Source organism: Rousettus aegyptiacus, unplaced genomic scaffold (genome assembly GCF_014176215.1).
Source record: "Rousettus aegyptiacus isolate mRouAeg1 unplaced genomic scaffold, mRouAeg1.p scaffold_m13_p_8, whole genome shotgun sequence".
NCBI lineage: Eukaryota > Metazoa > Chordata > Mammalia > Chiroptera > Pteropodidae > Rousettus > Rousettus aegyptiacus.
The window spans coordinates 84,823,156-84,895,244 of record NW_023416311.1 but is presented as its reverse complement, the minus strand read 5'-3'; the positions used below and the strand labels follow the sequence as shown (position 1 = coordinate 84,895,244).

The window sequence follows — 72,089 nt, the reverse complement described above, 5'->3', positions numbered from 1 at the left end:
GCCTTTTTGTTAAATCCAGACCTTCAACTAATTGGATCAGGGCCACCCACATTAGGGAGAGCAAGCTGCTTTACTCAGTCTAATGATTCAGATGTTAATCTTATTCAGAAACACCTTCACAGATATGCCCAGAATAATGTTTCACCAAATATCTGGCTACCCTGTGGCCCAATCAAGTAAAGACATAAAATTAACCATCACAGTGACTAATCGAGTGGTGTAACCTAGACCTTCTTTCCTGAAGGTAATTATATTGCTCTTGGCCCAAGGTTGCTATACATGTCCATTCACAGTTATAACTAGAAAGGATAGTACCTCAAGACACCATGTGGATGACCTGTTTTCCACACATATTGCTCTACATTAGGATCACCTGAAATAGTAATCATTTTGTCCATGATATTAAGTTTACTTTTAAAATCTGGCGCTGATTTTTACATGCGAATCTTTTTTATTTAATATTGAGCATTAAGTAAAATGAATTCCTTAGTGATAAGTTCTTTGCTGTTTGAAGCTAACAATTCTTCAACATTTTCATTACTTATTTCGGTAAATCTAATCTTTTTTTCTAAGTTCTAAGATTTGTTGCTTTGCATCAATCATTTCTTTAAACTTTGGAAAAGAGCAACAAATTGTGAGACAAGTGTCTTCCATACTTTGTTCTTTACATGTTATGATACATTTTGTCAAAGCCTGATTGATAAGTTTTAAGGACTTTCTTTTGATGTTAAAACTATTCCACAAATCTTTTAATAAAGTAGTGTCACGCCAGATACTACATATACTATTTGGGAGGTAAAAAAGACTATTTAGATGAGATCTTTCTAAGCAATAACACTACAGGCAAAAAAATAAACAAGAATAGCAACAAAAAAACTGATTACCGAGATAGGATGTCCCTGACCAATAATAATAGGTGAATGTCTGAGAACGTTATCTGTCATCAAAAGAAGCTTGTTTGCAAGATTTTCCCTCTTCAGGTATTCCTTTAAGGTAATCACAAAGATAACTGTTTCTGTTAAACACTTGCTTCACAAAACACTCTTCAATGGTCCTCTAAGCAAAAGTCCCCAACCCCTGGGCCACAGACGGGTACCTGTCTATGGCCGGCAGCACAGCAGGATGTGAGCAGCCGGCCAGCTAGGGAAACCACCTGTTTTTGCAGCCGTTTCCCAGCGCCAGCATCACCGCCTCTGCTCCACCTCAGATCTTCAAGCAATAGGTTCTCATCAGAGCACCGGCCCCTGTTCGCCAAAAAGTTTGGGGACAGCTGCAAGGGCCATGTAGTCTGGGGAGTGATAAACCAGCAAAATTCCACCAAAAAGGCAATGTTAGCCTGTCTTTGGATGCTTCTGGTGTAGGGCTCTGTTTTCTCCTAGTTTTCTGAAAAAAATCTGCATGGTGAAATTTATATCCAAAGATATCCAATTTCTCCAGTATTGAAAATGTGCTTTGCAGAATAATTTTGTCCATCAATAGTTTTCTGCAGTTTATTGGGGAGGATCAGCAGCAGCAGCAGCTGCTTCACCTATGACCTTCAAATTACATGGCCATGCATAGTTTTTAAATCTTCTGAAGCATCCTGGACCTATTCAAGCTAAGGCCTTTGGTGAATATTTCTCTCCTTCATTTTCTTTTTCTTCAGATCTTTGGAGATGTTCAGTGCTTTCTGCTGTAACAACATGATTCTTGATGGCATTCCACAATGCCTGAGGCTATTAATACAGAGTGTGTGGTTATCTCTCTAGTTTTTTTTTTTTGTATGTTTTTTTTTTTTTCGTACAAATGACACTTTTCTTTTCCTTTTGTTTCTTTTTACTTTCTCACATGTAGCAAATAATTGCATGTCTGGTAAGTGAAGACAAGTACATTGGTGCATTGCCAGGCTATGTCTTTCATGAGTTTTCCTCTCTCAATTCAACACTTAAATTTTTATTCCAATGGATGAGGTTTTCTGAACTTTAGGCTCACTTTATTTCTTAAAAGACATTTTCATTTAATAATATAAAGAAAACAACAGATAATGCACAATACGTTTAAACAAAAATACTCTTAGGAGAAGAATTAGATATAACTGCAACACAAACTATAACCTTTCATTCAAACTCTGAAAGCAATTTAGTTGTTTTTACTGGTACATGAGACTATGTTTTTAATAATTAATGTAGGGAAATTTTATGAATATTTATAGTGAATATGTGGTTAAGGGTTCAGATAACTAGAGATATATATATATTTGCAATACGTGATTCATTGATGACTCAATAACATGAGAAGAAAACATGTTTTTATTTGGACCTATAAGCAAGTGTGAGTGGGATATCGCTGTCAAGAGGATTTGAGTTTCTTGAGAATGTGGGTGGAGCAATACTTTCCAACCCAGAAAGAAAATACTATTTACATTTAAAAATATGAGACTAGTGGGGAAAAAAAGATTGATCTGAAAATCAGAAAAACTAAATGAGTGTTTTGTCATAAAAGCAGATAGAAGAGAGATTATATAATGAACTATGCCAAAAGTTTGAGAAAATATTTTATTTTTGCATGGAAAGTTTGGACAGCCTAAAATGAGCCTAGATTTTTATGACTGGATTAATTATTACTCCAAGTGACCTTTACGCTTTTGGTATATCTTAGAAAATAGTAAGATAAATTATATAGTTATATTTCACACTAAAGGACATTTTCATGTAACACATCAAATAGCGGCTTCAGAAAACTGACAGAAAGGGAGCAAAAAATAGTTGTCTTTGGATTCTTGTTAATATTTATTTTGAAATCTCAAGTGTATGCTACCTAATAAGAATGCATCACCACCTTGTGGAAATTCCTTCAAACTACAGACACATAATCCCAAGATCCAGATGAATTCAATGAACAGAGTAGCCAAGCAACCTATTTTATTTTCATTTAATTTAGATGGACTATTATTTCTATGTAGCTTACAACTTAATAACGCAGTCTCTTTCTTCAATGCTAGTCCTATCTTCCCAACTGCTTGGTTCACTTTCCCAGGTGGTGCTTTGCTTCACTTAAAATACTATAACTTCCAAACCAAATTTTTCATAATAGTTCTAGATAAATTAGTGGACACTCATATAGTGTTCCAGGCTAAAAATCCTAGCCTTCTTTGACTTATTCTCCCATGAAAATCCACTCCACCTTAAAATTAGTCACAAAATTCTAGTAGTTCTAATTCCTAAGTGTCTCTTCCACTTCTATTCTGATCTCTACTGACAAAATCCTGGATCATACCTTCAAAGTTGCAGACCTAGGTCATTATAACAGCCTTATAAGCATTATCCGTGCTTCCAGTATCTCGTCTTCCCCCCACCCCTTGCCACTGCTAATATAGCATCTCTTCCCTTGTTAATCAGCTTACTTGGTTTAAAATTGTCTTAGGCATTATGGACCCCAATATTCTTGTTAGTGTCTACGTGCTTCCTGTCTTGTCTCCCACCAGTGTGCTGAATATTTGATGTCCCAACCATGCTCTCTACTCACTATGTCCCAAATATGCTCCAAGTCTTTCCTACCTCTGTCCTAAGTTCCTACTCCCTCTCTTTGGCATGTTCATGCACCATATCTGGAAATCAAAATCCTTGTGCGTGTTTGAACATATTCACAGTGAAGTATACTGAACTCGAAGACCTTTGACAGAAAAATGGTTCACCCCAATCTGGAAAGAATTTCTAGTCTGGATGTTAAAGGGATACACTAAGAGTAATAACAAGCTAGGTAGCTAAATCCATATGGGTAATGAGTAACAAAAAAAAAAAAATTGACATATGAAGGCAGAGAGTGTCTCCTAATACAACTTAATTTTGATTCATTTATTTTGCTGTATAACTTTTATTCCTTCTATGTAAAATTCTGAACAATTATTTAACTTAGAGTTTAGTGGGCATTTTGACCTTCTAGTTTTATTCGATAGCCCAAATCTCTTTCTGACTAACCTTGCATTTTAATCAAGTGAATCTGAAAGTTTTCAAAAGAATAATGCATATAAGCTTTAGTTTTCAATAGATGACTTCTTTGTACTGGGTGAAATAATATACGGTGATTTGAGGATAGAGGAACAGGCCATGGGGTGGTAGGTCTGGGTGATGACTAGAGCTAGGCATATGTTTAAAATCATGTCAGGTCATAATTGCACCAAATTTTTCAAGAGATTTGGTGGGATTGTGAGGAAGCAAAGTAAATCACCTTTTAAACAAGATATACTAGAGACAGATCAGATGAACAGTACTCAAAGGAAGATTAAACAGAGAAGGCAGTCTTCAGTCAAGGTTTTAAGCAGCACCAGGGAGAGCTCCCTGCATACCTTAAGTCTCCAGTTTCCGGAAACTTTTTTTTTTTTTTTTTTTTTTTAAATCACTGCCAGCTAGGCACTTTTCAGATAGCCTGTTTCCCAAAGTTAGTCTATCTGACAGCACAGGTCTCAGGCCTGTGTAGTCAGATCCCAGTCCTCAGCAGAGGAGGCTCCATTCTCATATACTTAAAAGTTATTGAGATATATAACCCAGGTTTATTGAGGGCTTGGGTCAGAAGATTAATTTTGGTGGAAAGAGATTCACCTAAAATGATTTACTATTTAGATGACTATGAAAATAATCTACTAGTTTTTTTAATGACCCAAAAGTCATTTTAGAATCTTGTTACATCATAGGTTTATCATATAAACATTGTAATTTAGACTTGCAAGAATTGCTAAGGGACACCTCTGATGAATCTGCTGTTGGATCCCAGAATTAGTATTATACTGTCATAATATATTTAGAATTATGTGTTTCTCGGTACAAAGGCCACCAGAGATCATCATGCTACCCCTTAATTGTATCACACATTTACAGGAATGTGTGGAAAGGAATAGATAAAGTATTTGTTTAGCTTTTAAGTTATAAACTAGTTGGTCAGTATGTGTGATTTAATAACGGGGTGGGGGTGGGGAGTAAACAGTCTAGTAAGTAAATGCAAAAATGCGACAGGCCAGTATTGAATATCTTGTGCACCTATCCACTCGGTTTCATGAAAATCATTGGCAATGTGAAGCTCCTTCATTAGCATCTTCACTCACAAAAGAAGACAAGGTTGCTCTGCTATATTTCCTCCGAACAGCTACAACTCTCTTTCTAAATACATCTGACATGTACTTTATATCATTTCAGTGCTCACCTTACCTTGTTGTCAGGGAAACAGACATCAGCATTGCTTATGAAATAGTGAAAAGAAACCTGTAAAAGAACAGAAGTATATTACATATTGTGGGGGCAAGAGTTCCCTTCTCTGAGGAAGAGCTTGATGCGTTTCCAATGACAATGAATCAAACCAAAACTTACTACAAAGCATGAAATCTGAGTATGACAGATAAGTTGCTACAAACGATGCTCGCTGATAGCAGAATAATAAGGGTAAATTAGCCTTATATTTACAGATAGATTTATTATATAATATATTCATTATATCCAATATAAGGTATGCTATGTCCACATCTGAAAATTAATAAACTGATTTAATACGGTGAGTTAGACTATTTTTTAAGATTAGTAAAACAAGTATACAAACAGTTGACTAAATGCAACTAATTTATTTCCAGCTGTAAACTCATTTACTTGGGGGATGTGTTTTTGTTAAAGTTAATATATTGAAATGATTAAGAACTCGGCTTCTAAGTCAAATGTCATTATAATAAAATTGCAGCTAACTTCCAAAGAAAGGGAAAAAAAAGATGGCATATTCTGAGGGGTTTAAGTGAAAATCATTTAATGAAGGAATTATTTGCAGAGGTGGGAAAACTGAAAGAAACAATAAGGTGTGGTAAAGAACCCAGGGGCTAGCAAAGTGGAAACCCATTATTATCCCCCCAAGAACTCAAGAAATGGTATTACCAGAATCTGGTGAGAGTGGAAAGAACACCAACGAGAGTTAGAGCGGTAGAGAGAAGCAGACCCTCTCTGCAGTCAGGCAGGAAGGGAGCAGGGAGTGACAGCAGGGTAGGGAAAAATAACACCATTTCTCTCTGCTTTCACCCTGAAAATGGCTGCTGAGATCTTCCTTTAGTTGAAATCAACCAGAAGCCAAGGAAAAAGAGAGTCTAGATGATGCAGTTTAAATAGTTCAGTCTCCCAGAGCAGGGCAGAGTAGAAAATTGATCTAGGAAGGCAAATGGAAAATGATATCCATCATATCCACTTATTAGTTACATTACCTGTGACATATTACTTAACCTATGTTTCTGTTCCATCATCCCTTAAATACGGTTAATAATAGTATCTTCCTTATAAGGATATTCTGAAAATAATGTATGAAAATGGTTAGAAAATTGTAACAATTCAATAAATCTTATGATTATTATTTTTTCCAAGTCAGTTTTTTTTATGAAAAATGTTAAAGTATTCATACTATGAGATACAGAAAGGGTAATTTGAGAAGTTGAAAATTTAGAAGATATTCAAAACATGAAGGCATAAATATACACAACAATGTTAACATTAAAAAGAACATTATTTTGACACCTTTTGCATTCTTCAAAAAAGAAAAACTTCTTAGTTGTACAATGAGTAAACGTAGTCCCTAGTCTAATCTCCCTATAGCAGAGACATCAACTTTTTTCATATTCATAGCTAGTTAGGGTTTGTGGTTTGCAGACACGCAAATGCTTCCCAAAGATGTCCACGTCTTTGATCCTCAGAACCCGTGAATATGTTACCTTACATTGTAAAAGAAACTTTGCTGCTGGAGTTAGGTAAAGGATTTTGAAATGAAGAGAGATTATCTTGGATTATCCAGGTGGGCCCCAGTGTAACTACCAGTTTCCTTAGGAGAGACGGCTTGAGGGTCATAGGAGAGAAGGAGATGCAATGACAGAAGTAGAAGCTGAGGTGATTAGGGGAAGAGGTCATGAGTCAAGGAATGTGTGTAGTCTCTAGAAGCTGGAAAAGGGATGAAACTGATTCTCCTTAGAGCCTCCAGGAGGAACGCCTCGTAGACACCTTGAATTTAAGACTTTTGACCTTCAGAACGGTGAGATAATAAATTTGTGTTATTTAAAGCCACTAAATATAAGGTAATTTGTTATAGCAAAAATAAGAAACTAATACAGAGTCTGTGCTAATCGTTTCTCTCTGACTTCCAAGATCCATTTTCTACCCGTCTTAGTCTTGATGGGTGCCACAGGAGGCTAACCTTTGGCTTCTAGCTGAGATCAATGAATGGGAGGCACTGGCTGAGAGAGAGGCTAAAGCATTTATCCCTGTGAGACCCACAGATCACTGCGGTTTTGACTGTTAATGGTGTTTTCTTATAGTTCCCACTCGTATTAGGCACCCTTCTTTCCACAGCTTGCAGGATCCTAGGCCCAGGTGTGAGAACAACTCCCCACTGTTGCTAGTCCCAAATGCTTCACTATCCCTGTGCATTCCCTATCACTGCCTATACTTCCTTAAATAGTCCCTTCCTTAATAATTCTCCAGTTAAGCCCTTTGAGTGTGTCATTCCTTTGCTGCCAGTGAACCGTTTGATTCAGCACAGAGTAGCTTTTTCATTGCTGTATTTTCCTTGAGGTGCTCTGAAAGAGTACCAAGCATAAGAAGGTTTAAGATAATATGTCTATCAGTAATTAAAAATTTAATTTTTCATCTTTCAAATTGAGTTGTAACAACTGTCCCCATTTTAGAAGAACTGAATCCTCCCATATTTAAACAACAAAACACACATTTAAGGATAGATATTCATATTTACATACAAAAAGAGAACAGTTTCAAAAAATGTTACAAAACATACCTTCGAAGAGCAAAAACATGTTTTAGGCTCTTTTAAAAATAATTACCAAAGACAGAAAGAAGAATAGAGAGAGACACTTTTCATGAAGTAATACAATTCACTGCAATATTGAAGGTCAATTAGAGATAATAGGTCATTACAAGAATAAATAAATGGTAGGTAGAATTTAATTTTAAAAATGTATATGCCCATAAGGAGCACACTTGTTTTGTTTGTAGTCTATCAAACCTGATAACTATGGCTGCTTTTAGAAACTATATCAATGCGATACTAATATCTGGATTGATTAAAAATATTTAGTTAACGTTCTGGAGATTTGCTATAATGTAGAAAATAAATATCCAAAATGACTTGATATCCAAAATGCATTTATTACTTAACATCTGGTTCTTTTATATTATATGTATAGATAGATCAACTTAATTATGCAAAAGTAAGAGTTGAGTCAAAGTTGCCAAAAGAAATTTTCCTTTGTACATACCTAAATCACGAACATCCACACATCATTTAATTAGATAATTAGGTAAAGTAATACAATAGCAAAATTTAAAAACCTCTTACCAGTGCCCTCAAGTCGGTGAAATAACTGTATTTCATACAAATCATCTAATTCTCTCTCCGTTTTTCAAATATCAGACCCTACAGATTAATTTATGTTGTATAGGCAGATGATGAAAAGAGTCTGAGAAATAAAGTCAAAGTTCTTCACCAAGTGGGCTTGAGATTTCTCACATCAATTAAAATTGTTTTCAGTTACCATTATGCTACAGATTCTACCTCAACTCTTAACACTACACCCTCTTCCCTCCTTATCCATGGATGAATGTCACAAAGGAGAACAGGGGTCTACAGATGACTCAATACACATTGCTTCTGGAAATGCCACAAAGAGTCTTACATATAGAGACACAATAATGTGAGTTCTACATTCTCATTGAAACAAAGATAGAAGAGCAGGCTACGCTCTCTAGATAATGTATTTTTTTTTAAAGCCTCAAATCAAAGGATTGTGAAAACATAAAACTAATTAAATATGCACATTAAGATTATAATTCTAGCACTTGCATTTATCTATAAAATAGGTTCCTCTCTCTATAGGCATACTGAGAGTGGAAAACATTTATGCTGATATTGTCTGCACTAATCACTTGTTTGAACTACCCCGAGCTACCTTCATAATACTGGTACTTGTTAGGAAAACACATTGTGCTTGAAGTCAGAAGTATGTGTGAATGCTTGCATTTTCAAGGTCAATTTAACATTTTTCTCAATATTGTAATAAATAATTTGTACTTTACAAGAGAATTAAAGATGAGACCCTAATTAATGTATATGGTAATTGGTCTGTCTTTGGTATGGTGTGGAGTTAACATTACGATGTTTTGATATTATATTATACATTATATCATAGATAGTGCTTATAAAATCTATGTATAATATTAATGAATATGTTATTACTATTTATTTGCATTATGTATATAAAATATTTCTCTGTCATCTCTAAAAGGTAGTAAAGTTATCTATCTCTAAACAGGTAGGAAAAAAATATAATCACCAATTAACTAGCAATTAAATTCTTAGTAGAATTCCCATTCTTAAGCCTTTTGCCATTTGAACAGGAACGTATCTACCATACCCTTCCTAATACTACTACTGTCATAACCAGTAATAACAACTAGAGTGATAATAATGACAATGTGGTTATACTGCTGTAACTACAATGCCCATAAAACCAATCTGCTTTATATTTACAAATTCATATCACATTATTATTTTCACATCAAACTTTGATATTAAAATATAATCTTTAATAGTAGAGGTATGCATTGCAGGTAGTAGGAAAGGAAAATTAAATTTTTTTATGTCTCATGTATCTCTTGCAACCAAGACTTACATTTTACCTTCTTTATGAGTAGACTTTCCATGCACACGTTTACAAAATCTGAAGCAGATACCTTTAAAATGCTTTTTCTGTGTTGGTACTTGAAAACGAATTAAACTTCAGCTGATACAGGCTCTTCAACCCAGCAGAGGCATCACCTGAGAGCAATGCGTGTACCTCGATGGCCAAGCAGGAGTAGGAACAAACCTAGAATGGACCAACCAGAATTGGGAGAACGTGCCCTACTGCATGATAGTCCAGATCACAATGTTAGATATGCAGCTCAGTCAGGACCAGCGCTGGAATCTAAATGCATCCCACAGAGTTCAGAGTTTGGCAGGATGCCTCAGCGGGCTCCTGAGGCATCACAGAAACAGTACCATAAGAAAAGGAAGGTGCTAAAAATCAAATTTAACTTTGGGTGGTGAACACTCAATGTAATATACATATGATATATTATTGAATTGTACACTTGAAACCTATATGATTTTATTAACCAATGTCACCTCAAAAATTTTAATAAAAAAATAAAGTATGAAAGTAAAAAAAGAAAAAATCAACTTGCTTCATCATTCTGCCTTTTCAAGGGGCAGCAATGCCCATTCCTTTTCCTTTGATTCACCAAATGACCTGGATATGAAGCAGCATTTCAATTTACAGATTGCGTGAGGGAAGTGGATAGAATGCCTGGCAAGAAACAAGGACCAGGAAACTGAATAATGAATTTGGTCCCCTTTTGGCTGCTAAGCTGATGGATGATAATTGCTTACTCACCTCAGGCAAGAACTTGATGTAAACGTATGTGTTATGGCAGCCTTCCAGGAGTTGCGGAGAGGAAAGAAGGTGCAGTATTGTGCTTACATTACACCTTTTTCGACATTAAATGGGACTATTTGTGGAAGATTTTGTCCTTTGAATACTGAAATTCGATCCAAACACTCAGAGATAATTTTCAATTTCTGGCTTTTTCTTTCCCACCAAGAAATTACAAGTTACCCTAATTAATTTGGACAAGCAACCCACATTCCCTTTCAGATAACTCTAATTACTTTGTACTCAAGACTTGTAACACTTACTTGAAAGACTAGAAATGTGAGACGTGCACATTACTCCAGCTCGAACTTCAGAATGAATTTGGAAAGGGCCTCTTTCTCTAATAGAAAAATGAGAAGCCAGGCTGGTTGCTAGGGTAGAATCTCACTTCCACCAACTTTAGAGAGAAAATCATTATAAACTAGATCTCTTTTGGACCAAGGACATTTCGATTACTAAGAAGGGACTCTGTGAATGCTGAAGGGGAGTTAAATTGTTCTTCATTATGTTTCAGCTGGAAGTATTTATTTGCCCACCCAAAACGTTTCCCAAAATATAGCTTATTGAGATTATTTTAAAAAGATAAATATTTAGAAGGACACAACATACTCAACATATTTTTAGAAAATGTTGATATTAGCAGCAGCAGCTAGTTGTTTATTTTATACAGTTTTGAAATAAAGGCCAAGATAAATCCTATGAGTTCTAATTATTATACTGATTCTAGGATGTGAAAGTTAATGTTTTCTCTTTAAAAAAATATGCATATTATAAACACATTTATAGACATCTTTAGCTTCTTTAGAGTAATTCTTTCTCTTACAAAGTGTGTGTGTGTGTGTGTGTGTGTGTGTGTGTGTGTCTTATTTTGTGTGTCCTGCCAATTTAGGAACTTTTCAAATAACACCGAAATGTATCTAATGAAGTTTGGAATTATCAACTACATTATGTTTCTATGTATATAATTATATATGTAAAGTTTATGAGTGTTCTATCCCCAATTCAATGCAATGCGTCACCTCATTTATATCTTTCTATCTCACTAGAGTGATTCTCTGAAAGGAAGAGAAAAACAGTTCCTGACATGTGGGAAATTGTTTGACACTTACAGCTGGGCCTCAGTATTGCTAGTTGTTAGGAGCTGGCCTGACCCTCACAGCTGGGGGTTGGTGTCTCTTGTTGGACACACCAAAATGATCTCAGAATATCACCAAGAGGCAAGGTTTCTCTTTGTTTAAAGTGCAAGATCACTTCACAATTTGGTCTAAGCACAAGGCAGAAGCCGGGTCACTGGACAAACCACAGAAATATCAAACACCTACTGGCTAATTTAAGTGACTGCTAGTTCTTTACCAGTTATGGCTTTATTTTCCTTCTAGTCTTCCCTCCTTCGAGAAAAGATTAAGATGCCCAATCATAGAATTGCCACCACTTCCTGATAGCATCCAATTTGGAGTGAGCAGACCCCCATTTCCTTGAACCTTCCCCCAAATCACCCAACCAGGGTACAAATCCTCTTTCTAATACTATATTACTAAGACCCTCCATGGTCTCCATGGAGTGGTCTCCTTTGCTGCAATGAACAATAAATCCAACTCGTTCATTTACAGTGTGTTCCTGGTGATCTTTGGATGGAAGACATTAAAATACATAAAAATTTTACAATATTATATATTGCGTGATTCAATTTTTAACATAGATGTGTACATATGTATAAATACATAATTTGATTTTTATATTAATACATATATATGAGTGTGTGTGTATAAATGCACAGGAAAAAGACTGTGGCTAAGAGCATCTACCTTCAGGGAAAGAAGAGATTTGGGGATCTTTGAAGGAGGACTTTTTCTTTTGACTCTACTTTTTAAAAAATTTACAACCACGTGTTTTTTTTGTATTAATTTTGAAATTACTTTGTTTTTATTCATTTATCCCTTTATATGTTTCCCCTTATTTTCCAAAGATTGGAACAGTTAGGAATGGTGTTCAGTTGCAAATATTAGAGATGTGCCTCTCTATCTGGCAAAAGAAATGAGGGGTTTACTCTCTAAAGGTAGAGGAAGTCCATGAGTAGACAGTTGTGGCAGGCAGAATTCTAAGATGGACTCCAAGAGTCTCACCTCCTGCTATCTGTGCCTTTCGACTATGGACAGTGCCTGTCAATACGATAGGATGTTACTCCCCATGATTAGGTCACAGTATGTGGCAAAGGTGAAAGGAGTTTGCAAATTAAAGTCCCATATTAGTTGATTTTAGTTAGTCAAAAGGGAGATTATCCTGGGTCACCTGACTTCACCAAGTTAAAGCCCTTAAAAGAGGGGCTGGGTCCTTCTTGACAGAGATTCTTCCTTCGGCCTTGAAGAAGCTAACGGCTGCAATCAGGGGGATCATTTTATAAACTATATAAATGTCTAACCAATGTATTACATACTCGAAACTAATTTAAAAAATCAAATTATATAATAACATGTAAAAAAAAAAAAAAGCTAAAAGCCATGTTGTGAACTATGAAGATGGCCACATGGCAAAGTCCTGATATAGATGTTGAGAGTAGTCCCAACAGCTTTACTGACAGCTTGTTTGCAACCTTGTAAGACCTTGTGCACAGGACCCTGGTAAGCCATGCCCAGACTCATGACCCAAGGAAACTGGGATAATAAATGGGTGTTGTGTTAAACTGATAAATTTGTGGTAATACGATGAAGATTTTAGAAAATAATCAGAGATCCAGGAAACTCTTCCATCTGCTCATTGTGCCTAGCTTGCATCCTGAAGGTCATTCCCAAAACACAAGATAACTGCTGGAGCTCCTGCCACAATGCCCAGGTTCCAGTCAAGAAGAGGATAAATCTATGAGCAGGAAAGGCACATGTTAGTTGTTTGCTACCCTTTTAAGTAGTTTTTTACACATATACCTCTATTTATACCTTATTGGACACTCTTATGTACAAAAAAGGCTAGGAAATAGAGTATTTTATCTGAGAAAATATCTAATAGACAAACAAAAAAAAATAAACAGGATTTTATTTGCAAGAAAGAAGAGAAGTGTGAGAAGCACGGACATTTGATAAGCAAATAGTAGCAGTCTCTTCAACATTGAGGAGAAAAAGGAAAAAAAAAATCCTGGCATCAGTCTTCCAATGTTCTTTTTCTGTGCTTTAAAAGTTTTCTGGTAGGAGAGAATTTTCAAAGCGGAACAGTTATAGAAACAAAGAAGTACATTAAAAGATAAGCTTCTGACGAAAATAGAAGAAAGGTTTATAAGTCATCACTGTTGCTTGTAATCTTGCTCCATCTTTTCTGCCCACAAATGTCTCATATGCTATCTTTAAGGAAACTATTTGTCCACCCACTGGGTACATGTCCTGCCCTATAGAAAGATCCACAAATATAAGCCACAGGCAAAAACTGCCTGATCCTTTTCCTGATCAGTGATGTTTAAACTTTAAATCCAAAACGTAAAGAGAAATAAATCTTATATTTATGCAAGATCACATTTAAGTAATTTCTCTTTCCCCCTTTTTCTGCCTCACACAAGAGTCTCTGTGTTGCTGAGTGATTAAGGATAGAACCAGTATGACTACTTAAAAATCAAATATCGAGGTCAGCTCATGACAACTTAAGTTTACAAGGAAAAAAGAGTGAGGTAGGGACATGCCAGAAACCCACACATTGGATAGAAAAAGAAAGATGGCTAACCTGTCTAGAAAGCCTTGGGTGTTGGAGGCCATGACCAAAGGATATGAAGAGCTCAGACATGACTCCAAGACCCACTGGTGACAGTACAGACTTCCCAGGGAGGGGTGCATTTGTTCAGGTCAACTGGCCGTCAACATCTGAGGAAATTCAGCCAAAGACAGCGGGACTCCAACAATCTGGCTGGAAGACCATTCGATAATTTACCAAAGGTTTGTAGAAAGCCAGCAGTTTACAATAATGGACTATCTGTGGACTTTCTCCTTAGAAATGTAAGAGTTTTTGACAATGGTGGACAGGCCTATACCTAAGCAAAGCAGAAAGTGATGGGTGATAAAAAAAAAAATTACAAAGTGCTAGAAGTGATAGAATTAATTTGACTTTGGGGAAAGTAGGATATCTGAGTAGCCTTCATAAAAATGTATTTTGTAATCCCTAATGGTGGTACTATAAGAGAAAGGAAAAGTGCTTAAAATTTAGATTATGCAACAGAAAATTCACATTGGTGTTCCTGAGCAACTTCTGACAAAACACCTGTCAGGCCACTGGTTGAGGTAAGTTCCTTCTTCTCTCACTTTAATAGCCTTACTTTATCACATACAACGCTGTGCATTTGCCCTTTCCCCCAACACCCCATTGCGAAAAGTATATAGTAATGATAATAACAATGATAATGACAAAGAATAGAGAAACAATACTGTTTCTTTCTCGAGATCAATTCTCGGCAGCTTTATTGAAGTATAATTGACATACAATAAGCTGTACATATTTAAAGTATATGATTTGGTAAGCTTTGACATATGTATATATCCATGAAACTATCAGCACAATCAAGATATTGAACCTCCAAAGGATATATCACATCCAAAAGTTTGCCGAAACCCCTTTGCAATCCCTCCTTGTTGCCTCTCTCTGTTATCCGCCCCTGCCCATCCCCAAGCCCCACTTACCTAATTCCTGTTTCTGTACATTAATTTGTACTATTCAGCATTGAATCATATAGTGAGTCCATTTGTTGATCTTACTTCTTGCACTTAGCATATTTATTTTGAGCTTTACCCATGTTACTGCATGTATCAATAGTTTATTCCTTTTCATTGTTGAGTTGTATTCCATTGTATAGCACTTATTTTTAGGTCTATCATCTTTGTTTCCTTTTTGACACCTTCCTTTCCTCTTTTTTTTCTTATTGCCAACATGCTTATTATAGAAACTTTCATAATAAGTACAAAAGGGTAAAGAAATGGAAAAATATCATCTACAGAAAGCTTTGGTATTTGAATTAAAAAGCAACTCAAAAAAACTAAACGAACATATCTGAAGATTAATGAGCCCTGAGTGTCAAAGTAGTAAATCTTTGCTAGAGTTATTTGGTGTCCCTTGATAAGATACCGGTGTGTATGGGGGGTGGGGATGCTATTTTAGTCTTGGTGGCCCTGGCTAGAGACTTCTAAACTGCCCAGTTAGGGCTGTCTCCTCAGTCTTCCAAAGGCTGTCACATAACACGTTTTGCTTATACAAAGGGTGTCTCAATGAGGAGATATTATTAAATAAGTCAAGACAAATATAGAAACACAGGGATATATATTAAAGAAAAGCCAAAGGCCAATAGCAGCTAATCACCTTTATAGATCAGTATTACCCCAAAGTGAGTGGCATGAGCCCTGAGAGGAAATTGAGTTTTGATCACCATGTGTTATCAGGAGTATTTCTACTGTTGAACCACAAATAATTCCCCCCTATTTTTTTTTTTTTTTAACATTAAAAGGCTTTAGGTGTTCCCACTGGCATGGGATGAACTCAGCAACTGCTTCTTTTAGCCTAGCAGAGATCAATCTAACCTTGGCCAATCAGCTTGCACTTTGAAGACTGTACTTTGTGAAACATGTAAGTAGAGAAGTATTCAGGCTTGGCAGAACTTACTGTCTTTTTTGCTCTGTATTTTGCTATGATTAATCCCCATCCATCTCTCTCCGCTGTCACTGCTGCCACTGCCAACGCTGTCAGTTTCATATTTCTTCTCTATAGCAAACGCCTTTCAAATGTTGTCAGATTCTGGCTGGGTGTGACCTTTTATGGGGCACTGTGCCTCTATCAGGCTTTTATGGGCTTGTTGGTTTGTGCACATGTGCAGACATTCTGACCCTGTGGTGTCCAGAATAGATTCTACGAGAACAACTGTATCTGACCTTTCTGACATTTTGGACACCCAAACCCTTCCCAAGTGCATGAGTGCGAAGAATGTTCCCTCGTGGGTTTGGCTTACATTCTTCTCACATCAGAAGAACTAGTCTAGGAGAATGTGAAGTCAGGTCAGAAATGCTAACATAACACCAATGTTGTTGGCAGCCCTTCAAGTTGCCTGGCATGAATTTTAGCATAAAGCAGTGTTTTCACATCTTTTGGGTTTTACTGTGGTTTAAGTGAGCAGTTCCAAATATGTGAATTATACTTTCTGGTATAACCTAATCTGTAGGAAGGGAAATGGCTAAGAAAAGCTCTGGAAAACTTTGTAGCCATTTTTAAAATGTTCTTCTCAGATCTAGTCTTTTCTGAATCCTGAATCCTGTTGTTAAATGAACCTAGTGACATAAAAAATTATAGGAATCCATTTTATAGTATGTTTAGTACTTTTAGTTCATATTTTCTATTCTGATACAGTTTACCAATAGTGAGTCTACTTTTGGTAAGCATTCTAGTATAATATGTTCAAGGAGGCAATACAATTTTTTTTAAATAATTGCCAAATAGGCAGTTTTGAAGGTTTAAATATCAGATTAAAATAAGTACAACATCTACTTTTTCTAAGTTCTCACCAACTTTCCCAGTGTCCACTACTAAAGATCTAGATTTTGCCCTTAAATGCATGGTATATCAGGATGAACTGAGTACCAAGGCACAGTCCTTGTCATCTTCACGTTTTCTCCACTTTTTCTTTTCCTCAATAAGCTGTCTCTTTCTCTTCTCAAAGTTGAATACATTTCTCATCTTAGTCTAATACCTAGCATTCATTCTCTCATTTGCTGGCTGATAAAGGCATGTACACTCAAGTCTTTTCTCCACCACCATATACCAAAGGGTGATTTTCCATCCATTTACCTTTTCCTCTACTTTGGGAGATGTGCTTATGTTTCTTCCTCACTACTGGCATAATTCAAAAGAACATATTTGCCTTGGTACTGCATATCCAGTCATGTCAGCAGATCTGCAATGACTTGGGTACAGGATTATGGAAAGGCACCTCAGGTGACATTTGGGACAGCTAAATCAACATCTCAGGATTGGAAGGAACACACCATCAAGACCTAAAAGATATGATTTCTATTTTTTTCATGCACTTTATGGGAATCCGAAGCCAGTGAAACTATAACCAGTGCTTCTCATCAAACCAATGGTTTGTGCGGCTCATAAAAAGAAGAGTATAAATTCCAATACTGGGCCAAGAAAATGAAATAGCACATTGTATCACACGCTCAAGCGAAAAATAAAATAATCTGGGTCCTGCATTTAAGCATAAGTCAGCAGGATGCTAGTTTTGGGTAATAATATAATTTTCCGATTTAGCATTACAGTTCAAGATGCAGTGATCTTTCTAGGCTGTTACATGTGTCTGGGGAGAAGGAGGAGGATTCTTAAAATATGGCAATGTATCAGTTTAGCTACATTCAAGTGAAAGCACACATCATATTATAGTTCAATGTTTTTATAATTAGACTGAACACTGATAGCAGAGTGGAAAGCAACATATTTGTTACACATATAAATCTTATTATTTTTACTACATTTTGATAATAGATCCTAGCTTGACAGTTAATAGTTTGTTATACTTGCTCTTTTACTTTACATTAATTTCTTACAAATTATGAGGTGGGAGATATTATCTACTTATATTAATTTTAATGTATTAATATTCACATGTAAATAAGGATGAGCACAATATTGTCAAACCACAAAAGTTAATTACAGTCATTCCTTAAACATTATCTATGATTTTTTCAGATTTTATTTCTTATATGATGTGATTGGAGATTTTAGAATAAGTGGCCAAATATGTATTTTAAGTATACAAGTGAAATAAAACGAGATTGTGGAAAACAGAAGAGGGTTTTCTTATAGTATTAACCTGTAGCTACCTGTTATGGACCATCATGTTTGATGGGGTTTTGATCCACGAAGTTTTATATTTGTTCTTTCCATAAAAGCACCCCTGAATATTATTTTTAAGCCTGTTAATTATTTCCTTGGAAAGAGGGTGTTACATGTACTAAAAACAGTATTGCAAATGTTTTTTTTTATGGAATTATTTTGTAATACTAAAATGATGTTTTTACTACCATATAACATACAAATTATACATAGAAGATAGGGTATATACTTATATCTTCCAGATATATGTGTGTGAAGTATATATAATCCATAAAGACAGTTAACATAGATCTCTATTACCATTATCACCTTTTAATACCGTAATTTTTTTTATTTTTCATTTTTGGATAGAACTTTATACAATGGAGGCATGGAAGATTTATGTTAATAGACAACTGAGAAAGGCAACAAGGTAATTGCTGCACCTTGCCTGTTGAAACCTTTCATCAACAAAAGAGCCCACCTCCCTGGCTAAGCAGCCCATGTGAGTCCCCAGCCAGACAGTAGAGCACGAAAGTGAATCTAGGCTGTGGGGTTTCTCTCATTTTCCAGTTCAAACGTTTGCAACACAAAGTGAATAAAACAAACCTGAAAAAATGCCAACTAATACTTTGAGGTGTCTATATTTTGAGGGTGATATTAACACACTAATAACTATTAACTAACTCAAATGTTCTGCACCAGTAACTATGCTTGTATTTCCAGACGCTGCCACCAAGACAAATGCAACTCTAATGTTGTCCCTGCAACATTTTCTGAAATGTAGGCACTAAAGAAAGTTTAGCCTCTGGCAGAATTGGCTAAAGAGGTGATTTGACAGAGTTTGAAACCATGAAAATAGTTCTTGATTCTTTCATTTCTATGGTGTATTCATTTGGGGGGGGGGGTGGACTCAGGGGGATTGGGTCATGGGCGGAGAAGGGGGCAATTAACCTTCCCAAAGGGTTGCATTCGCCGAGCCCCCTCTGCCGCTGCTAAAGGGTGCTCTTTCTCCATTTTTGGCGTCTAGGAAGATGGATGGCCTCCCACCAGACAGCCTCCAGCGGCAGGCTTGCACCTTTCCTCTCTTAGTAGTCTGCACCAGGCTATCAATTCACCTCTGCTTTGATCTCCACGAGGAGAGTCCACTGCTGCGAGACGCCACCGGACCTCCAGTGCCAAATGTAGACGGTAAGGAGATTCATACTAAGGAACTCTGGCCTATTAGGGGCTTTGCTCTCCATCCTGGGACTAGACCCAGCAGAGAGATCTCCTGGACTTGATTTTCACCTTACATGTAGCAGGAGTTAGGACAGCGGGTGTGGATTCTGTTTGATTGTTCCTCTTCTGTCTATGAAAAGATGGACTAGAAAAAAAAAATGCCCTTGAGTGCAGAATACTGAGGGTTGGGGGGGTGGTCCAGCTAGAAGGTAGGTAAATTGGAAACTGGGGAGGGAGGAAGCCGAGGGGATAGAGCAGACAGAGGTGCGGGGCGGGCGGGGTGGGGGGAGGGGGTGGCTCTGTGTTTTGCGCTTCCCTTTTCCCTGGACTCAGGTTAAATTTCTATGGACATATGATTTTGAACGCGAGTGGGTGGGCATCCTGGAAAACCCAGATTCTTGATCTCAGGTCTCTGAGCCCTAAAAGAACCGTAGCACAGCAGTTCCTGGGCCCTGATGAGAGGCTGGCTACCTGGGATGAAGCAGATGACTTCAGCACTGCGTGGCTGCCTGATTGGGAAGGGAAGGCTTTCTCGACCCCTTCCGGGGGCAAGTTATTAACTCAGCTGAGTTGATCAAATGACGTTCAAAAGGGGTCGTCTCCTGGGCACCTCTTCTCAGTTGGTATTTAGCAGGAAAAGGGGCTGGGCAAATTCCTCTCAGCTTGCAGCCTCAGAGAATTGATGAGTTTTCTTAACACCATGGATCCGAAGGCGTAGATAATTTTAAATGCACACGCGCTCGGAACTCATCTTCCCATTCACCTCCGCGGAACTGACAGCAGACAGCGACCTTCAAAATCGTCCCTAAAATCTTACCTCCCGGACCATTCACCGGGATTTGAAGATTCTCCAGCCCAGAAAACACCTTCTCTTCTACTCTCTGAATCTGCTTGTATTCTGTATTGTAAATCCAACGATTGCCTCTCCCTTAAAAACGACCCCCTCACATCTCTCAACTACTTGAAATGGCCCCGACACGCTTTAGTCATCAGTTTAATTCATAAAAAGTAGCTATAACTCTTGACATCACCTCCACAGCCCACCCGAGGACTCCAGCCGGTGACACCGTATTGTGAGGCTTTTTCTCGAGCGCTGAATTCTGAGACTTATGGGAAGGTTATTTGAAGCATCCTGGTAGATTTCCCAGCTTTCACTTCCCTCCCCCGCTTGGCTGGTAATTTTCTGCTGCTGCTCCTCCTCCTCCTCTTGACCTCCTCCAAGGTACCTTTGCCTCCCCTCCCCCAACTCGTTCCCCGTAAAACCTCCAGCGGGAGTTGGAATCATTCCTTTGGCGCTAAATTCAGAGCTGCCCATTGGACTGGATTGCAGTGGAAGAAAGGGTGTCCCTTCTTTCAGCAAGAATATCATTTGATGAACTACGCTGAATTAACTTGCTCTGGGCTTCCTGAAAACTCAGGTGGGCCTGTGGGTATTTTAGATTCAGTGCAAATGTGATAGCTTTCAGACCAACAGCCCAGGGCTTGGGAGATAAGCGTTTTCACCTCCCCAGACTCCAACTCCTTCCCCGCAATCTCTCCCTCACCCCAGAATCCGATACAATGAATGCAGGATTTGCCAGATGTAGGGTTCAGTGGGTCCTTGGGCCAGAACCTCTTAATCGGCACATTGCATGCATGAGCTCCAACCTGGGATCCATGCAGAACTCTGGTGCAGTTAAAAATTGCCTGTTCCTAGTCATCTAGGTTTTCCAAACGAAAACAAAAAACAAAAACAAAAACTTAGAAAAAAAGGTAGAAAATGGTTTCACCTGACACTGCCAGACACTTTTGTGAAATTATAATAAATTCTTCCAAAAGCACGATTTTAAAGGGAAGATGCAAATTTCTGCCCTCACTTGGTCAAACTCTACGGCAGTGACCTGCGGAACCTAGCATTCTCAAGACTGCTCTGAGGTTTGTGGCTTCGCCGCTGCCGGGAACCTGGAATTCTTCTATCTCGGCTGAGAACCGAGCGGCAGACCGCACATGAACGCTGCCTCGCGACTGCTGACTGCCAGTAAAGAATACCAGGAATGCTGGCTACAGAAACAACTACCTGAACTCAGAAACGTTGGCTAGTAAGCCCTGCGTGCAGAAGAAAAGTCTTGCTAATTTACCCAGATTGTTTTAACTGGTTAATAAAGCAACTGACACTCAACAAAACCACCAACGCAGCAGGAGTCCTCTGCAATTAAACGAGAATCACGACTGTTGTAGTCGTTCTTAACAACTGCCTTTATCATTATCACTTAGTATTCGTAAAAAAAAAAAGAGAGAGAGAGAGAGATAATCACTTCATACCCATTGGTACATAAAGATCCCTTCTCTTTTTCTCTAAAATTAGGGCACAGATTTTCTTTCTCAATAAGCCACCAATAATAAAAACTGAGAGAAATTAACTCTAAACACCCGCAACCCCGGGTGGAATATAAATGGTTAATCGTGGCTCCCTTTAAACACATATAATTTTATTTGACTCTTGGATGTGATTTAAGATACTAGTGGTTTATATAGTCTTCTATCTACATGATTACACAGAAAAATAAAAATAAAGGGAAATGGAATATATTCCATATCTATTTTCTGAGGTGAATAAAATGTTCATGTTTTATTTGGACCCCTCAAATTGTGTTTATAGATATCTGAAAATGTAAATACTTGTTATATTTTTTTCCATTTGACTATCTTTCTGAGAGAAATTGGCATCCCAATCATTATACTGCTCTTTCAAACTGATTCTGATGTGGGCTAAACAGAGAAGCATGGTCCCTGGGAATAAGTTCCCAAATAAATTCATAGTTCAGGGAAAAATGAAGAGACCTCACTTTCCTTCCATCTTGGTTAGCTGGGAAGGAAAAAGCTTTCTCCTTTACTGTACATAATTTCCCAAAGAACCAGCTTAAAATTCATTTACATCTGCCAGAGGTTGCTGGGATATAAATACTAAATGTGTAATGCTACTTTTCGATTGCAATTAAAACCTATTTATATTTTTGAAAAGTAGCTTGAGAACATGATATTTGTTCAGGAATCTGTATCTGGCATTAAGTTTGATGTGGAATCTCAAAATTTTTAAATTAAAGCAAAGAAAGCAACGGCACACAAAAATACATGCATAAAGGCCCACCAGGAGTTTTAGAGGTAATTGCTGTATTTTGGAAGGTGAGTACAAGTGCACATGGACAGATGCCAAGGACCCAAGAGGAACTTATTAAATCTTAGCATCTCTTTTATAGTCAAAGACACTGTAAAGTATATTGGGGTGTCCTGGAAGTTATGGGAACAATACTAAGTAATTACTCATATTTTCCTTTTTCTCTCATCAATGTAAGATCTCACCCTGAAGGATTAATACTACTGCTGTTTTGAAGGGTATATTTTTCACCTAACAGAATATGCAAAGGTCAAAATGAGTCCATTTTTGACAACAGAGGGTCTAATCCCCCTTTTGAACACAAGAGGTCGCTCCTGTGACCAAATACTGGGGAAAATATTGGTAACTTCAATTTGATGTATTTTATAAAAATATCACAAAATTTTTACAGATATATTTAACTCATTAAATGTACATATAAACTAAGGAAATGGGAATATTTGCGATCATATTTGAACTTCGGGGTGAAGTAGAACAATAATGCCTGCTATCGAAACTTTGATTTTACCAAAAAAAAAAAAAAAATGTACTAACAACGGACACATAGAACTTCAGAGCACATCCATTACAGAACAACACAATTATTGGGTCCCCTCAAATTTTCCCCTCAGACAAGGAATACTGTCTGCCTGATCTTTATCTCTATAAGCCTAAGAACTTAAGAAAATACTTGTTTACAATAACTGTGTGGGCTGAAGAAAGAAAAACATATTGTCTTCACCATTATGATGAAATTGTTCATTACTAATGGTTTTCCTCCAAGGCACAAGTCAGGTTTTCTATTTTGAATTGCTATCAACATCAGCAACAGTTCTTTGGAATAGTTTATTAGTTTAGGGAGTTTAAGTGCCACACTGAGTCTGTGGCTGGTTTGAAGGAAGATAGATAATGAGGGTGCTTTGTGGATTTCAAATATAAGTCGTCAGGTTTCTGGCAGCTTCCATGGTTTAATACCATGTTATAAGAGTTGCATGATGGAATATGATTGGTTAAAATTTTCTATTTACTTTCTGGAGTTATAGTGGGGTTTTTTTGTTTTTGTTTTTGTTTTAACTACAGTCAACTTGGTTATCTACACAGGAAACATGCCTGTATACTGGGAAGACTTGCTTCATGTTGATTATCAGCATCAGTTTTGTAAAAGCAGCCTGACAAAAGAATCCACGCACATAATACCAGAAAGCAGAGACTGACCAAAAACCAAAATTAAAAAAAAAAATCAAAACAAAACAAAAAACTGGCATATTAATCTGTATCTATCCAACTTCGGATTTCACACATCCACTTCAACTTACAATAAAAGAGATGAGATCCAGTTAGAAATTTTTCTTGAGAAAAACAGAACAAATACACATTCTTGATAAAACCTCAGCGAGATCAGGAGGAAACTCCCGCACGTTAGAGTCTCTTTGAGCTCTGGAGAAGCCTATCCATGCAAATCAAGCCACTGAGGCCCGCTGAGGGCTCACAGCTCTTATCAAGGGTTAGATCTGGAGAAAGATACAAAGAAAGGAGTTTCCTAACACACCAGGCTTACTCCTGGCAACAAGACACTGAAATTAACCCTTCTACTGCTTGGGTTTTGGGCCTTTTTAGATAAAACTGGCAGTCACGTTAGATAAGGAATAGTTACTTAGAAGCTTTGGGAGAAGTGTGGGGGCTCTTTGTGGCCTTACTGTAGCTTTGTTTTGGGGAGACTAAGATATGACAGGAACAGGTTAAAAAATTATGGAAAAGGGTTACCGGCGATTTGCAGCCAACGTTCTTCTCTCTCCAGGTTGTTTCCTGAGAGAAAACTATCAGATAAACACACTCGGTGAAGGAAAATGGGTATTTTACTGTTCGTCTGTATTAGACCCCCTAGTCACGCCCTTAGACTAATAATGCAATTTAAAAATACTCTAGACATGGAGACTTGTCCTAATAATTACCGAAACACCACCAGCTAATTGTACACCTCTGCTGAAAAACAAAGGGCAGGAAACCAGCAGAGAGGAACTGGTCAGGACATAATCGCTTTACAAATTTTAAAGTACTGGAAGATCATTTCGTTTTAGATTAGGGTTAGTACGCTTCCTAATTCTAGAGTTAACTGCAAAGCAGACCTCGCGGACCGTAAAGGAGAACTTGGAGTCCGCGGAGTCAACCTGGTATTACCTGTGCGTTTCCAACCTGATTCTCCGCTAAGGCAGGAAGCGTCCCTTTCGTCCCACCCCACGTTTTTGGAGAGCTGAGGTCGGGGGTAATGGGGTCATGGGGAAGCAGTAGCGAGCAATTCCCCTGGGTCTATTCATCCCATTCCCGGTTCTGCTGCCCTTTGGGCAGCTCCCAGCGCGCCAGGCGCAGTCAGTTCGGGAACTCACCCTCCCCAGCAGCCAAGCCCCGCCAGGCCCGGAGCTGTGAGCCAAAGCGCGAGATCAAACCGAGCCAAACGGGCTGTTCCAAGTTGTTTCTTTTCCTAGAACCCGGGAGGGACCTCATCACCAGGAAAACCTACCCACCAGCCACTCGCCACCGGCGGCAGAAAAGTGAGCCGCGCACGCAACACGGCCAGCCGGACTGCTGGGACCCCAGGAGCGCAGGGCGGAGGAGCAACGCGACAGGAGGAAAGAGCGCTGGCGGCGCGGCCGGGAAGGAGCAAGGGAGGGGGTAGAAGGAGGAGTAGGGGAGGGAGGCCAGAAGCCAGAGCAGCCGGGCAGCCCCGGATGAGCTCCGAGCAAGTTGCCTCGGGAGCCCTAATCCTCTCCCGCAGGCTCGCCGAGCGGTCAGTGGCTCACGGCGGCGGCGAGGCTGAAATATGATAATCAGAACAGCTGCGCCGCGCGCCCCGCAGCCAATGGGCGCGGCGCTCGCCTGACGTCCCCGCGCGCTGCGTCAGACCAATGGCGATGGAGCTGAGTTGGAGCAGAGAAGTTTGAGTAAGAGATAAGGAAGAGAGGTGCCCCAGCCGCACCGAGTCTGCCGCCGCCGCAGCGCCTCCGCTCCGTCAGCTCAGCCGGCTTAAATTGGACTCCTGGATCCAAGAGGGCGCGGCGCAGCCGGGCAGCGGCTCTCTCAGCGTTGGCAACCCCCGGGGCCACTATTTCCCACTTAGCCACAGCTCCAGCATCCTCTCTGTGGGCTGTTCACCAACTGTACAACCACCATTTCACTGTGGACATTACTCCCTCTTACAGATATGGGAGACATGGGAGATCCACCAAAAAGTAAGAGGCTGTTTTACCTTGTGGGGCTCGGTGTGCTGGTGTTGTGCGGGGGTCTCTCTCAGGCACGGGTGCCAAGGGCTCTTCGGAGTTGGAGTCATTGCCTGGAGAGACAGAGAGAGAAGGTGGCTTTTTCTAGTTGCCGCCACGCCTGCATGCTTGCTATAGGTTCTGATCTTCGGGAAACTGAGTGTACCTTGTATTTAAATTCGCCTGTGTGCCCTCCAGAACCCTAGCCTTCTGGTGCTAAGTGGTTTCCTGCTCCGGAATTCTGTGCTCTCCCGAGAAGGTTATTCTGTTGCAGAGGTCTGCGGGCACATACAATACCGGAGATGTGAATTAGCATTAGACTTGCAAAAGAGAACCAGTGACAACTGTATTGATGTCTGCTCTTGCTAACAATATCCAGTCCTATGCGCTATTTAAGAGCTTGCTTCATGGAAAATATAGACATCCCTGCGTTTACTTAACGCTCTAGGCAAAACCTTTTCTTTGACTTGATTTATCCATAATCTTTCCCAGTGATTATAGCAAAGAGAGAAGAGGGAGGAAAAAGAAATACAAAATGAACGGGTTTGATTGCGTGCTAGGCTTACAAATGTAGACTATTCAAATCTGCATTTTACATATATTCCACCTCCTTTTTAAAACGAGTCAAGGTTTTGATGGCACACTTCAATTACCATCCCAAAGTGCAATACTCTTAAAGAAAAAGAAAGAAAGAAAGAAAGAAACTCCCAGAGAACGCCCTATAAGAGAACGACACTAAAAGTGTGTTTATCTCTGTAGGAAGTAAACGGTTAGTCAATCATGTATTTATTTTCATTTCAGAAAAACGTCTGATTTCCCTATGTGTTGGTTGCGGCAATCAAATTCACGATCAGTATATTCTGAGGGTTTCTCCGGATTTGGAATGGCATGCGGCATGTTTGAAATGTGCGGAGTGTAATCAGTATTTGGACGAGAGCTGTACGTGCTTTGTTAGAGATGGGAAAACCTACTGTAAAAGAGATTATATCAGGTACGCCATTTATACTGCTTCCTTAATTTTGTGAGATTTCCCTGTCTTTCTCCACTCCTTATTTGTTAGTTGGTGTGGCTTTGTATTTTCGCGAAGTTTGTGGGGTCCAGCATGCAAAAGTTACCCAGTACATATGTTACATAAATTAAACTATGTTGTTCATTTCACTGTTTATGAAAAAGACCCCACAAAACCCAATAGTAGTTTTCATAAATTATGTGGTATTGAAGCTTGTTTAATCGCTCTTGGAATTTGTCATGTTTAAATTATTTTCCTCTTGTATCTTTCCCCTTCTATAACAAAAAAAATTTAAAGACGGATAAGTTTAGATTTTTGGACTTTAAAAAGAGGTTGATTTTTATTGTACATGCAGTATTTTTTCTTTTCTATATATCTATTTTAGTTCAGTATTTTCTTAGTAACTTACAAATTCTTTGGAGGTGTCAATTTAATGGGCGAACTAAAAGTTTGACGCAAGCATGTTTAAAGATGCACTTTGAAAGAACAAATACAGGTATCAAGCTTTGTTCTTTTAGGGTAAGAGTTTCTACCTGGAAAAATTTAAAACCAACCCAAATATTCCCTGCAAAAAGACCGGAAATTTAATCTTTTTAAATATTAACCCTTTGGTGACATCTGACTATCTTTTCTTTCTTATCTTATCTGAGCTGATGAATTAGACAGAGCAGATCAAATTGCCCATCATCTGTCTACGAACAATTGGTATATTTAGATAATTGAACAGCTTCCTTTCTCACATTAAAATCTGGTAACTGATAAAATGAGCGAATTTCCCATACTGACAAGACTACAACCACATAAGAAACTTTCTGAGTTTTTTCCTTTCAATTTCTTCTGCCTAAACGTCATGCTTTGCTAATTGAGTATTTTCTGTGACCTGTGTGTATGTGTGTGTATGTCAGAACTTCATTTTCTACCTTAGAAAGCCAATAGAATTTCTAAAGAAAATTTTGTCATTTCAAAAATAGAAGAGATAACACTTTCACAATTATGTTAAATAACATCAAAATTAAATATTTGAAGTTATTTTCTTTAGTGGCTATTAACAAGAAAATAGCTTTTGTAAGTCATTTTCTGGAGCTGAGAACGCATTAAAGCGTAGTCAAGATTTAAGTATGTAGTTAGAATTTTTTCTGCTCATTTAGTGTCCAGGATTTTTTTTCTTATTTTAAAATCATGAAATGGAGAGTAGAATCTTGATAGATACAACTGAACAGTGCAAAAAAATGTTTATTAATACTTTAATGGAGGTGGGAGAAATGTAGGAGGAAATAGGGGAAGTGGGAACTGGAGGAAGGGGGAGGGGTTTCCCAAATTGTTTGGTCACAAGCAAGGTAAAGTCCTCATCCTATGAAATGGAAGATCTCACATAGAGTAGGCGGAGGGAGGCAAAACTTTTGAATCTATCTTAACCTCTGACAAATGAGCTGTTTTCATTGTTTTCTTGATTGGTGTGTGAACTAAAGATTGTGGAGAGGGAGAGCTCACTTCGCACCTACCCCAGTATCTTTACTCCTAAGGAGATAGTGTTTTGCTCAATTGCATACAGACCTGCATGTGCCTAATTCTGGATACACATTTGTAGAAGCCAGTCATGTCTCTCTCTCTCTCTCTGGGTTTCTCTGTCTCTGTCTCTCTTTCTGTCTCTCTCTCCCTCCCTCCCCCCTCTCCCCCTCTCCCCCTCTCCCCCTCTCCCCCTCTCTCCCTCTCTCCCTCTCTTCCTCTCCTTCTCCCTCTCCCTCTCAATTTCTCACTCGCTCTTCCCCCCCAACTTTCTCTCTCTCCCTTTCTCCCTCCTCCCTCCTTCGCTCTCTTCCTCCCTCCAGCCACTCCCCCCCTTTTGAAATCCAGTAGTTGTAAAAGCAGATAAACCATTTAAATCTCCAAATACCTTTCTCCCCTTGGGAGAGCGAGGTGCCCCCTTCCCTGTTTTGTGCGGATATGTCTGTCTCTTCTATTTTGTTTGTAGGAATGCCCCCCGCTTCTGCTATTACTGGTACACGGAGAGGGGGCCAGGTCAGTGCTGCAGAGAAGGAACCTGCAAAGCTTATGTCTTGATAAGGAAAGGTCAGCATTAAGGAAAACCTTAGAAGTGGATCTTTTTTTTTTTTTTTTTTTTTTTTGGCTGGTCATAGCTTTAAAGCAAATTGAAATAGAGGTAGATGCTTCAGCAACTTGAAAAGTATTGAGGGAGCAGAAGCCGATTTTAAAAATAATAAAAGGAAGACTGTAGAGGAAACTTTCAGTTAACATTGTTGCCTGAGGAAAATCTTTAGTTCCGGAAAAACTGCCGTGGACTTGTGCAAGAGAGATCTGGAAACCCTCAGGTTTCGTTTTGTTCTGCTTGTGCATCGTGTGTGTTTGCAAACCAAGCGGTGTGACAATCTCATTCTCCAACCTCTTTTTCTCTTGGATAGAGGCCTTTTTGTTACAGTTTTAGAGTCATTCCTAGTAGCAGAAATTGAGGCACAGAGAGGCGAAAGTGTGGGGCCAGTGGCTACCGGAGCCCCCATGGACTCCATCCTTTCGAAGAGCTGCGGATGTAGGGCCACCCTGCAATTGATCGGTAGGGCAGCCGTCCCGGGTACAGAACGCATCAAACATTTTTCCTTGGTATGGACTGTCTGTGCAAATCAAAACATGGAGGTTTATAGGAAAGAAAAAAGGGAATAAAAGAAAGAGAGAGGGAGGAGAGAGAGAAACCTAATCATATGTATTCTTCCATTCCCAGCTTGTCTGCAAATGCTGATTTCAGTGTCTCAGGGCCTTGGTGGCCTGGGTCGCCGGCAGTCTTGGGCCGGGGCAGTGTCCGCCTGAAGTGACTCCCTCTCCCTGTGCTTCTCTCCCCGCCCCGGGCCCGGTCCCCGCGCAGGTTGTACGGGATCAAATGCGCCAAGTGCAGCATCGGCTTCAGCAAGAACGACTTCGTGATGCGCGCCCGTTCCAAGGTGTACCACATCGAGTGTTTCCGCTGTGTGGCCTGCAGCCGCCAGCTTATCCCCGGGGACGAGTTCGCGCTGCGGGAGGACGGGCTCTTCTGCCGCGCGGACCACGACGTGGTGGAGAGAGCCAGCCTGGGCGCCGGCGACCCACTCAGCCCTCTGCATCCGGCGCGGCCGCTGCAAATGGCAGGTACTTCTCGGCCCGCTCGGAGGGAGGCCCGGCCCCGGGATGCGGGCGCCAGGCTAGGCCAGCGCCGCTTTCGCCGGCGCGCTGGCGGCTGCAGCAACCCTCGTAGCTGCTGGGCGGTCGATGTGGCAGCGGCGGTGGCCTGCAGTTAACTGAAGTGCTCTGAGTGCAGTTTGTCTGTGTTTCGCCCTAGCAAGGTTCAATGCACTCCTTGTCTCCCTTGACTCCCGCAGCACACCTACACGTCTGTGTGGCTATATATGGGTACACATGAATGTACACCACTTGTGCGTACATGCATACACACGCCCAAACAGTACTTCCAGTTCACCTTGGCCTTCAAGCCTTGGCTTACTGAAAACGGGCATCAGCTCCCCGCCAGGTATTCTCCATTCTGCGGCCTAATTAAAGGGGTGGAGCTCTAGGCCCCTGGAGTTTCCTCCTTTAATCCAGTGAAGGAAGTTTAGGTTGCCTTAAGTTATTTAGCCTCTCAAGTCATTTTTCCTTGGGAACTGCCCCACACTCCAGAACGTTTTTAAATTTTATTTTTATCCTTTTGTGAGAAAAGTGAACCCGAAAAGATACAGTCTTAATAACTGCAGGCAATTGCACAGAGCTGTAATTTAAAACTGTCAACAAGCTAATCTGTGGTAATCACCTTTTAAAGGGAGCCTGCCTCTTTAAACCATTCATTCTCAGCGATTTGGTGAGAATTTCATTTTCGGGCCTGTGGCTATAACACTAAATTGACCCCATAGGTGTTGACCTGACCCTAGGGGGTCCTGGAAGGTATAGGATTAGTACATACAGATCAGAGGGCTTTTTCCTCAGGAAGGAGGGTAGAAACAGAGCAAGGCCCACCAGGAGGGGCCAGAGGTAAGAAGGCAGACAATGTTTCCAGTCCTGCCTTGCAGGTCTTGAATAGATCTGCGCCCCTCCCCCTCCACCCCCCCCTCACATTTTTTAAGTATCAATTCCCACTAAACATTGGCTGAGAAAACTACAGCTCCTTCCCCTCTGCATTCTGGCAGCTCTAAGAATTGTCCTTGGGGATTTGTGACTAGCTTGCACTTGGGGGGAAAGCCAGAGGTGGCAACTTCTGTTCCCTGCAACCTGTACTCTCTCTGCTCGTGGGAACATACATAGGAAGCTGAAATCTTGGGAGGGAGTCAGAAAACAGTGCTTCCCAGCTGTCCTTTATCTAGAGCCTAGGTAGCCCAACAGAGTTTCAGTTTTCCTTCACTTGGGGTCAGCCCATCTCAGGAACATACAGGTAGATTTAGTACTAGGAAAAATCAGGACTGGAGAGATCGCCTAAACACTGCAGTTTCATGAGTTTTAGCCTCTTGGTATGAGTGTCCCCTACAGACTTAGGTTCAAGGCTTTCTGGCAGAATTTTCCTCAACCTCTGCATTGCAGACATCCTGGCTGGTGTAGTGTCTATGGCCGTCACTGGGGTGTTCTGAGTTACCTTCCTGGTACCATCTGGCCATTCTCCCAAGAGTACAGAAATAGGCGTAGGGGGCACTCAGTGTGACCTGGGCCCAGTCTGGAGGGAGAAACAATACCGAAAGGTGCCACCCCTGCTGCAAGAGGGGGACAGGCCCAGAGACTTGTGCCCCATTGCTAACACTGTGTTGACACGAGCAAAGGTGGAGGCTGTGTTTCCCCTGGATTGACCTCCGAAATTAGAAAGCAAGATTTTATTCTACCTTTCTCTTCTCTCACATGCACTTCTACTGCCGCTGTGTTGTCAGTCGAGGGTGCAAAGCACTGGTTATTGTCTGGGAGCGGGACAGTGACAGGCAAGTGCCTGGTCGGCACTCACAGCGCCCCTTACCCCGCAGCCGAGCCCATCTCCGCCCGGCAGCCGGCCCTGCGGCCCCACGTCCATAAGCAGCCAGAGAAGACCACCCGCGTGCGGACTGTGCTGAACGAGAAGCAGCTGCACACCTTGCGGACCTGCTACGCTGCCAACCCGAGGCCTGACGCGCTCATGAAGGAGCAACTAGTGGAGATGACTGGCCTCAGCCCGCGCGTGATCCGGGTCTGGTTTCAGAACAAGCGGTGCAAGGACAAGAAGCGGAGCATCATGATGAAGCAGCTCCAGCAGCAGCAGCCCAACGACAAAACTGTGAGTGGCCCAGGGGCTGGGCAGGGGACCCAAGGGAAGCAGAGGAGGCGTGCCAGGTGTATGACGCCTGCCCAGGTTGGCTGGCCCTGGATTTCTATCTTGCTTTGGAACAGGAGTCCAGACAGGTGGCATCTCACCCCTACCTAAGCCTGGGGTGGGGGAGGAGAGGCAACCATCATTGCCAAGCCCACCAGGGAGGGCGGGCCTGGTCTAGGAGGCTGCTCCTGGGCTTGGAGCAGCTGCCCACACCCATAGCCTGGGTGGGTGGGCTCATGCCCTTCAACTTTGTTCCCACAGAGAACCAGAAAGACATGGTCTCCCCTCTGTGGGCAGGCAGCAGCAAGGCCTGGCTTTGGTTTTGCCAGTATTTGAGATTGTCAGTTCCTCTAGCACTGGAGAGGAGAGAGGGACAGCTCCTTGGCTTCCCGTCAAATCCAGGGGTACAGGGGTGGGTCATCCCAGGGTTCCCTGGCCGCCCCCCCCACACACACACACTCTGGGCTAGGCCTGCTATAGATCCTTCAGGCCAGGAAGGCTCCCCAAGGTGACCTGCAAAAACAAGGCAACCTCTGCTCAAGGTCATGCCCAGGCTTCCAGAGATGTCAGGCCCTTGGCACTGTTATCCACGATTATTCCCGACCGCTCCTACCCTGCAGGCTTTCTGGTTAAAGTAATCCAAAGAGTTCCGTTTTTTGTTGTTGTTGTTGTTGTTGTTGTTTTGTTTTTCCTTTCGCATTTTACTGCTTCAATCCTATTTTTAAGTACCATAAAACCCACTGTCATTAAACTTGGCCAGCCGGCCAAGACCGTGCCAGGACACTTTTGAAGTTGGTTAGTACGCAATAGCACAATAGCCGCCAGACCCAAACGCTTGAGGGTGGGGGTTGGGTCTGCAGAGAGAACTGCCTAACTAAGTGAAATTGCCCAGAAAAGCACCATGTCTAGAGGCTGAAGGGAGGCCTGTCCTACCTCACCTTTCTACTTCTGGGAAGCTATAGTCTGGGAAGGCAGGCAGGAGGAATTGGGAAGAGCTATGAGTATGAGGGAAAGAAGAAAGTTGTAATAGATTTTGGTTTAATAATGTCCAAGCAGACTTAATAGTCCAGCTCACAGAAGCAGAAAAACAAAACACAGTAAAACAAAACTGAACTCCCGCTAATATTCATACGTACAGCAGATTAACTGAATCAATAAAGGCCACAGTGTAGATAAGATAATACCAGGGTATATTTGCTTAGCCTGTGCAGACAATGGAGGGAGGGAGTTTGCTTATTAACATGTTGGGATGGGGGGGCCTATTCACAGAATATCCAGGGTATGACAGGAACTCCCATGGTGGCTGCCAGTCCAGAGAGACACGACGGTGGCTTACAGGCAAACCCAGTGGAGGTGCAAAGTTACCAGCCACCTTGGAAAGTACTGAGTGACTTCGCCTTGCAGAGTGACATAGATCAGCCTGCTTTTCAGCAACTGGTAAGTGTCAGCTCCCGGGAGAGAAGAGGAAGAATCTCCAACAGAAAGGAGATTCTGGTTTAACTGTTACACAATGGAAGATTCAGGGGGTGGTTACCTCTCCGGCCCCAGGGTTGGGGAAAGATGAAGGAGGTGTGGTGAAGGGAAGGAGGCAAGCTCACAAGAAAAACAAACCTCTTGTGAGTCTTTTTTATGAGAGTTCATCATTTGACCATATAGTTTGAATTTTCTATCAATCAGTCCTGCTTTGATGTATTAATTGCAAGGTGCCCAACTAAACAGACATGCGTGGGAAGGTATACAGGGTTGCAAAATCATACCTCTTTTTTGAGTTGGAAGGGGCTTTAGATAGAGATCACTTTGACATTTTAATCAGCAATTAGGTAAACTTACTCCCTTCTCTGCTCTTAAAGAATGGTATATTTAAGGACCTAAATCAAGGTGTTTGTAATAATCAATGTTAAAATACATAATGTTATTATCAGTGAGCAGCAGGCATTTGGGTGGAGTTTTCAAATAAATCAATAAAGAGTTCAGTTATTTGAAGATATAATTGATGCTTTTTGTTACTGTATCCATTTCCGAAATTGTCTTAATCCAAAATGTAGTACCGCTTAAACATTTTTAAGTGTATGAGTTCAACTATCATACATAGCCACATACTGTGGGTCATGGTAATATGTGTTTTAGCATTAATATGTTTTCCATGTCCAGAAAAGAGAAAATGACTCAATTTTTGCCTACAGAAGGCTTAAGGGTCAAGATAAATAATTAAATATATGGCCTTTGTGATATGGTTTATGTACACATAAGATTATTTTCTGTGAATAGTAAACAGCTCTGTAGACTCTTATTCTATAAAACAAGATCTTTCCTAAAAATCTATTCCTGTTATTGGAAATGAAGCTCTAGTTGCTTTTAGGTTAGCTTTTACCCTCACATTTACTAGAGGGGCATTTTCTTCCTCTGTGGCAGGCCAGAGTCAGTGGTCAAGAAGACTCGGCCCAGGTTTATGTTTGTGAGTGGGCCAGTCTAGAGCCTAGGCAAATTTTAGACGTCCCTTGACCTCACAACGGGGAAGTTTAATTCGGTAGATAGGAAAGTAGACTGGAATTAGGAAAAAAGAACTTACTACTTTTAAAGTCAGGTTTAATCTTATAAGTTGAAGAAAACACGGGTCATAGAGGGCAGGTAGGGGAGGGTCCAGGGCAGCCAAGTGTTTGCAGCTTCTGAAACTTTAGTGTCAGATGTGAATAGTAGAAGGGGAGCCAAGGCAGGAGGCGGGGGTCCGGGGGCAGGGCGAAGGAGGTTTACAACAGCAACACAATACTTTCGGCTTAAAAGAAGGAGCCAGATATTTATAACACGATGACGATGGCGTTATAATATATGGGTCTCCTCTTGGAAGGAAGAGCCTGATTTAAAGAGAAAGAGAGAGAGAAAGAGAAAGCCCAAAAGGCAGCAGGACCAACAACAAGGAAGAAACCCACTCTGTGAACCCTCTGAGGAGTTAATCATTGTTCTGTGGAGCCTCCTCTGAATCACCCGTCGTCACACGATCTGAGATCTGAGCGTGTGTTATGGATTTTCCAACTCAAGAAGAGAGGCTTTGATGCCTGGAGACTGAGAACTCGCCTGCTCCCAGGGCAACATGTAGCTGGCAGGATAATTTTATTTCGAGCATGCATGGTAGAGTTGCGATGCCATTTTACAGTGGGAAACACATTTGTTCTTAAATAATTTAACGCAACATAATGTTGGGAATTCAGTTTCAGTTAAAACAGAGATCTCTTGGAAGATGGGAAAGCGAGAAGATTTCTTCTCAAATTCTTTTCCTTGTAGGCTTTCTTTAAGCCTGTTAAAATTCAATTATAAATGCTGTTACCTCTGTCTATATATCTCTCTCTCTATACACAGACACTTATATGTTCATACCCATAAGTTTATAATCCTTTTATGAATATGATCACAGCCTCCTTTATTCATTTCTCAACCTTCTATGCAGGTAAATTTTTCAGAAGGAGGACCGGGCTCTAATTCCACTGGCAGTGAAGTGGCGTCGATGTCCTCTCAGCTCCCAGATACACCTAACAGCATGGTAGCCAGTCCTATTGAGGCATGAGGAACATTCATTCAGATGTATTTTTTTCCCTGTTGGAGAAAGTGGGAAATTATAATGTCGAACTCCAAAACAAAAGTATTTAACGACCCTGTCAATGAAAACTGAATTGAGAAATGAATGCTCCATGAAATGCACGAAGTCTGTTTTAATGACAAGGTGATATGGTAGCAACACTGTGAAGACAATCATGGGATTTTACTAGAATTAAACAACAAACAAAATCCAAACCCAACATACGCTATCCAATGATCTTAGGAGGACTGAAAAAAAAAACAAAAAACAAAAAGACGTTTTTAAAACGTAGAGGATTATATTCAAGGATCTCAAAAAAAGCATTTTCATTTCACTACACATCTAGAGAAAAGCAGAAATAGAGATTTTCTAGTCCATCCTATTCTGAATGGTGCTGTTTCTATATTGGTCATTGCCTTGCCAAACAGGAGCTCCAGCAAACGAACAGGAAGAGAAACTGGCCTCCTTGGCTGAAAGGGTCCTTTCAGGAAGGTGGAGCTGCGTTGGTTTGCGATGTTTTTAGTTGACTTTAACAAGGGGTTAATTGACATTCTGGGTTTCTTAGCATGTCCTGTAGCTGGTTTCGTTTTTTTTTCTTTTTGCCCCTTCCCCCTCTTTTTTTTTTTTTTGAGATCCATCCTCTATCAAGAAGTCTGAAGCGACTTTAAAGGTTTTTGAATTCAGATTTAAAAACCAACTTATAACGCATTGCAACAAGGTTACCTCTATTTTGTCACAAGCGTCTCGGGATTGTGTTTGACTTGTGTCTGTCCAAGAACTTTTCCCCCAAAGATGTGTATAGTTATTGGTTAAAATGACTGTTTCTCTCTGGAAATAAAGAGGAAAAAAAGGAAACCCTTTTTTTTTTTTGTTTGCTCTTGCATTGCAAAAATTATAAAGTAATTTATTATTTATTGTCAGAAGACTTGCCACTTTTCATGTCACTTGACATTTTTTGTTTGCTGAAGTAAAAAAAAAAAAGAAATATAAAGGTTGTACCGTGGTCTTTGAATTATATGTCTAATTCTATGTGTTTTGTCTTTCTTCTTAAATATTATGTGAAATCAAAGCGCCATATGTAGGATTATATCTTCAGGACTATTTCACTAATAAACGTTTGGCATAGATAAATAAATAAATGCAATGATCCAGGGTCCCTCTTTTATGTTTACAAGTAAGCATTAAAATGTCTGAAATTAAGTACTGCATGTGAATGGGGTAAACTGACAATAGGTGTGATGTTTTATTGCAAATAGTTATGGGTCGAGTTTGCAAGTTTGCATTGCTTCAGTGGGATCAAAACTGGTTGGAAGCCTTAAGCTCTCAGCTGTGATAATGTTACTGGGTTTTGAAAATAAGAGGCTATCTTCTGTCCTGCTCCCCACCTTTCCTTCCTCCTGTCTGTTTTCTTGTCCTACCCTTACCCCACCCAACATAAGAAGAGGGTCCTGCTTAAAGTGGGTTTTCATTCTGAGTCACTTTTATTTTCTTAAAGTAAGTGTGTTATACCAAAGTCTCCTGCTTAGGATTGTTGAAATGACCCATATTTCAAGTATAAGCTCTTGCTAAAAGAGGCTTTCTGCCTAGCCAGTGAGGTATGACCATTATTTACCAGAGGCGGCTGTCAGCCGATTGAGAAATGCTGCTTTATTTGCGCAGGAAGAACAGGCCGAAGGAGAGAGTTTTTTTTTTTTTTCTTTTGCGGCAATTCCCAGACCAGTCAGCTTGTGTTTTCTTGTCCCCCTACCCCCGCTGCCCCCGTCTATAGCTTGTTTCCTAACCCAGTCCCCTTGTCTCCTCCTGCAATTCCAATTTCAAACCTCTTGTAGAGGCGACTGGCCGGGACAGAGCGCCGTGGCCGAGGGTTCGTTGGGGAACCGCCTTTTGTGCGATGGGGACACGGTCGCATGCTCTGCAGGCCCCCATCGATGGTCGAGACGTGTACTTGCCCTCCAACACGTTTTTCTTCCTGGCATGTAGCAGTAGGTCCTATGTGAGAGCCAGAACCCGGGGCCAGGTAAACGCGCTGTTCGACATCAGGCTTCTCGGTGCTTCTTCGTTTGCGGGTGTAGAGGTAGAATTTGGGGCTCTCGCTGTCCCCTCTCCTTCCTTCCCCCCAGGATAATACTTTGACTCTTTAGAAACTGAATTCATTTGTACACGCAAGTGCAATTCCATTTTAAATATGATAACTGGTAATAAATGCGAATGCTAACATAGCCTAATCGTGTGCCTGTGGCGTGTGCCCCTCGGACGCCTGCCAGGGACCAGGGCGGAGGCCCGGCTGAGGCTGGCGAGCCCCACCGCTCCCAGCTCTCAGGTCGCTTTCCCCTTCTCCAAACCTGCGCAAGTCGCAAAACGAGACTCAATTAGGCTTTTGTTTGGCATCGTTCTACATAACGGGTTAATTACAGGCTCTCACGTGGGGGCAGAGGAAAAACAAACTTTGCATTGAAAATGTTACAGTGCATTAGACATGCCCGTTGATTACTTTGATTGTTGTGTCTAATTCTTGACAGAGGGGTAATAATTTGGCCGGCGGTAATAATGGCTTGTAGTCGTCTGTTGAGAAAAAACAAGAGTTATGTCTTATCTCACACAGATCTTGTCCGGGAAAGCCCCCCCCCCACCACCACCCCGCCTCCCACCCCACACGCTTTTTTTCCCTTTGTCCTTTTCTCTCCTGTCTCTCTCCTCTAATCTCTGGCACCGACTTGACTCTCAGCTTCCGGTTCACAGTGTCGATTTGTGTGCCTTTTCGGTTTTCCTTTTTCCTTACCACCATACCTGGGATGGCTAATAAGTACAAGAATGGCAGGTCCAACGTAAATATTGGCGTCATGCGTGCACAGTTCCTGGTCACCCAAGCCCTGGAGGACTCTTTTTTAGAACATTAACACCTACAGATGAGAAAAACTTTATTTAGGGTTTGAATGCAGTGGGTCTTAAGTGAGGCACACATCTTTGTGATGCTTTTTCATCCTGACATTTATTTCTAAGATTAAGGGTGGCGGTGGGGGAGGGGGTGATGTTTTACATATACAGATGTCAATCTATTCTGAAGTCCACAGCTTGAATTTAAGTACAGTAATTTGGGAGGGGAGTGATGAATGATTTGGTTTCACTTGCTAGATTCAAGATATTTGTTGCCTGATGGCTGAGAATGGATTGATGGGTCGATAGCATTCTAGTTCTTGTATTATTCATAGGAAAGGTGTGTTCCTTCTAGACTCCTCAGCATGTGCTTTAAAATGTGTAGCTGAAATGTCTTCTTGTTTGCAAACCATCTCTTGCACACACTCTCTCTTTCCCCCTGCACACCTCTGGAGACTGAGTTTTGAGCTGTGCTCTTCTAATGAAATTCCTCCTGTTTGCTATTATCTTTGATCCTCCCTCCCTTATTACTTTGAATTCTTCATTCTGGACATTATGACTCATTTCCTCTAGCTTCTGCAAGCTAAAATTTAATGCAGCTGAAAACATCCAGGATGCTCCCCTTAAGTCAAGGAATCCATATCAATATCTATACTCTTAAAGACAAGACACCCCCCCCCCCCCACACACACACACTGTTGAAGAGCAGTAACAACTATTTCAGTCTGTCTCCTTCCCTTTCATCATATGGACCTGGTTTTTCTTACCATTAAAAAAGTCTTTTCTAGGAATCGTATATTCAAAGAAATTTTTTCTTCATTGAAATTACATTTCTGGTTATTGGAGATTCTATGTGGGTGTGTGTACCTACTTACCAATTCACTTTTTTTGGAATTAAAAATTAAATAGATGACTTTGTAATGCTCTGCTATTTATCCTGATCGTTAAAACCCATCGTATGGATCTTTTTTCTGGTCTATCTTACTCTTTCTGCTACCAGCCAAAAAAGACCATGTTCTTTTAAGGTACCTAGAAGTACTTAGCATTTCTCTAGCACCTTAATTTTTAAGCCATAAGGTCGTTCTTACTGAATTATCTTGTGTAAGTCCCATGTGGATTTACTTAGCCTTTTCCTTTTTTCTTGGAAAAAAAAAAAAGTTAAAACTCAGTCCAAACCACCAGAAGAGCTATGTTTGGATGGAAACAAGTCAGTTTGAGTTTTTAATCTCACCCCTAATGCAAGTAAACTAAGCAGAAAGTACATATTTTATTATTTGTAAAGTTCAGTTTAGTCAACTTTGTAAAGGAGATTTCTAATAGATATTATCCTTGAGTTCTATTCATTAAGGATTATTTACTTCCTCTCTGCTAATCAGTTAAAGATCATATCACAAGGCAACTGAAATTTTCTTTGGGGGTGCTGGGAGAAAGGAGGATGGGATTATTTTCGTGCCTTTATTTGAAAAGTGTTACTTTCTAACATGACTCCAAATCTTGAATTCTCCTTAACTATGTAAAATAAAAACAATAAACTTGTACACTGTGAGTTGGTGTTTTTAAACTAAAATGCAAGTAGTTAATTCAGGGTGCTAGCAGCCAATTTTGTTTACAGATCTTTTCAGATTGTTGTTTTCTTGATAACTGAGCAAGCCACTGAATGGCTGTTTGAGCCCAGGCGCCACAAACATAAACTTCACAGCTTACAATGTCCCAGGTCCTGATGGAGGATCTCTCCACACCTCCCGGGGACTTCTGAAGTGTAGACAGAGAAGTTGGTTCACAGGGAGCAAAGGAGGGGGAGGGGAGGGAGGGAAGGCTGCTGAGTGTTTGCTGTGAGCATTGTTACTATCACATCCTTTAATTTTTATGGTGCTTAAGTTGTTGGCTCTGAGAAGCTAGTTTCTGTCCCTTGAAGAGTCCGGTTTCTTCCGAAAGCCACACTAAAGACTACTTGATTCTTTTTATTCTTTGAAAATTTATTTTGCAATTCTTTCTGCTTGATGATCCCTCTGCAGAAGTGCTCAGCAAAGCATTGTAAAAAGAACCCCTGCCCCCCAAATGGCATGCCTAGATTTTGGGGGGAAGATGTGGAGTAAGATTACTTTTCTCCAGGTGGGAAGAAAAGAAACACTGACCTGCCCTTTACGACAGCCCTGTGGGAAATTCTGCTGAACTCTCTCCACACTTGGGATCCTCTTAACATTCTATTGATCTAAAGTTCCTATTCCTTTCAGGGTGATGTTATTTGTGGATTTGATTACGTGGGTGACTTATTTTTGCCCGTTGTTCTAGTGGTTCTCCCCTCTGGTGCATTTCCTAAGTCCAGCGGGCAGGGCAGCACCTGTCTGCACTCAGGTTTGGTATGGATGGGTGCTAGGAATGGGAGACCCCGACACTGGTCTAACCAGCCCCGCGACTCGCTCAGGCGAGTCAGCCCTTGATCCCTTAAAGAAGGGACAGTCGTGGTCCAGGAGAGGAAAAAAGGGTGTTGCTGGGCCCTTCTCTTTCAGGAGTTGATCAGGTTGGCAGATCTGGAGGGCTAATCCAAACAAGGCGCTTGACTTGTGAGGTCGTGAGTCTAGACAGAGCTGGTGGCTCGGCGGCTCCTTATCTTACCCTGGAATCAGCCGAAGAGGCGCTCCCTGGCCCACAGCGCGGCGCAGACGGCACAACAAACACAGCACCTGAGGCTTTACAGCTCGCTTTATTGTTTAATGGGGAATGCTGCAAAACAGTCATTTGTTTTCTCGGCCTCGAACCCCGGCAGCTTAGAGTTGCATGGGCCATGAACGCTGCATGGAGGTGTGTGCCAGAGCCTTGCCGCTGCTCCGCGGGTGCGGGAGCGCGCGCGCAGAGACCCTCCTGCTCCCTCCCCTTCCTCCCAAGCCCTCTGCGCGAGGCCCTGCAGGAAACCCAATCGCTGCCCTGTCCTTTATTCTGAACCCCGGATATGGAAGGACTGTGGGAGAAAGCTTAAGGCACCCCGGAGATGGAAGGACTGTGGGAGAAAGCATAAGGCGAAGTGTCTTGGACTAATCCCGTATCTCCTCTGCTGCCTGGAAATGACAATTCTCAGTGATATAGCCACTTACGGTTTGCGGGGTTCTGTGGGCTCTGACTCAAGGGCGATCAATAAAAACGTTTAGTTCAGTAATAAGCTGCTTTACTGCCACCACCCCCCCCCCAAATGTACCGAGAAAGATGCATCACCATCTTGGACAGGATGTCCCTCAGCGGTGGAGCGTCTTTTCTCCGTGAGCGCAAAATAGTGGCGTGACTTTCCAGTGTTTTTCTGAGGACTTCCCTGGGCAAAACATGGAAGCCTTCCCTCATTCTCTAGCTGGCCCTCACCACAGAGGCTGGCACTGTCATTCACTTGGGAGCAAAGGGACCATGGGGACAGAGCTTGTAGCGCCCTTTTGGGACTGACGGTCAAGCTTGGGGATTTATAATCAAGGATTTTGTGGCTCTCATTTTAAATTAATTGAGCAAAATTAAGTAAATTATAATTTTGGTCCTTCCCTATGGGATTTTTTCTTGTTTCAGAAAGGAGAGTTCCTAGTTACATCTTGTGATTCACTATTCTAGTTTGCAAACAACACTAAATGTGTGTCTGTGTGTGTCATTGGTATGAAATAGATAATACCGCCTCTTTGAAAAAGTAACCAAAAATGTAGGTGAGAGCAATTTGGTTATGTGCCTAATGTGATGGTAATACACCCACCACCATCTTCCAGCTTTGGAGGTACCGAAAACCCACGACATACTTTCTTTTCCCCTGCCTGGTTTCAGTCTCACAACTCTGTGTCAGATGAAAAAGCCCTAAACAAGACAAAATCCAAGTTTCATGAAATTGAAGGGAGATGGAAAAAAGAAAAAAAGAATAACATTTCTATCTCTAGAAAATAATCCTTAACTCAGGCAGTGACTTTTCTTTTTCTCATGGGTAAGAGTTGCTGTTTATTTTGATCTGTCACAAATACAAAGTGTTGTTTGAAACTTGTTAAACCTAGCAGGTATACGGAGATAACACGAGACAGGCCACCGAATATGATAAAGTAAAACATGGTGGGAATTGGTTTTTAAGGATGGAAGGATTTTGCTTTTTCTCAATGGCTTTTTAATTAATATTTCTTCAAAATGTTACATGTATTTTCTCACAATTCTATACTATCAAACAGTTTTTCAATGTACAGTAAAGATATGATTGGCATTAAAAACAAAATTGCCCAATCCTAGGTAAAAACTATTAATTTAGAACTATTAATTTTTAAAATTATACATAGGAAGTTTAGTTTAGAAATAGGGTTAGCAAAGGAAAAGATACATTTGATTGGTGGGGGGAGGACTAGAAGGAAATAGGAAAAATGATTTAGATTTCTGAAAAGAGCATATATACTTTGAAATACTATATTTTAAGTAATAAAGAGAAAAAGTACTAATGAGCCAAATAGTGAAAATCGCATTTTAAACTCAGAATAAAATTGATAGTTCTTTAAATTTTTATATCAGTAGTTTAATAATTTTTCTTATGGGAAGTCCATTCTCAAGAAGAAACACTTTAAATAAAAATAATCTGATAAATAACACTTAAGATTTAACTCATAAAATAAAATGAGTGACTTTATTTGTAACATACAGTAATTTGCTTTCACTTATAATGAGTGCTGCTGTCTAAAAAGATTAAGTGTGAAAAATATAGATTATCAGTTTCTAGAGAATGAAAATGCTTAGTAAATTCCGAGATCATTAATTTATTCAATAGTATGTGGAAATATTTTAGAGGTTACTACTTAAAATTCGGTTTTTGTATCAAAGTACATTTCATACTTTAAAATGATGATGTATCCTTGAAGTCATGAGAACTTTGGAGACACTAGTCACTCTTACATTTTATGCATGGCCAAATTTCTACCTATTCACCAGAAGTTGAACACTTAAAGGATAGAATATCACCAATGAAAATTAATCTTTTAGCTCTATTATCCCATCGATGGAGTCATAAGTCTTATTAATGTTAATGGAAAATGTCTTTATATGTCATGTGCAAAACAGGGCTTGGAAATATTTTACCTGACAATGCCTTTGTAGCAAGTATGCTAGGGCTAAAACGACCTAAGAAATAATTTCAATCACATTTAGGCCCAGATAATGTTAGTCTCACAAGTGAAAATGAGCATATAAAGTGGTAGGATTAGAATTGACTTTAAAAACAAAAAAATAAAAAATAAAAACAAAGCATTATAGGGGAAAAAAGGCCTGAAAATACCCCTCCCACCCAACCTGTTAGAGTTTTAGATGTGACCCTTAGTTAGTTAACTCATAGTTTGGGAGTATTCCTGCCAGACAAATGGTATAGTTTATCAACCAGTGAGATCTAGGACCAAAGTTGATATATACTACTCACTTACCATATAGAAAGTTGTTCCTACTGAATTATTTACTGGAATTTGAGTAATGCTTTGTTTATTTGTTTTCATTTTGTAGCGATGGACTTATGAAATTCTTATGGATTAATGTATGCATTTTTAATGTGTATTATGGCAGTCTTTGGCCATGGCATAGAGTTTTCTCTAGGGCAAAGCTCTGGTATTAGAATAGAATCTGTAACATTAAGAAATAAGTGATGCTTTCAGTTTTATAACTGAAAGCAACAAATAAGACAAACAAAAACTCATAGACACAGACTACAATTTAGCACTTGCAAGAGAGTTAAGGTTACAGGGGATCAAATAAATGGTGATGGAAGGAGATTTGACTTTAGATCGTGAACACACAATATACAGATCATATATTATTGAATTGTGTACTTGAAACATATAATTTTATTAACCAATGCCACCTCAATAAATTTAATAAAAATAATAAAGTACAAAAATTCAAAAGATTTAGCAATTCATAAGCAGAATTATATGGCAAATAAAGTTTGTAAAGAACCTCAAAAAAAAAAAAAAAGAATTGAGTGATGATCCAAGAGTGTAAATGATGAATGTTGTTCATGAATTCTGTTTTGGTTATTCAAGCTAAAATCTTCATGATTCTTCTAGAATCATAATCCAGACTAAGAATATTTTAAATCTTTATAGGAAATATCAAGAAAGGAGTCAGTTTGTCCTACAGCAGGAGATGAATAGTGGTTTTTTCTGCCATGACATAACACTTTTGTGCCTGTAAAGCACTTTACAGTCATTAGTTATGTATGAGAGCCAGCAAAATCCATTTTCCTAATGACCTCTGTACCTGTTTCTCAGCACAATTCTCAATTCCCTTGTCTTTTCTTCATATGTGTAAGAGCAGAACATCAAAGAAGCAATACTTTGTCCTTGACTTCAGTGAGGACTATGGTACATCAGAGAGTGGAAACTATTTTATAGGTGATGCTCAGTGATGTCCACTTTCATTAGTTCCAGAAATTCAGGGCAGATGCTGAATGGATAAAGCTGGGGGTGGGGAGAACAATGAACTAACAAAATTGTAATTTATCTTCTTAAAGCAGCAACTCTCAAACTTTTTGATGTCAGGGCCCCTTTACTCTCTTTGCAATTATTGAGAATCTCAAAGAGCTTTTGTTTATGTATGCTATATCTAGTAATATTTACTGTATGATAAATTAAAAGTGATGATTTTAAAATATTATTCATCTAAAATAACATACTACATGTTAACTTAAATAACTTTTTAATGAAAAATAACTAGATTTAAAACAAAAAAATTAGTGAGAAGAATGGAATGGATTTTTTTTTTAATGGCAAATCTTTTAAATATCTAGCTTCATAGAAGACAGCTTAATTCTCATATCTGCTTCTTTATTTAATCTGTGGCAATATCACACATCAGTAAATAATGTCTTAGCATTATTATGAAAAGAATTTTGACTTCACGGACCCCTAGAAAAGTTTTCAGAGTCCCCAGAACAGATATTATGAACCTCTGTCTTGAAATGGGCTTTTACAAAAGGATTATAGAGAAGCTATTGCCTAAGGAAATTTAATTGCTTATATTAATGCTTTAGAGATACAGGTTTGTTTTTAAGTCCAGGTCACAGTTTTATTTTGTGACTTTTCAATTTTATCATCAAACACTTATATCCAGGGTCTTGAAGGGGAAAAAAAAGTCATGATGTTATAAAACTGAAAATTTAAGGCTTCTTTCTGAAAAATTCGAAGAGAGACAAATACATGAATGTGGACTGGTGTAGGTAAAATGTGCTGGGCTCCTTTATCTTTTAGATATTGTTTTTTAACCTTTTTTCTAGTGAAGTTGTGGAGGATGATGAACACTGAAATCCATAACAAATAATTCAGATTTGACATAGGTGGGAATTGCTAGCCACAGCATTTCGAGACAAGGAATTAAAAGTAACAGTTATAATTTGAAAAAATTACTTGGCTTTTGGAATGAGATAAGCTTGTGAGATGAAAGACTGAAAGCTGGAAAAATAACAAGGATCATACTGGTTCAGGCAGGGGATGGACCTTTTTATAGTTGTCATGAAGAGAAAGAAAGGAACTGTTTTTGAGAGAGAGTCTGAGAAATTGACTGCTGTGGAGGAGACTGGCAATTGTCCATCAGAATTTATTTTCCTCTTTGAAAGCATATAGCTAGTTTGCATATTTCATGTTTCTTTATTGGTGGGTTGGCTACATGACCATATCCTTGCCAATGGAATTTAAGCAGAAATAATGTACATTATTCTAGGTATAGGCATGTTTCTTCTTCATGTTCTCTTTTTCCTTCCAACTGGCTAGAATCCATGAAAGTCCAGCTTTAACTGGGCAGATGATGAAAGTGCCGTATGGGTATGGTGGACCAACATGATGGAAATAACCAGTATGCTAAATAACATCAGGGAACGGAGCTGTCTGCTGGCTGACCTGAAACATTCAGCTCAAAACTACAAGTGAGAAATAATTTTTTATCTTCTTTAAGCCACTGAATTATTATTGGGCCAATTTATTGTATCAGCGTAGCCTTACCTAGTACAATAGGCTACAGACTAGAGCTTGAGATAGTAAGAAGTCAAAGGTAACTCTAAAGTCCTGAATGAATCATGCATTTATTCACTCACCCATTCATTAACCCATTCAAATATGTATCTAGTGCTTACTATGTGCCGTGCATTATTCTATGTGCTGGCTATATAGCAGTGAGCAAAACAAAGAGTTCTTGCCTTCATGAATCTTATCTTTTTGTGGTACATTCAAATGACATACAAATAAATGCCCACTATAATGAAGATAGTGATAGATTCTATGAAGAAAAGATCAAGCAGATAAAAGGGATAGGAAATTTGAAATACAGTGATCAAGTAAGGCTTCTCCAAGGAAGTGACTTTTGAAGAGATGGCGAGAACTCAAAAAAGTGAAAATGAGATATGTATGTACTGCATCAATCCTATACTGAAATTGTATATTTGAGTTTTAATATGTCCTTGATGTATGTGGGACTATACATAAAATATGGATCGATGTTAGATATCTGTTAGTTATTTACTTACATAACTTAGTGAAAACAAAATAATCTATGATGAATTAAAAAGCAGGAAAACAGGAATAATGGTAATTTATCAAAGATATGTTGGAAGGAAAGTGACTGGAAAGTTGTAAGGAAAAAAGAAAGACGTATAAGTGTGAGAAATAGGTGAAGAGATCAGGGTGGCAATGAAGAAAAATAAAAGACAATAGAAATGTCTCAGGAACTAAAGCCAGAAGTCTTCAAAGGGGCAGGTATGAAAAGCTGTGCCCGATACATCAGAAAGATCAAGGAAGATAAGGGCAGAGAAAATGCCTTTGAACTTGTCTGAATTGAGATCATTGGATACCATAAAGAGGCAAAGATGGAAGCCAGATTTAGGAGGGGATTTAGGGGGAAATATTTTAAATATAGTTCATCTAACTCGTCACCATTGTTATTGGACATTTATTGAGTGCAGTGATTCTATAGAGCTCTACTCTGATAACCAAAGTATTCACTGAGTCCAGTTACCAGGTTTGTGAAGAATGACTGAAGAAGTATCAGAGTCTGGTACTTCTATTAATCCTTTATGATGAGCTCTGGAGGGCAGAATTACCTAAAATGTTTTTAACCCCTTTGGCTCTCTGGCTTTGCTGAATTCAGGAAGACTTGAGAATCTACAATCTAGCAGACAAACCAATTAGATGTTAAAATCCTGGAGGCTAGAACTAAGTTGTCAACAGAAAGTGAGTATGGAGAGATAATTATCCAGTAATTATAAGTATCTAGGAAAAAATCTAAGAGAAAAAGGCCTATTGCCATGTTGTAAAACTGTTTGAGAGGATAGCAATTTGTTTAGTTTTGTTGACACTAGGCTAAAATATGTGATGTTTTATCAGAAGGCAATATTTCTTTGGCTGTATGTTACCAGCTGAAAATACAGGGGGCGGGGGGAATGTGTTTGAAAACCACATGAAATAAAGAAAAAAAAATCAGTTGAGCCTTAGAAATTCAGGTAGCAAGAAGCAAAGTCCTCATATATTTTGAATTGTGACTCGTGATCCAGCTGATCCAGAAGATATATCATTTTATATCACTGAGGTGTCTATATTAAGAGAAAATCAGTGATAATATCTGTCATAATTTGCCCCTCCTGAAATGGATTCCTACCGAGAATATGTATTTTTTCTTAGTTTTATTTTGCTCTGTGTGGAGTGGTAGGGCATATACAACTATAGGAGTGCCTGTAATGAGAGCCCAGTTGGTGGGGGTCAAGGGGCGGGGAATAAAAACTGAACCTAGTAACACATGGATGCATATTACATTAGTAATTATTCTAGTTCAAAATAATTGTAAAATATTAATTATCCCCCACCCAATACTTTGGAGTATACACAAGAGGATGAAACAAAATCTTAAGGAATGAATAGAGGAAGAAGAGAAAAGCCTTAATTAATTTTGAGGGCCAGTGTGAAAGAAATAGGAAGGAAATACTCATCTAATAGATAAATTCGCAAGGTTTAGTATGGAAAAGTGTGTCTAGACAAAGCAGTAGACTTTAGTAGGATAGCTGAAATAGTTTTAAAAATGTTTAGTCATGGTGATTTCTTTAATTCTATTTTTGCTCCAAAATGATAAGGATTCCATCTTTTTTCCTCCAAGCTCTAATTTGGGGATGATTATTTAAGTTCCTAAAGCAATAAAATGAAAACATTTCCATAACCATAAAGGTTTTAGTTATTTTATTCCTTATAGAATCTAGAATTGGCATATAAAATATTTTCTAATCTATTTTTTTCTGAATGAAATATCATTTGTGTTCACCCCATGCACTTTCTTAAATGCATATCATGAACAAAGTATATTAATAATGAAAGCAAATTTACCTCTTGTAAATAGATTAATTTGATATCACCTGATACTAGTTGTATATTTTCAAAGACAGTCTTGATTGTCTTTATGGGGGAAAAAAAAATACCACAGCAATCCAAACTACATTTATTTTCAGAAAATTGATTTTCTTCTAGAGAGAAAGAAACATTTCTCTTCAAAATGAATGATGATAAATCTATTTTTATACTTGAGAGTTATGAGAATCATTGTCTTCCCCACCCCCTACTATCTCAGAATGGTAGCCTAAGTCGCTCACTATTGCTTAGCAAGAATACATAAGCAACATATTCTGGAAAACTGTAAAGTTAAAGATCTTGCTTTTATGAGGCATAATGCAATTAACTATCTTAGAAAGTGACATGCCAGGATAAATTCATGACAGTCAGTCACTCTAAAGAGTCTACAAATCTCAGTATTGAGCCTCTATAGCAAGCCACTCTTAAGCCAGATGGGCAACTAGATGACAGAGAGAGTGAATGAGAACTTTTATGACGTCCTCTCTTAAATTTAGTAATGTCCTAACTGTCCTTGGAGGCCTTATTTTGAATGAGTCAGGCTTCTGTTCTGAGCTGTAGACACTGATCCTTAGCAAATATTCTTGTACCAGTGAATACGAATAAATGGATACAAAATAAGAAAAAGACAAGGAGACTTCTGAATCATTATTGCAGTTTAATTTTGTTATTAGTAAAATTATCATATATTTGAACGGCCAGGCAGGATTGGGAACCAAGTGTGAGGCAGTTGAGAAAATGGTTCTTTCTTCCTGTTGCCACTAAAATGAGAGTTATGGGCATTTGGCTTTCTGAACTCTTCTATGATAGCTACCATTCAATGGTTGTCTTCTATGTCCCGGGCACCAGCCTAGATAATTGTTTTGTATTGTTTTTCATTCTTATCTATAAACATGTATGATAAGGGTATCCTATTTTGCAGAAGAGGAAATCTCTAGTCAAGAGAACTTGCCCAACATCTCATCAAATTTGTAGACATGGAAACAAAATTACATTTAAATTAATTGCATTGATAATTTTAATAGCAATGTTTAATTTAGATGTGCTTATTCACAAAGCAGTTTTTACTTCTTACATGCAATCAGGGAAAGCCTAGAAAGTTTTAAGAGTTGCATTTTGACATCGTGAATAATTTTTCCTTGAAAAGCAAAGCCTCCAGATCTTCAAAAAATGAGCCATTCTAGGTATAACAATATTTATGGTTATTATTGCATTCCAACTATACAGGTCACTTTGTTTCTGGAGTACACTCTGTTTTGTTTTGTTTTTGTCTTCTTTTACCACCGCTTCCTCACCTTTGGCCTGCATGGGGATTATTTCCTAACCATGCACCATTCATCTGGCTAATCCAAACTCATCCTTCCATTTTCCAGTTCAGACGCCAGTTCCTCAAGAAGCCAAGGTCATGTGCTCCAGCTGTGTGCTCCCATAACAGACCGCACTTGCCTGCTTGCATGTTTGTATTCCCCACTTGTCTGCAGACCCCCAGAGTGTCTATTTTCTTCAGCTTTGCATCGCCAGCACCAGCGCAATGCAAAGTAGGTATTCACATATTTATTTACTGTATAAAAATTGCAGTGAGTCAATATCAGACCTGCCAAAGTCAGATGAGAACTGCACCGCTTTACTAAGGGCTAAGGGTAAAGGAAAGAAGAGAAAAGAGGGCTTTTTCAGAATGATGACTATTGAAACTCACTTAAAATGATGAGAGAGACTGAAGATAGAGATGGAGAGAGAGGGAGGGACAGGGACAGAGACAGGGAGATAGAGAGGGAGAGTCAAGGGAGGCAGAGAGTAGGAGAGAAGGAGAGAGAACGAGTGAACAAGAGCGAGAGCCCACAGGCTGTAACTTAGTGGCTGAGGGCAGGAAGTCAGGCCGTCCTGGATACAGATACTTGCTGTTTGATCTTGGGCAACTTACTTGGCTTCTCTGAGCCACAGTCTCCACATGTTTAAGAAAAGCTCGTTGGACAAGTTTGTTGTGTGCCTACTGTGCAATAAATCCTGTATGTGGGACTATTATTAAGAAAAGTGTGAGAAAAGCATTATTCTCTTGAATCAATTTACTTGGTTCTTTGCATCTTTTTCTTTATTCCCTGTTGTGATGGATGCTGAGTCTTTATATTTTCTTGTTTTTTTGATGGGATGGAGAATGCTTTGATTTTACATTTGTTTTCTTTTTGGTTGTTACTATTTCCTTCATGAAAATGCTGTTATACAGGTATTTCATGGATTCCTTTAACCGTGTAGAATATGCAACATTAAAGAGATTTTAGCAAGAAAAAAAGATAGTTTTTAAAAATCATACCACATTAGCAAAACCCATTTCTTTCTTTGTATATTACTTGCCACAAACACAGACTCTTACATAGTTATGATTATAGTATGTATGTATATAACAATCTTTTTTTTTTTTTTTTTTTTTTGCTTAATGTCTTATAATAAGCATTATCCATATGCACTTCCAGAATCAAAATACCTTGGGAAAATTGCTTTGTTATATCAGTGGTTCCTTAAGCTTTTCTCATTGGTTATCTTTGTACAATCTAAATGCAATATTCCATTTAATATTATTGTATATATTTTATCATTTCATCACATTTCTTGTGGGACGCATTTCTCACCTTTTTAATTATGGCAAAATATTTAAAAAGTTTATGAAACAACCCCTAACAGAGTCCCTGGTACAATATAGTAGCAGAGGCTTATTGTCCCCGGCTTAACACTGATTATATGAAAGAATAGTGTGTACCTCTAGAAAGGCTAGCAATTCTGCCATCAGATAAATGATTGCAGCCTTCAGTAGGCTGGCTCTCTTTATTTTAGCTACTGGTTGCAGAGCTGAGAAACAGAAGCCTGCATGGAGAATGAGGGCCCAGATTTTTTTTTTTTAACTGAAATGTCAAGCAATGTGACTATGCTGGCAGAAGACGACCCCCTGCGAGATGTGATAAGCCCCAGGCCTGCTCCACACACTACAGTGAAAATGCCGTGGGAGGGCTTCCCAGGCTGATGGAACTAATGACAGTAATAGCTCTGGGTAATTTGTCTTTTTCCTTACTGTGCACATTCTCTACATGTGGTGCACTTTACACCTACCACCAGGCTCACATCTGGAATGCTATGACCCTCTCAGTCCTGATTCAGATAGGTTGAATTCTGCTGTAAAGTAAATCTGACCTCTAATTTTCTTAATAATTCAGGATTATGCTAATGTTACTCAGCAACCAGCTCTGAATGAAACAGGAACACCAAAGAATACTTAAACCCTTGTATTGGAGAGATGACCAAGCTTTCCTTGCATATTGGGTTATAATTTTTTTTCTGCATATCATTCTAATAGAGAAGACAGAAATTTAGAAAATGTGTAATTTATATTTTTATGCATTCTTTCTGGTTCCAGGACATCCTCTGCTTAAGAAGATATTTTCTGAGTTGTTTTCCCCCCTTTAGTAAACGGTTTTTCTTCTAAGGATTTATAAGAATACTAATGATAGTTTTGGGTTTTTAATTCTAACTGTAAAAAATACTTAGATAGTTAAAGAGACTGACAAAATAATTTCAGGGATAGATAAAACAGACTTCCCAGCAGCTTAATCTCATAAATGCAGAGTGCTTTCAGGAAGATTTTGACAATAAAAATCCTTTTTTAGTGCTGCTTCCATAGCAAGATTATACTTCTAATATTGTATTTATGTCTTATATTTTCTGTATTTACCTAAAAAGTAGCTGTATTATTAAAAGTGCAAACATCTGAACATATCTTTTAGAAAACCATAAATGATCTTAAGTTATAAGAAATGTTTGTACTACAGGAAAAGGATTGGCTCCTCAGTCTTAGCTTTCTGTGAATAAAGGGGGAATAAAAGTATCTCCATAAGTTAGTATGTGAAGGATTCCCCAGAGAGCAAGAGATTTTCAGCCATTGTGGAAGTACAGAACCACACTTAGTTGCCAGAAAAAAAGATGTGTACTCATTAGTATGGGTATCTGAATCAATCTGTCAAAATATTTATAAAGTAACTTCTAAATTATAAATAGACAATGTTATTATTTTCTTCTTCAGCTCAGGTTCAAAAAGGTGCTAGCAAAACGTTTTGTTTTGAGCACTAAAGAGAGTGCACAGAAACACAGAAATTACAAATTATTTATATTGGTTAATTTGTTTCTCACAAATAGTGTAGAGACTGTGAACATTTTTTCCTATAAATAATATCTGTGGCTATAATCGGTCAACAAAAAGTAATTCATCGGTCATGTTTGGTTTCTTTTGGCACCTCTGACCATTGTCTCTATTGTCAGTTTGAAGGCAGAGAGTTTGCATCATCAAGTTTTGGCCCATCTCAGAATTTAACCATGGACTCAGACCACTCAAAAAATTCCTTCTATATCTTCTGGATGGATGGTACAGATGGATTCCAGAAAATAATTTTTTTTCTAACTTAGACATCCCAAGAGGTAAACACCCATTGGTTTAGGATAAAACCAACCAAATTAGAGAAAGAGAGACAGGGAGGAATGACATGTCTCAGTGCCTTCCCTGGACCATTGCCTTGTGCTGAGTCTGAGTTTTTAGGAAGGATTGCTTCAGGAGAAAAGCATGATCATCATTATCCCTGGGTAAAACAAAGCAAGTGGCAGGAGAGCTGTCGGGGAGGCAAAATTATGACAGGTGTTGTGTATTAAGCTTTCTTGGGCTGCAGCCCTTTGGGCAAGATTTGTGCACAGAGTGGTGCCTTCTGTCTACATGACAGATAGTGCAAAGTGAGGTTGCTGAGAGCAGCTGAGCTCATAGGTTTGGGAATGGATGAAGGTCTTCAGCATTTTGAATGTTACACTCTCTTTTATATTTATGATGCTTTAAGATATTTGACAAGAACAGTCCCCAAAGAACAACAACAAGTTAGATAGTATCCATGTGATTTCAGCAGAATCTATGAACGGTGAAAAATCAGTTAGTTCATTTCACTGAATTAGATAATGGCACAGTAATGAGAAGTGTACAAGGACACCCTGTTCATGACAAGACCAAAGTTGACCACACCATCTGTTTTTACCAATATCTTTTGTTTATTGAGCCAGGGCCCTCGTCGTATCATCTTACACACTCCTCACAACAGCTCCAAATGGTCCCTGTTATTACAGAGAAGAAAGCTGAAGACCAGAGACATTCATTTCTGGGAAGTTTGTAAGATATGAACTTAGATTTGTCTGATAGCAAAGCCCTCCACTTGCTGGTCTTGTCTCTCATCCTCTAATTTACCCTCCATGCTGGCCGCATCCCCAGCAGTTGTGGGTTTACTCTCAATAGACAGCAGAGTTAGATCTAAGAAAGCAAAGGTTTGTAGAAAGTATCAGGCATTTAGGGCAGGAATCCCATTTCTTCCAGATGAGTGACCTTGGGCAGTTACCTAATCTCTCCAGGTCTCACTGTTCTTCTTGATAAACTACGGATAATCCAAACTCATAGAAATCTGAGTGAGAGAATCAGATAAACTGCTGAGAACAGCAGGCACTCTATGAGTGCCATGCATTAATTTATAACAGAAACCTCCTAGTCGAAATTTGAAAAGCTTTTTTCTTTCCTTCAGGAATCCGAAGTAGAAGTCTTTATAAAAACATATTCCTTTTCTTTAGAAGCTTCATAAAATTGAAGCACATTTATACATAAAAGACATATTTATTTACATTTTTATAAAACATGACCTCTTAGGATAGTCAACACTTTTTGGATACAGTTATTATATGTAAAATAGTACTTTGGAATATTTTTTCTTTAAACAAACTTCTTTAGCTTGTAAAAATGGTAAGCATGGCATTTTGATTTAGAAAGTAGTTAAGCTTTTATAGCTGATTTAGCTGATTCTTGAGAAATTCTGATAATCATTTATCTCGAGCTGCTTTCCATTACCACCTTTCCGTGAGAGGTGCTTCTTTGCATATTGGAAGTGGAATGGGGATGCCAACTAGTCCTTCAGAGAAGAGAGCTTGCTGGGAGTATTTTGGACACCATCAGCCATTAGGTTTTCCTGGCTTCGTGGATTTAGCACATTTTTATTGAACTCTTAACAGTATCTAAATTCTGTGAGATGACAAGGAAATGAAAAAAAGGCCCTTTGACCTAAAGCAGCTTATTGTTGAGTAAGGGAGCTGAAGCATTATGTATAAACAAATATAAACCTGTGCGAGGGGGGAAAACGGGAGAAGGGATCCCTTCAACCCAGGGGATTAGGCTTCATGGCTGGGTGATTTTTTTTTAACTTGGTTATAGAGTAGATATGACTGGATGAAGATAAGGGAAAGACATTTTGGGTGAAAGAAGGAAGGAATAAAATAAACAAAGAAGGTAATAGAGTGAGGGCTGTGTGCAGGAACAGTAAGTCCTATTCTGATGACCACGGGGTGGATTTTTCACCTCCAGCTGTAGCAGAATCACATGAGGTGTTTTATTAAACATATATAACCCCAGGTCCCACCCCAACCTCCCAAAAGTCTGTTTTATTTGCCCTGGGATGAGACCCAGGAAACAGCATATTTGACATGGATCCCAGTTAATTGGAATCACCGAGAAACAGACAAGGCTGAGTAACTGGAAGTAATGGAATGGTTGGAGTGTAGACGTGTGATTCTTAGCCCAGGCCATGCATGCATTAGAACCGCATGCAGTGGTTGTCCTTCCTCCCTCCCTCCCTTTCTTCCTTCCTTCTTTCTGTCTTTCACTTTTTTACTTCTTTGTCTTGTCCTCTTCCTCCCCCTCCTCCCCTTCCCCTCTTTATATCTGAATACCAGGCCAATTAAATTAGAATCTTTGAGGGTGGGGTCTTTGTATCAATTTTTTGTATATATTTTTACTTTTTATTAGGGAATATTTTAAATACATATATAAAAGTAGGCACCTAACCTTAACAATTGTTGACTCATGCCAGTTTTGTTTCATTTGTTTCCCTACCACTCTTCCTACTTTCTATATTGTTTTGAAGCAAATCTTGGACATTATAAAATTTCATCTATGACATTTCAGTGTGTATGTCTAAGTAAGGATGTAAAAGTACCACAATACCATTATGATAAAGAATAATAATTTTTTAATACCATGGAATAGTCAGTTGTGTTCTCATTTTTTACTGTTTCATAACTGTGAGTGTGTATGTGTATGATTTTTTACAGATTGTTCCAATCAAGATCTTGACAAGGTCCACGTATTAAGGTTGGTTGATTTGGTTGATATGTCTCCCTTAATCTATATGTTTCCTCTTCATTTCTCTCTCTCTACTCATTACAGCTTTTAGTTCCTTACATAGTTGTTAATTTTCACCTCTGTGTCCTTTCGCATGTCCTTCTCAGAAATGCTTCTCATCAACATAGTCCATTTTTATTTTTATATCCTCTACAAAACTTTACTTACCAATATTTCACTTATGAGAATTTCTTTAGTAGTTCTGGCTTTTAAGCCTTTTAATTATATACCATTTTATATTTTTGCATTGTTCTCTAAATTCTTCGTGTATGCTTCTCCTGAGTTCTCAACTAATTTGTTTGTTTCCTATTGTAATCCTCAATGAATTTAGAATAGTGCTAGAAACTAAGTACTCTGTAAATGATTATTACTTGAATTTTAGATTAAGAGAACTCTTCTGATATTGGATATTACCAAAACCCTCTTTAATTTGCTTTCCAATGGATCTGTCCAATTGTAATTTACCATGTCTAAATGCAGTGGTTAAAGAAATCTGGTTAAATTCAGTAGAATACTTGTTTGTAAGCATTTTCCTTAATTTCATTAAATCAGTTTAAAATAAAATATTTGTAATTATGTTTTTCAAATTGCATCTGCAATAAGACCACTTATAAGTAAGACATATGCAATATCCTTGCTAAGGTGTATATATATATGTGTGTGTGTGTGTATATATATATATATATATATATATATATATATATATATATATATATGTCTATATCTATATCTGAGTCAGGGTCTTAACAGTATTCCAGAGAAATAAAAAAGAAAACAAAACAAAAGCAACAAAGATGCGATGATCTAGAGCGTGTCATTAAGAGACCTCCTTCAATTTCCTTTACGACCAGGACAGCTGGTAGTGTTGTGTGAGGCAGAAAACTAAAGATGAATGTTAGAAGATGGAAAAGAGGAGAGAAAAGTAGTGTAATCCTGGGACATCAGTATCAACTTAGATCTCTGGCGTTGAGTTAACTTCCTATGACCTGGGAATGGGTACTTAGGAATTCTCAGAGGAGAAAGAAGTAAAGAAGCTCTTTTCTACCCATCCTTACTGACTATTTTGGAAAGGGGTAAAGGCAAAGCAGGATGCTGGTAGAAGAGAGAGGGTCATTCCAGGTCTTGGAAGAGAGAAGGAGAAGGGGAAACGGAATTTGTGTAAAAGCCTCTTCTCATGAACTAGTAGTGATCTTTGCAACATGTTTGAGGAGATTTGTACCCAAATGTGGGTAAACTAAATTCAGATTAAAACCATCAATGAGATCTGGCTCTACTAGGAATACTTGTGGAATGCTCAAGCATTTGGGGGTAGTATAATGGGGGTTATGAAATTTTTTTCTGAGTAATGAGAGAGATATAAATTTTGTTTGGTTTGTCTGGAGACTGTCAACCTAGACTAAAGTGAACTTCGAAAGTCTAAACTAATCTCCTATAAATGAAAAGGATTACAAAGGAGTTGACAGTACATGTATACGCTAAGAAATGAAGCTTCTGTACACTAATATTGCTCAATGAGAGCAATATTAGTGTACAGAAGTCTAAGGAGGCTATCATTATCAATAATTGTTGGAAACTGCTTGTTGACAGATTAGATTGTTTGTCATAGACAGTGACAAACTATAATATAAGAATCTTGAACTTGTTGCATGCATTTTAAATTATTTATGTAAATGTGTATATACACATTTTTAGTGAGACTAATTGTTTCCTGCATTATAAAGTTTCAGGATTTGTCTAATAAGGCCTGAAATCTTTTCACTAAATAGTGGAACTTATCATGACATTTCTATACTCTAACATCCAATCATCTTGGTTTTAATGAAAATATTTTCCTTAAATATTTTGATAGTAAAGCATCTTCACTGAATCAAAACTGACATTTTAATTTGAACTCTCCACTCTGAAAAGAGTTTGCAGTCAAAATTTGTCATTAAAAAAAACTAAATGAAATGAAAAATAATGATGTGCTGGCTTGCTCCTACAAGCATCTAGAATAGAAATGTTAAAGATACTGTATTTTAATGCTCAGTTGGCTTTTTTTACTCCCATGCAGGGATTAAGTGGGAGGCAGCTCTCAGAACAGTAGAAAGGGTCATGGCCTTAACTCAGAAGAATTGCATTTAAGACAGAGCCGTGTCACTTATCAGTGGGATGACTTTAAGTAACTTAGTTTCTTCGTCTTTAAAATTGGAATTTAATAGTTATGTTACAGAGGCTTAAAACTATGTTATGTGGAACAGTGTTACAAACAAAATCTTATATAAGTGTAAGATTATGAAGATACAGTTTGTACATTTTCTGATAAATGGTATTGTTTATATTTGGGTTTTCTAAAAATCGATATATGTTTGCTTCATTATCTTACTGCAAAAGCAATATGTGGCAAAGGTGAAAAAAAGTAGAAAATTTTAAGAAGGCGAAAAAGAGGAACTGAGAATTACTCATAATCATTCCAAGTAATATTATCATAGGTTTGTGTTATTTTCATCTAAACTTTTACTTATGCATATAGTTTTTAAAAGTATACCCTATTATTGCAGTGTGCAATGTATAATATATAGTTGATTCCTTTTTCCTTAATGTTATATTATAACCATGTTTTTATGATAATACATGTACTTTATAGGATTGTATAAGTTAGTATATACTTCTTTATGCAAATGAACCATATTTATAATATACTTAATCATTTCTCTATTAATTGAATAAAAACTTTAAGATATTTCCAGTCTCAAAGAGATGAATATTTTTTTTTTTTATTAATCCTTGTACACCATCACTAGTATTCCTGGATGAAAGAGTAAACAGCATTTCTGTGAGGGTATTTTTAGATGAGATTAACATGTAAATTAATGGACTTCTAGTAAAACAGATTGCCCTCCATATATAGGTGGGCCTCATCAAATCCGTTGACAACCTGAACAGAACAGAAAGACCAGCTCTTCCCGAGCAAGAGAGACTTCTCCAGCAGAGGGCCTTCGGACTTCTACAATTTCAGCTCTTCCTGATTCTACAGAAGACAGCCTTTGGACTTGAACTGGAACATCGACTCTCCTGGCTCTCTAGCCTGCTGGCCCACCCTGCAAATTTTGGACTCGTCAGCATCCATAATCTTGTGAATTACTTCCTTATAACAAATCTCTTACTTTATGTATGCACATGCTATTGGTTCTGTTTTTCTAGAAAACCCTAACTGATACAGGTATGTTATTATAGTTTTATGTAAAACCCTTCGAGCATAACCTATCATCTATAGGCATATAAAACTTTTTAGCTCATATGCTCTGCCTTCATAATTAGTCTCTTGGAATTATAAAGTACTTGGGATTCTCAAGAAAGGCCGTGGTTTTTCTTGCACCTAGGGGCTCTTCTATTTCAAATGCCTTTATAATTCTGTTCGCCTAGAAAATCTTATCCGTTAGTTCTTAATTCAAATGGCATCATAAGTTCAGAGAATCTTCCCAGCTAACCAGTTAAAGCTAAATGCTTATGATTTGGAAATACCCGTTCATCTTCTTACATCAGTTATCAGTTATTTGTTCATATATCTATCCCATCCACCAACTCTGAACTCATGACATAAATGAGCCTATTAATCTTGATGTATATTCTATTTAGTAAAGCTCCTGGCAGTATTAACAACAGACCCATACCTGTAGAGTGTACTTCCAATGAAAGACCTCAGTCATTCTATGGTGTGTGCTTCCCACACAGAGTAATTAGCCTACTTTAGAATAATAATGGTTGTTGGTGTCTGATTTTGTGTATGCTTACTGCCCCCGAATTTTCAATATACCCCAATAACTATAAGTGATACATCAAAAATTAGACCGACTTTGTTTAAAATAAAATGGATTGTGCAATATCTTCAAAGATGATCTTTGAGGTTCTTAGGACTTACAAATAGGCTTTTAGAAGATTCATTATGATATGTTGAAAACAAATAAATAAGGAAGGTCTTTCTTCCTGTTACAAAAGATTTGTGCATTTTACTAGAGTGTATTTAATTATACCTCTTGTCTATTTTTTAAAATTTAGTTTTACCTCCTTGACAGAGTGAGTGACTGCTGAGAAATTAAAAATTTCAGTTTATGAACCTCTGTAGTAAGAAAGATCAGTCTGAAATTACAATAAGAAAACTGTGCTGACATTGACAAAAATTACATTAACATGCATATCTCAGAGCACATTTTTATTAAATGAAGTTGGCTTTATTTGAATTGCCTAGTGGAGGAGGAGAGGTCAAAAGAAAGGAGTTGCAGGAAGACTATGGATAACTGGAAGACTAACTGCTTCAAAATGTAATGTTGTCATAGGGTTAGAAAATTGTCTCCATTGGCAACTCTTAAGTTTAATAATAATTACCCATCATTCTGTTCTGCCATCTTAGCCTAGGTTAGTTTACTCCCAATATTACTTTTGATAATAAATTTCTGTTAACACAATCCATTTCTGAGTTACGCTCTTCCTGTGAATGAAGACTTGATTATTCTATTAATGGAGCCAGATACCCAGCTCTTTGTACCAGGTTTTCTGGGAGGTAAGTTCTTCTTTGTTATCACCATAAGTCTTTGACATCTGTTCCTGTAGACAAACCTTAATATAAAATTACTAAGCAACTGCTCTTCTGCTTGCAGTGACTGCTAGTTGGCATGGAGTGCCCAGAACTCTACCAGGAACTGGCTTACTTGAGGCAAGGGTAAGACCCAGTTGCAATGGCTTTCAGCACAGCTGACTGTTTCTGCCCTATAGTTTTGGTCATTTTAAATTTGTTTTTATCATTTGGTGTATAGTTTTTGATTTTTAATAATTACATAGTATTCTACACACTAATTAGTCATCAATTTATTTGACCTAATTCTTATTGTTGGGACATCTTTATATATAAGTTTCTGCAAACTACTCTTTCTTTGGACTTATTTCCAGATGTTTAGTTGCTAAATCAAAGTACATGTGTAGTTGTAAAGTCTTTGATCTATATTGTTAAATTGCCTTACAGAAATGTACTGATTTACAGTTATGCTAGTCATGTAGGATTAGACACTGTCCTGCATCTTCACCAAATATGGGCATTCTGTTTCACAGGTTCACTCTTAATACTTCACAGAGGATGCTATTAATGTATTTGTTAATATGATAAACTGTCTCTACATTTAGTGATTCAGCCTTTAAAATTTGTTGTCATATATTTTTCCACTGTATGTGTATGAAAAAATCAGATTTTAGGAATAACAATTCCTTTTCTTCATTAAATAGTAAAACCAAGGAGATCGTGGAATAATTTCTCTTCTGCCTAATAGTTGATTGAGTTACATATTAGAAAGCCTTTCCTATAGTTGGTAACATTACCACACTAATAGAAACTTTCATTTTGCTTTCAAGGTTCTGTGAAAGACTTTACAATGATTTAGTAAAGATTATGTCACAAAATTTTTCCTTATCTGAATTAGTAATTCAAGTGTCTTTAACTTATGACAAGAAAAAATCTATAAATTTATATTAGTCTTTATATGAAAACAAATTAATCTACTGATTTTTTTAAAAAAGTGATATGCTTAATTTTTCAGAATGTAGAAAGACAACAGGATAACATGAGGAACACTAACTTAAGGAATTTTTTTTCTTTCAATGTTAGTTTTGATATTTCTATTTGTGATTGATGTCTCAACATTTATAGTACAGAGTAATTGTGTCAACTTTAATGGCTAGTCAGTGTGTGGTGTACAACTTTATGGTTGAAATAGAAACAGTATTAAAACCAATGCAATAGTGTTTTTATTTAAGAATTCCAAGTTAAAACAAACTATGTTCAAATTTTTTCTTCATTTCACCTTTCTCTAAGGACGAACATTCCTTGACGTCAGCCCATTGAAAGTCATTATGATTTTTATATATTAATTTCTACCAGTTTTAGCAGTACATCATTTTACTGAAGTAAATGTGGTGCCTCCAAGGAATAGCAATACATAAATTGTAACCTTCAGGGATGATCCACTGTTGTATTAAATGTATAATAGAAAAGGAGTAAGTTCTGAGGGGGTTTAATTCTGTCCTGCTGTACCCACAATCCCATGAATATAATTGCAAATTTCACCTCCAACAAATGTGGAATAAACATCTTGAGCCAAATTGGATGTAAGAGAAACAAAAGGAAGTTTGGACAATTATTCAGGCAGTACAGAGGCCATCTCTACTTGGCATGTGACTAAGTTATATAGATGCTTCAATAGGGATGTGTGTTTTAATATATTTCTTTTTGCAACATCTTATATAGTTATGTAGACTTCCTCTTATTATATCATTGTTACTATATATTTTTATAATTATGATGATGAAGGATAATGACAGGTGCTATTAAATATACTCTATTCTCAATGATAGATTGTTGAAGAAGGGCAGCAGTGGGGTGCAGAGATAAGATGCTTTGGGAGACATTTTGAAGCACATAATGATGACAGAGTCCCTGGTTGCTAGGAAGCAGCACAGCAAACAAACCACACTCAGACTGAAGGAAAATATTATTGGGGCTGTGTGTGTGTGTGTGTGTGTGTGTGTGTGTGTGTGTGTGTGAGAGAGAGAGAGAGAGAGAGAGTGGGGAAGTGTGTGTGAGTGAGTGAGAGCGAGAGATTGAGTATGGGGGGAGGGAAGAAGGGTGAGCTACTGTAGACTATATAGCTACAAAATATAGTGAAACCCACATTAATTTAAAAAAAATGCTTGCGTTAGATTTTTTTTTTTTGACGGATTCAAGCAGTAGAATTATTTCCTTCAACTATCACCTTTTGTCAGAAAGAGGAATTTTAAAAATTCAGTCATTCTGCCTCATGTTATAGATTTTAAAATGTGTTTTAAATTCCAAATGCAAATAGATTTAAAAGCCATTTTCCACACATGGTATATTATTTATTTTAACCTATATTTTAGCATATATGCCATGTAAAATAAAAACTGTTATTTTCTTACCATTTAATTGTACTTTCCAGTTTCTATGAAGGGTGCAAAAAAACTGTCCCACTAACGTCACTTTGGCTGATGTCAAAGCCCTGTGCAGGTGTGGTATGTGGTCAGTGGCTTCCTGTGCAGCCTGACCTGGTTCAGGTTTCCCACAACTTGGAGGCTTATCTCAATGGGAGAGCACAGTGGGAACTCAGTGAGCGGTGCCTGACTGGGAGTCATCTCAGACACCATAGTTTTGTTCCTGGTGTTCATGCCCTAGGGCCAACATAAATATTTAGAGTCTCTCAAGCCGACTTGACTCCCATGGTGGATCTGTGAGCCTGAGAATTGGAATAGTCGAAGTCCGATGCGAATCCAAATGTCGTTTGTCACTAACTAGATTTAGTCTTTCTCTCACTCATTCTCTCTCCTTGGAGCTCATTTGGAGGTTCATTGGGGACTATCAAAAGTATGTGAGAAAAGCCTAGCATCAGGGTCTTAGCACGATTCCTATCTGCTATGAGTTTTCACTGGAAAATGAAAAGTATTTTGGGGAAAAAAGGTGAAAATTATGCAATTAGATAATCTCGAAAGTCCATTCTAGTTTTATCCTGTGGTAATACCATCATTTTCCCAGATGTAAGACCCTATTCGTTGGCTCCCAAGACTCCTAAGTTTTTAGCATAGGCCCTATTTGCTTTATATAACAATGGGCTACTGAGACAAAACCTTTTTGAAAAATGGTTGAGTTTAGCCCCTGATGGGTGACATGCATATACAGGAGACAGGCGATTTTTATTTTGCCATGATCGCTTATCCATACTCCTACATCACAGATATTTGCAGTATTGTGTAATTTAAGTGGATTTAGCTAAATAATAACAAAAATGTGTGTTTCTTTCAGTTGACATATGAAACAGATACCTTAATATATGTGTGTACCTTTACATGCCTTAAGCATCTGTTACATAGAGAGAAAGAAGTACGTTGTGTCCTATTAGGTCCAACGTTTTCTTTCGAAATACTTCAATACTTCAACATGTTTTTCAGCACGTTGGTTATGACCAATGTATATTAATTTTCTATAAAAATAAAGATTCATATGTATTCAGAGACAGTCTTCTGGGGAATGACCACAGAGGAGGATGAGTGCTACATTTGAGGTGCATTTAATCTGTTCTTTTAGCTAATCTTCTGGGTCAGGATGGGCTAAGTATTAACTCTGCAACTCCTTGGTTGGAAAATATAGAAAAACAAATCATTAGCTACCAATTTGCAATCTCCCTTCCTTCAGACCTAAAACTTGTTTATGCTGGGATCCATGTTCTCCTTCCTCACTCCTGTCACAAAAGATAATTTTCTCTTCCTACCCAAGATCTGGATCCCATCTCCAACATCCTCTCAAATTCCTAATTCCTCTGATGACATTATTTTTCTTGCATAAATTTCTCTCACTTCCTTCTGAATTATTACCACTAGTATTTAATCATGTTATGCTATTTTCCATTAAAAAAAAAATTCAACTCTGCTTCTAGTCTGAATAAACTTTTCAAAAGAACTGTCTACATGTATCTTTGACTTTTTAACTCTCATTTACTTCTCACAGTTTTGGTCTCACTACTCTTCTGAAACAACTCTTGTCAACATTACCAATAACTTGTAAGTGCCATATCCAGCAAACTTGTTGTCTTCAATTTAGTATTGTTCTTACCTTAAATATCATCTCCTGCCTTGGAGGACATGCCTCTCTCCTGGTTTTTCTTTTTCATAACTGACCCTTCTCTATCAATTTCCTCTGCTAATTCGTCTTTTACTATACTTGTAAATATTGGCATTCTTCTAGGTTTAGGGCTGGCTTACTTTCCTACTCTTTATTTCTCCCATAGATAATCTCATTAATTCTTGTGCATTTAAATATTGTGTTTGTTATGATGACTTCTAAATTTGTATCTCTAAGCCTCATATGAGTCCCATGCATCCTTCTGTCAACTTGACATCTCTTTCTGATGTATTATAGTCACCTTAGACTTCATGTGTTCAAAATGGAAAATTTGATTCTCCATTTCACTAAGCCCATTTACTTTTCCCAACTGGTTAGTTGCTAGAAGCCAATGCTGATTTCTTTCTTACCTTATGCCCCACTCTATCTGTTAGCAATTCTGCTTATATTCTCTACAAAACATTCTCTTTCTCTACTTCCGCCACTATCACCTTAAGCCAGGTCACCCTTATGTCTTTCCTGAATGACTACAACAGTCTAACATTAGGTATCCTTACCAGATTTTTCTCTCTTCTAACCCAGTTTATACTCAACAGGAAAAGTGACTTTATCAAAATGTGAATAGAACCATACTGCTTTTTGTAAAGGTCCTTCAGTGATTTCCCACTGCACTTAAAATTAAACTGAAACCTTTACCAAGGCCTAAAAGTCCCATCGCTTAACACCACTATCTTCCTTATATGCCAGGTACCTGTGCTGCTAATTTTTTCCTTTTTCAAAGATCTCAGCCCTTTATCTCCAGATACTCTGTAGGTGTTCTCACCTCTGATTAGAAAGTTATCCCAGTGTTCATAACCTGAATAGGTCCTCTTCTTTGGGGTCTCTGCTTAAATGGTCTTCCTCTAGGAAGGCCTTCTCTGACTAGTCTTTATTATTCTTGTCCTCAGACTGTTGCTTTTTTCTTCATAGCATTTATTACAATTTATTTTTTCCAATTGTGCCAATCATGTAAACTCTAAAAGAGTAGAGAAGATGTCTACATTCGTAGTGTTTTGTCTTCAGTGAATATCACATTCCCTGGCATGTAGTAGGTGCTTAATAAATATTGAATGAACACATATATTGCCACTTTATTTTATTTGAAGATACACAAAAACCATTGTATATAATTATGTCAATTTTCTAATAAAAGAAAAGAAAAGTAGACTAATTCCGATAGAACTAAGTGAAATGGGAAATAGAGAAAAACATTTATTTGGGTGATTCAAGAAGAAATGCAGCCTATCTTTCACTACAAAAATAATGAACAATATCATGTATTTACCATGATTTTAAACATTTTGAGCATACAAAGAAATGTAAACTGTGATCTATTACAATAAATATTTTATAACCTAGTTTTCTTAAATTATATGTCAATTGTATAAGAAGAATAATTTTTGCTTGAATTATCTGAGTAATTATTTCAATATAATGATTCCAATGAAAACATTCATAGATAATTGCTTTTTTGGCTTCAGTTTCCTTTTTGTGCCGATGGCTTTATACTCTGCTAGGCAGAGGGTAGAGGAGATTTTCCTTAAACTAGATCACTCTTCAGTTGAGGAGTTTTCATGTTCTATTTCAATTAGAAATTTCTTACTGACCCACATCCAGTGGGATATGAATTTCAAGTTATGTTTTCCAGGTAGGGGTTATGAATTAAACCATATTCTTTTATGGTTTCCATTTGTCCCTTGGTATGTACTAATAAGATGCTGATTGAGGATAAAGTTGCCACCAAAAGCAGTTGCTGCTGCATTTTTCTTGCTGTGAAAATAACTGTATTTTCAATCATAGCACTGACTTTTGTCAATAATATGCTCTCAAGAACTTCTCTAAAACCAGGCACCCACATAATATTCCTCTTATTCTCTGTCTCATCTGGGAATGCAGTCCTTCTTACTGTTCCTTTTTAATGGCTGAAACAAAAGTGTGAGTCCCTGAATTTATGAATAAGAAGAATGACTTATATGTTTCTTTCATTTATTAGGGTTTTAAAAATATATAGTGGTGAATTTTACTCACCTGTTTTACATCAGGGACTTTTGTAGTATTCCCTTACTTTTCTTGATACTTAAATGATGAATATTAATGGATTTAAAAATTGCTTTAAATATAAAAGTATTTTAATCATATCATAAATGATAGAAATGCTTCGCATGACCATATGCTGTTCAGTGGAATGTATGACCAAATGTAAAGAAATAGTCTATTTCTATATTATCTTCATTATTTTTGAGCAATGAATCCCTTGAAACTTTCATATTAACAAAAGAGCAAACATTGGAAAAATTATTTTATAAAATTCTAGTACACTTTTAAAATAGCCTTTTGAGATGTAATTCTTTTCCCCTCTTTAATTCCCTCCCCATCCACTTCCACCCTTGACCTACAAATGTTGTGGTCTTCCTTAAGAACTGGATCTCTGAAGGCGGGACATCTCCTCCCATGCGCTTACTATGTGCACCCGGGGCCTGGTGCACCTGGGGTATGGTCCATGGCTCCACCTGGGGTGTGAACCAAGGACCTTCTGCGTGTAAAAGCAGATGTTCTAACCACTACACCATGGAGCCACCCCCTTGAGATGTAATTTATACTCAATAAAATGTACCCATCTATAAAATGTTGTTCAATGAGTTTTGAAAAATGGATCTGCCCATGTAACCACTGCCATATCAAGACATAAAACGTCTTCCCAAAAAGTTCCCTACAACCCCTTTCTAGCAACCACTGATCTGGCTTTTCTCTTACTATAGATTGGTTTGCCTTTTCTAAATTTTCAAATAAATAGAATCATATAATATATAATTTTAAAAGTCTGGTTTCTATCACTCAGCATACGTTTTGTGCTTCATCCATGATGTTATGTGTATCAGTAATTAATTTGTTTTATTGCTGAATGGTATTGCATTGTATGAAAATCCCACTATTTATTTATTTACCTGTCATTGGACATATTTCCAGTTTTTAGGTAATATGAATAAAGATCCCATAAATACTTGTGTATGTCTTTGTGTGCATGTATTCAGAACTACATAGGTAATGTTGTTAGAAAGTAAAAGATATATAAGAAAGTGATGTCTTTAAGAACCTTACACTCAAGAAATGGAACTAGATTAATAATAATTTTCAACAACACAAGCTGGTAAAATTCTATAACAGAGATATCAATAGAGTGTTGAAGAATAGAGAAGGAAGATATTAAATCACACAAACTCTTTGTATGGATATATGTTTTCATTTCTTCCAGGTAAACATCTATGATTAAAATTGCTGAGTTGTGGTTGCTTTGAAACCATGCTTCTCACCCTCCTGCTGTGAGAAACTGCTCCAGCTGTCACCCCCCTGAATCCACCACCATTTGCACAGAGACCATACTACAGAGTTCTCTATGTTTCCCAGCCAATGATACAGCATCGCAGGGGGAGTAGAGAGAGACCACGCCATGAGATGTGGTACTCATGCAATGGGTGAGTTTGACCTGAGTACTCCTGACCGCATTTTCTTTTTGGAATTATACAACAGTTCAAGACTCAATCAATCCTTCCTTTCTTCCCCCTCTCCTTCGTAGGTGTCAGAGCTGCATTGTGGTTTGAAGGCTGTCCATTTCCACCTTCTACAGGTCCTACCCCTTTATTGTTCACAGGTGAACAAATAACTCCTCAAACAAATTTTTTTACATCTCTAAACCCAGTCATAGCATCTGCTTTTTAGAGGACCTGAACTAATAATACATGGATCATATCATAAGTAGATGTTTAAACCCACTCTAAACTGCCAAACTCATTTCCAAAGCTGTTGTATCATCTAACGTTGTCACTAGAAACAAGAGAATTCCAGTTGTTCTGTATCTTTGCTAACACCGAATATGTCAATTTTTATTTTATTAATTCTAGTGGGTATTTAGTGATATCACATTATGCTTTTAAATTTGTGTGTGTTTGATCACTAAAGATATTGAGACATGTTCTTTTCTTTGAATTTTACATAATGCTTGTGTGTGTGTGTGTGTGTGTGTGTGTGTGTATAAGAAATTAAAAATACAGGTTATGATTGTAAGAATATAATAACTGAATATAAAATAGAGAGAACAAACTTTTAGATTTCAGAAACTAACATTGTTCTCTATTTCTTTTTAAAAATATATATTTCCATTTGTTTTCATAGAAAAGTTGGCAATAAATATGTTGGCTCTGAGATAAAATATAGGCATCATGACTCTGACTTCATTTAACCTAAGTTCCTGATCAACTCTGAGCTTATCCTATGTGGACTTCTGTTAAATATGATTTGAACGAATGTTAAATAATATCAACATTTTAAGATAAGTTAAATGCTTAAAATTAAAGAAACATAAGAGAGTCGCATTGAGTCATTGACATACATTTTCATAATTTAGTTTTAGCAAAATGTAGACACAAATGGGGATGGCAACAATCAATGAGTTTTAGAACTATCAAGTTTTCATTTTCTTTTTCTCAAAAAAGCGTATGGAGAATGAGCAGATGCATCTGATTGCAGCACATTTCTTGGGAAGCTTTCGTATGTAGATCTGTACAAGCAAATTTCTGTCTGCATGCTAGCGTGACATTGTGTAGTTTTAGACACTATGTCTTGGTGATTACCACATAACCCAACTGCCACATAAATTATCTTTATAAATAAAACTTTGCATATATATGCAACATCCAGAATGGAGCAATAAATTGGTCATGACTTCTTGTCTCTAATGGCGCCACTTCATCACTTCCTTTAGCAAGTTGGGACTGAGGGCACATTGGTGAACGCCTTTGTCTAATCTCCTATCATGAGACACCTCATATTTCAATATACAACTGGTACAGTTGGCCTTTGGAGGAAAGAAAAGTTCAGTTTCCTGCTTGTCAGTCTTTTTACCTTCCTGCCTACAGCAAACTGAAAAAAAAATTACTTGGGAGAAATGTTAAGCAACCAAACCTTTTACAAAACATGTCAAGATTAATTGCTAGTTTCACTCATGAGCTGTGTAGACTGTTTCCTAAGATCCTCATCTTATTAGATACAATGATTCATTTTCCTTTTCTTGGCAAAACATCTGCTTCTTTGCAGATATCCCCATCAATAATGTAGGCAGTGATGGGGTTCTGCCAACACTGAACTCATTTAAAAATACAAAGAATAAAAACCTTTCGAGACCCTCTTTGGTCTTTGGTACCTTGGACTTTAAATATTTGGTGCCCTGGTAATTTAGAACTCATTGTACTTAACTACATTACAGAAATAATCCAAACCCCTAAACTCGTTTTATATTCAACCCCAATTAGAAAGCTGTTAATACTAGTTACTGAGCGTTCTTACCCCTCATCTGTTTGTGATCTTGCAGTGCTAATCCTGAAGCTTCTACGTCTTGATAGTTTCTTGGTCTTTTTTTCATGTGATGTTACTATGACAGAGCCTGAGACTGGCCACTTCAACATTCATTCCCACCTCTGTTTTTCCTTACCACGTTCCACTACACTTCATGCTTTCTTAGCTTGCCTTGTGTTTAAGAAAGGCTGTATGATTTAATTCTGGCTCATTAGAAATCAGTAAAATACTACTGTGGTTGTCTGAAATTTTTTTTCTTTCCTTATACAAAAGACGGGTCCTGGCCAGAATCACCCTATCTTGAAAGTGGATATGATGCTGGGCGCTGTAATAGCAAACTTGTGACAATGAGGTGACAAGCTTGAGAATCAGAGACGTACTGGTCCTGACATATCTGGGCCTCTGAACCACTGCCAATAGCCTCCCCTTCTTGTCCTGTGAGAAAAATATTACCCTACTTATTCAAGCAAAGCTGTGGCAGGTTTTCTTTTCTTTGCAGCTGTGAATAAACTGATCTGATTACTATTGGATACAGTAATAGAAATCAGCTTTACATTTGGACTCCAAATGTATTGAGAGGGAAACTTTTATCTGAGAATAAGATTTAAAGAGCAGTGAAACAATAAATTAGGTTTTATTTTTAACATTCTTCAGACAAACCTTTATGATAGCTGATACTGGGTTAGGGCTAAAATCAGGCCTCCTATTTCCAACTATGATGAAAGTTTATCAAAATTCAAACTCTTTAGACAGACATTAAAGGTTTTCTCCTTACTCTTATTCTCCTTACTCATATTTCTTCCTTTTATTTAAAACCATTCAAGTCCCACCTTACCTGTATAGTAAAACTTAACCCAACACACAAATTATAATAATCCCTTCCCTGTCTGACATGAACTTTAATTATTTGACCATTAATTTAGCATTTTTCATATTGTATCTCTTATTTCTCTTTATTATAGCATATGTTTTGAATCTTCAATTAGATTACATACTTCTTGAGATCAGAGAATGTGTTTTATACTGAATATGGCATGAATAGTGCCTTTCTCATGGTGGAAACACAAATGTTTGTTGAGTTTATGAGCATTGGTACAGATACTTCTAAATTTTATTCATTCAAGCTTTTCGTACAGCTACCACAATGCTACGCATTTGCCTGCTTTTAAAACACCTACCTTTTAAAGAAAATATGAGTGATATTTAAAGTGCTCTTACAAATCTCAATATAAAATCACTAAAAATCCATATAGAAAATACAAGTTAAAATAACAAGGTGCCATTTTTTCATCTAACAAATTAAAAATCATTGTTACTCCTAAGATATTTTTGGCAGTGGTGCATTGAGTGGGTTGCTCTCACATATTGCCATGGGAATGTCACTCTCACTCCTCCTGGAAAGAGTTTTAAAGGAGTTTGTACTACTTGACCTACAAATAATAATAGAGGAGTAAAAGTTAACTAATACATTTTATGTGTCCTTTTTCTTTTTTCTTTAGTGAGTCTAGCCAGAGGTTTGTCAATTTTATTAACCTTCTCAAAGAACCAGCTTATTGTTGCATTTATTTTTTCTATTGTTTTTTAAAAACCAAATTTTGGGGTGGAAAAAAACTTTACCTATCCAGAAAGAATTAAATTGTTAATCTGAGAAGAAGTTACCATGACAAAGCAATCAAAATATTTTTCTAGGAGCTCTAGAAAAGGAAGAGAAGGAAGGAGAATATTTCTTAAAAACTGATGATAAAAAGATAAATTTGGATGTATTAACACTGAAATGGAGAA

General features: G+C 38.2%; 1 protein-coding gene across 1 annotated transcript; it reads left to right on the top strand.

Moving 5' to 3' along the window:
- Nucleotides 1–25,330: 25,330 nt before the first annotated feature.
- ISL1 (ISL LIM homeobox 1) lies at nt 25,331–36,630 on the top strand. Its single transcript, XM_016142269.2, has 6 exons — nt 25,331–25,882; nt 26,711–26,900; nt 29,794–30,053; nt 31,898–32,184; nt 33,490–33,657; nt 35,663–36,630. The coding sequence occupies exons 1-6, from the start codon at nt 25,855–25,857 to the stop codon at nt 35,777–35,779; spliced, it is 1,050 nt and encodes a 349-aa protein (XP_015997755.1). The 5' UTR covers nt 25,331–25,854; the 3' UTR covers nt 35,780–36,630.
- Nucleotides 36,631–72,089: the final 35,459 nt, after the last annotated feature.

Bases quoted from the DNA above. Each gene is read 5' to 3' on its own strand.
- ISL1 (XM_016142269.2), top strand. From the start codon at position 25,855: ATGGGAGACATGGGAGATCCACCAAAAA. The intron at 30,054-31,897 runs GTACTTCTCGGC...CTTACCCCGCAG, and splicing joins GCGGCCGCTGCAAATGGCAG to CCGAGCCCATCTCCGCCCGG. The intron at 32,185-33,489 runs GTGAGTGGCCCA...GCCTATTCACAG, and splicing joins AGCAGCCCAACGACAAAACT to AATATCCAGGGTATGACAGG.